Source organism: Arctopsyche grandis, chromosome 8 (genome assembly GCF_051622035.1).
Source record: "Arctopsyche grandis isolate Sample6627 chromosome 8, ASM5162203v2, whole genome shotgun sequence".
Lineage (NCBI taxonomy): Eukaryota > Metazoa > Arthropoda > Insecta > Trichoptera > Hydropsychidae > Arctopsyche > Arctopsyche grandis.
The window spans coordinates 9,118,108-9,190,196 of record NC_135362.1 but is presented as its reverse complement, the minus strand read 5'-3'; the positions used below and the strand labels follow the sequence as shown (position 1 = coordinate 9,190,196).

The 72,089-nt window shown below is 32.4% G+C and overlaps 5 protein-coding genes across 7 annotated transcripts; 2 read left to right on the top strand and 3 right to left on the bottom strand.

The window, feature by feature from the left end:
• Nucleotides 1-18,075: 18,075 nt before the first annotated feature.
• LOC143915744 (uncharacterized) lies at nt 18,076-28,701 on the bottom strand. The gene is made up of 7 exons (XM_077436507.1): nt 28,457-28,701; nt 27,042-27,181; nt 21,480-21,567; nt 21,283-21,368; nt 18,718-18,825; nt 18,582-18,641; nt 18,076-18,504 (listed from the first exon to the last, which is right to left on the bottom strand). Exons 2-7 carry the CDS (start codon nt 27,153-27,155, stop codon nt 18,418-18,420), a joined length of 543 nt encoding a protein of 180 aa, XP_077292633.1. The 5' UTR covers nt 27,156-27,181; nt 28,457-28,701; the 3' UTR covers nt 18,076-18,417.
• Nucleotides 28,702-38,484: 9,783 nt separating this feature from the next.
• Ufsp2 (UFM1 specific peptidase 2) lies at nt 38,485-43,807 on the bottom strand. 2 transcript variants are annotated; one of them, XM_077437030.1, is made up of 10 exons: nt 43,716-43,807; nt 43,208-43,429; nt 42,917-43,141; nt 42,670-42,843; nt 42,496-42,595; nt 42,276-42,422; nt 42,078-42,200; nt 41,728-42,004; nt 41,405-41,658; nt 38,485-39,389 (listed from the first exon to the last, which is right to left on the bottom strand). In XM_077437030.1, exons 1-10 carry the CDS (start codon nt 43,788-43,790, stop codon nt 39,178-39,180), a joined length of 1,809 nt encoding a protein of 602 aa, XP_077293156.1. In that variant the 5' UTR covers nt 43,791-43,807; the 3' UTR covers nt 38,485-39,177. The 2 variants fall into 2 exon arrangements, with proteins under 2 accessions (XP_077293156.1, XP_077293155.1); XM_077437029.1 differs by having other exon boundaries at nt 42,276-42,434; nt 43,716-43,799.
• A 2,649-nt stretch (nt 43,808-46,456) lies between these two features.
• Nucleotides 46,457-52,341, bottom strand: Ir76b (Ionotropic receptor 76b). Its single transcript, XM_077435549.1, has 9 exons — nt 52,308-52,341; nt 52,024-52,180; nt 50,917-51,005; nt 50,659-50,844; nt 50,237-50,573; nt 47,959-48,152; nt 47,141-47,433; nt 46,832-47,015; nt 46,457-46,747 (listed from the first exon to the last, which is right to left on the bottom strand). Exons 2-9 carry the CDS (start codon nt 52,103-52,105, stop codon nt 46,457-46,459), a joined length of 1,656 nt encoding a protein of 551 aa, XP_077291675.1. The 5' UTR covers nt 52,106-52,180; nt 52,308-52,341.
• Nucleotides 52,342-56,730: 4,389 nt separating this feature from the next.
• LOC143915115 (uncharacterized) lies at nt 56,731-60,652 on the top strand. 2 transcript variants are annotated; one of them, XM_077435547.1, is made up of 11 exons: nt 56,731-56,840; nt 57,018-57,190; nt 57,251-57,344; nt 57,423-57,611; nt 57,680-57,828; nt 59,098-59,267; nt 59,341-59,543; nt 59,610-59,730; nt 59,802-60,070; nt 60,145-60,398; nt 60,486-60,652. In XM_077435547.1, the coding sequence occupies exons 2-11, from the start codon at nt 57,027-57,029 to the stop codon at nt 60,520-60,522; spliced, it is 1,650 nt and encodes a 549-aa protein (XP_077291673.1). In that variant the 5' UTR covers nt 56,731-56,840; nt 57,018-57,026; the 3' UTR covers nt 60,523-60,652. The 2 variants fall into 2 exon arrangements, with proteins under 2 accessions (XP_077291673.1, XP_077291674.1); XM_077435548.1 differs by lacking the exon at nt 56,731-56,840 and having other exon boundaries at nt 57,024-57,190; nt 59,341-59,534.
• Nucleotides 60,653-62,528: 1,876 nt separating this feature from the next.
• LOC143915546 (epoxide hydrolase 4-like) lies at nt 62,529-69,099 on the top strand. The gene is made up of 6 exons (XM_077436243.1): nt 62,529-62,918; nt 63,009-63,133; nt 65,970-66,082; nt 66,175-66,343; nt 67,357-67,505; nt 67,588-69,099. Exons 1-6 carry the CDS (start codon nt 62,724-62,726, stop codon nt 67,839-67,841), a joined length of 1,005 nt encoding a protein of 334 aa, XP_077292369.1. The 5' UTR covers nt 62,529-62,723; the 3' UTR covers nt 67,842-69,099.
• The last annotated feature ends 2,990 nt before the right edge of the window (nt 69,100-72,089 follow it).

The following is a 72,089-nucleotide window of genomic DNA, read 5'->3' as shown; positions in this document are numbered from 1 at the left end:
AGAAGGCAAAAAAAAATTTTGATTTTTTTTTTTGATTTTTTAAAAAAATTTTTTTTAATTTTTTTTTAATTTTTTTTTTATTTTTTTTTTAATTTTTTTTTTTGATTTTTTTTTTATTTTTTTTTTATTTTTTTTTTTTAATTTTTAAATTTTTTTTTAATTTTTTTTTTTTTTTTAATTAAATTAGCTTAGTCATGTTTAAGCGGTTTATATTATAAACACTGAGCGAAGCCGGGTAATACAGCTAGTACAAAATAAATCCCTAAAAATAATCTACAACACACCCATGTATACTAAGCTGAAAAAAACTGCATACTATAAATACTATTCTGTTTCTCACAAACATTACTAACAAAATAACCAATAGATTATATGACAGAATCATTAATAGCCATACTCAAACACTTGTGAATAGTCTCGGTGATTACAACAAAATGCCTATACCCTTCTGGTATAAACACAGATTACCTAAACACAATCTGCTTTAGGTCATCGAATTTAGATTTAGAGTCTTTAATTAATATTATGTATTTAGATGTATTATGAGCATTTATAAGAATTTTAAATAGGTTTTTGAACTATTTTTCCTATTATACTATACATCCACATTAGAATAATATAATACTATGATTACTAACAAAATTAAATTAATATTTTAAAATAGAAAATGATCAGTAGATCAGTAGCTATTCAAATAGATACATATAAGATGTATTGTGAACATAATTTTGTAATAATAAAAGCATTTAAAAATCAAAAAAATAAACATCTGCCACTATAAGATCTATAGTGATTATTATAAAATTCATTAGATTGATATTTTTAAATAATTTCAGTTTTTCAAAAATAGCTTAGGTCTTTTTGTGAATGCTTTGTCGTTTAATTTAATTGAATTTCATAGATTCATGTAATGAGCATTAACTTTATTTTAATAACGTCTCAACCCCGAACGGGCTGATTTTTCGTTACTTTCTTTTTGTTTTTTGATCAAATTGACCATTTGTTTGAGATATATTTGATTTTTGATTTTTAAATGCTTTTTATTATTACTAAATTATGTTCACAATACATCTTATATCTATTTTAATAGCTACTGATCTACTGATCAATTTCTTTTGTTAGTAATCATAGTATTATATTATTCTAATGTTAATGTACAGCATAATAGAAAAAAGACCTCAAAAACCTATTTACAATTCTTATAAATGCTCATAATACATCTAATACATAATATTAATTAAATAATCTCTAAAGTCGATGACCTAAAGCAGATTGTGTTTAGGTAATCTGTCTGTTATACCTGAAGGGAATAGACATTTTTTGTAATCACCGAGACTCTTCACATGTGTGTTTGTATGGTTATTAGTGATTCTGTCATAGAATCTACTGGTTAGTTTGTTAGCAATGTCTGTAACAAACGGAATATTATTTATGGCATGCAGTTTTTTCAAGTCAGTATATATGGGTGTATTATAAATTATTGAGATATATAAATGATCGTAAAAGTATGGCATTAGTATTTACAAATGTAACTCCATTAAAACTTCTTGTTTGAAATTCTGCTGGGCGTGCTTGATTGAGAGGACCGCAAGGTCTTTCACTATAATCCGGGTACGTTATTTCAAAATATTTTAAGGATACCCTTCGGCTTGCCAAGACTTAAAATTCGACCCGAGGGTGGCTTGCTTAATTTTTGAATTTACTAGATCCTGGACCGACCGCAGCAGCCTGCGGCATCCTGATGCCGCGATAAATATTTGAGAGAACTTCGACATTCAGCCGCACACTGAAATTTTGCAAAAGAATCCACGCAAAATAAATAATAAATACCTTTTTGTTATGGTAATCCTGCACGTTCACGCCCACTGGCAGCCAGCCTCTCGACAAATCTTGTATTTAACATAATAATAAAAAGCGCGAAACTTTCCCGGCCGCATTCCACGCCCGGAAAACTCCGAATGCGAACCGAATAATTCAAAAGTTTTCCGATACTTTCGATATGGAACGGCGTATTATTCTGCGGACGTAGTCAGTATAGTGATGCGTTTAGTTTTTTGCGAATTAATTCCGAGAAATGGACGGACTTTCACAGGGAAAATTTTTGCTCTTCCACGCCCGAACAAATGCAATTTTCTGCGTGTCTGCACATTGATTACTTTTTAATGAATAAAGCAAATAGAATCCCCCTACATCGCATTTATATTACTATTACGTGCAATATGTGTATAAAAATGGTATATTTCGAACGAATGTAGAAATATTATATGTATTCGTTAGCTCTCGAGTTCCGGTGTCAAAGCAATGTTCATTTTTGTTCATTTCCACAATACCGTTGGCATCGAGTTAATGTCAGCATCCTTTTATTGTTAATTTGAGCAGGATTCAACGAGTAAACAGGGACGAGTATTGTTGTTGCCTTTTCCAATTTCAATTTTTTTCCCATACAAACATGAGACTCAGGATATGTACATAACATTGTTTTATATTTCACAATATATAAAAAAATATAAGAATTTTATTAAATATATTGTGTGATGCTTGAAAAGGGATGTAAAATTTTCTTTTGGCTATTTCCGAATGGTATCAAAAATTTATAATATAATTTAGGACACAATTCAGTATATTGTAATGTCACATTACTATTGTTTGAGATAGAGAATACAATTTAAATTATTTATTTACTCAAATGACTTTTAAAATATGTAAATTATTCACAAAATAAAAAATTTGGAATTGTACTATAATTACAAAATCATGTACATATGTATGTATGTATGTATAAATGTGTTGTTCGATTACTGGTACTTTGCTAGAATTTAAATGGTGTTTAAAAAACTATTAGACAATAGCGTATGTTTATTTATTTATTTTATTCTAAACAGACCATTGTGACATAACAGGAATTCCTAAAGCGCCACAATGGTCAAATATGTAATATGTAATCTTCTGTATAAAGAAGGTGTGTTTCAATGTAAATTATAAAATTTACAGTTTCAAATTTAGAGACAACTTATTCGTTATATTATCTAATAGTACTCTAGCTAAGTTGATGGATCATAAATTTTACTGGAAAAGTTTCATTTTTTACGATATTTTCAACCAATTGAGCAACAAGAAGCTATTCATTCGGTTATTGAATTAATATAATACATAATGGATATAATAAAGTGTTTTTATAATTGCTGCTATTCTATGAAGATTTATAGTTTTAAATTTAGAAGTGTTAAATTTAGTATACTCTCTTTAAAATTACTACAAAATTTTATGGAAAAATTTGATTTTTACCATTTTTCCAACCCATATAAACAACGCCGGGCAACTCGGCTACATACATATACTAGGTGTTATAAACCTAAATGCAAAGCCTTAAAGGGTTGATAGCTCATATCATTTAGAACATTTTGAGCTACAAATTCCTCAGTACAATGTCTTATAGTTTTTTTTTTAAGATTTTTAGTAAAAGCGCCATAATCTCACAGTTAATTGTGATTTAAAATGATTAATTAGTAAATAATTATTTTATTTTTTTTTATGTTTATTCAATCAAATAAAAACAAATACAACCATCTATTTCAACAAAAAATAAACAATACATTTTTACTAAAAATCTTTAAAAATGAAATAAAAAAAAGCATAAAACTTTGTACTGATTTATACGTGGTTCGTCATTTTCTAAATGATATGAGCTATCAACCTTTTAAGGCTTTGCACTGAGTTTCATAACACATTGTATAATTTTTTTATTGTATTTTTTTATTTATTCAATCATATATGTACACTCGTCTTTACAGATCGCTCCAAAGCAACGTGTGGACATACTAATACAGTTCAAGCAGAATTTTTTATTATACAAATAAGTGAAACTTAAGACTCTGAATTACCTTTTTTTTTAGATTTTCAAGACAAAGGAAAGGAGAAGCCAATTTTACAGGAACCGTTTCAATGAAAATCAGAAAATTGTCAAACTCTGATAGGAAACGATCGATCTGGAGTTAAAAACCAAGATCTGACCAGCAGCCACTAGTGGAACTCGAACCGTGAGATTGATTTTGTAATCGAGGTCACGCTAGCTTTCAACCCTCCCTCACCGAAGTGGGGTATGCAAGTGCCCCAATTTTTACATTTTTCGTAATAACTATGTGGTTTTCAAAGCTATACCCCCTATATTTCTTGAATTTTTAAAATGAACTACAAGAAATTTATTTTAATAGATTTTGTATGATTTAGAAAAGGTGAACATCGTAAAAAAATACATTTATACATTTCTACGTTCCAAAGTATGATTTAAAGGCGGTAGCGATAAGTCATATTTTTGACTGTTCGCTTGCATATTCTTGTTGATCGATGAACCAATGCGAGAGAAAGAGACGGCTATATTTTCGTAAGCTATTGTTTTCGTCGCTTTTGGCGCGTGGCTATTAAGCCATGCAGTCGCCTATTAGCCTTACCTATGTTGATGCTTGTTGTTATTTTTTAATACAGAAATAGTCAAAAACATGCTATAGGACTAAAACTTTTTTATGTTGATGTATAAAATGATTAATAAAATATATATTGAACCCATTTGTATTGAGAAAATTGTATTTTGATTAAAAAATATTGGGGTTTTACTCAACCCCGGTTCGGAACACTCGTTCGATCTCGACGTTCCGTCCTTCAAATGTTAAAGAAAAATATGCGAACCACTACATAGTTCACGTTGCTGGTTATATGTATTATGCATACATTAAAAGTCATTTTAATCCATTCGTCTTATACTAGTAGGTTGTATTTTAGCACCTTCAGCCATAAATTGTAAATATTACATTGTATTGGAAAAAATTCGACAGCTTATCATATTCACGTGTACTTTCGTGGCTTGGAGGGTTCGTTCGGGTAAAACCCGCTGGGGACGTGATTTTCCGGGAAATCAGCGGATCGAATAAATCTCATATGCGTTGAAAAGCTTACTCGGTGTGGTATTTGGTGTTTGCTCTTATTAGTTTTGGCTTGTGGCCGCATGAAAGTTTATTTTTCCAGGGATCGAGTCGTGGGAGGATCGGTGCGTGACTCGCTTCCAAAACCTCCCCTTTCTAAACTTACAGCTCTGGTCTACGTCTCGTAATGCTCCTAATCCTTCAGGCGTTGTATCCCACCTAAATTTCGTTCTTTCCTTTTTACTTCAATCCCACCTGCTTCATATTCCAAAACAACAACACGGTTCGAGCGAGCGAACGAACTAAGCTCACGTACCTAAAGACCGAGACGACCGATTCCTTTTATTTAAACACGCAATTCATATCATTTAATCTTTTTTGATTTATTTACTTTAATTTAAAAAGCCTTATAAACTAGTTAAGCTAATAAAAATATAACTTCAAATTTGTTTGTAAAACAATAAGTCAAAACAATCGCTCAGATGTTAAAGCGTTAGGTAAAAATCTAAGTACACATTGAAAAGATTCACATCTGAAGAACTTTCCACAGTGTCTCGTTAAGATAATGTTTGGTACTTTTAATTTTAGTTGTTCTTCTCTAATAATATGTACCTATAGCTACATTAAGAAATCTGGAAAAGTTCTTATGTTTATTTACAAAAAAAAACATAACATGAGTTCGTTTTCATATGTAGTTAATATATTTACGAAATTTTAAAACATAAGCCTATCAGTAGATTCTGTAACAGAATCACTAATAACCATACTAACACACTTGTAAAGAGTCTCGGTGATTACAACAAAATCTTTATACTTTCAGGTATAAACACAGATTACCTAAACACAAACTGCTTTATATCGTCGACTTTAGAGAGTCTTTAGTTAATATTACGTATGTATAAGATGTATTTATTATGAGCATTTATAAGAATTTCAAATAGGATTGTTAGCTCGTTTTCCTTTTATGCTGTACATTAACATTAGAATAATATAATACTTTAATTACTAAAAAAAATAAAATAAATTTGTAAAATAGAAAATGATCAGTAGATCGGTAGCTATTAAAATAGATATAAGATGCATTGTGAACATAATTTAGTAATAATAAAAAGCATTTAAAAATCAAAGACATAAGCCATACAAATTAAAGTGATAATTCAATGAAAAATCTACTGAATTAAAAATGATTTTGTAGTAATTAGAATCAGTTATGTATTAATTGACTGTTGTATGAATGCTTATAGTGCTGTAAAATTCAATCAAAATATCGATTTGAGTTTAATTATAATTATGAATATACAAATTGTCATCTGTTTAATAGAATTTAAAACATACCAAACCAATTAACGACGGTGATGAAATTAACAGTGGCAAAATTAATTACCGGTAGCCGGATAGTTGAATTCGAAGGCGTAGATCGATTATTCATAATATAACTCAATTTGTTCGATTGCGTTCATTACGCAAGTAAACTCATTAATTAACTTGTGATGTTACCTATATAATATTATACTAGAGGCGAAATAGAATTTCAAATCACATATATGTATGCATGCAAATGTGCAATATTAAAATTTGATATTAAAACTTTTATTAATAACTGCATACATTATATTGATATCATTTTCAGAACGAATAGTTTCATATGTATGTATCTGTTAAGGACACACATACATACTTATAAAATCTTATGATATTCAAACCGTATCGTTTCCTACTTTAAATAATTCTCTGTGCCTATTTTCTTGTCTGTGTGATATATTTTTTTTTTAAAGGACAGTTATCACTATACGTACAGTACATTTTTTCACTAGATGAGAATTGTCTCGTTAAGAAAGTTTTAATTGCTTTTCGATAGCACAATCAAGTTTTCCGAGAGATGGAGTGTTAAAAAAGAAAAACAATCTTTATGAGATATAAAATATTCCGAGTTAAAGCACGCAAATGGTACATTTCAATTTGAATGCTTTTGACCTTTCGGAATTTGTTTCGAAAATTACACTTGCTATTAAAATTTCACTAGACTAAAATTGTAAGCGTATTATATTATATCGAAAAATATTTATTTCTAAAGAAGATTTTCCTTTAACATTAAAATCAAAACTTGAAAATTTTATCCGTTATATTTTGAGTTTCAGAAAGACAATACACTAACGGTAATAGACATTTTTCCAATGTAGCGTTGCAGACGTCCAATCTCAAAGATTACAAAAGCTGTTATCTAGATTGAATGAAAACATTAATTAGAACAAAATTTTGCTTTGAAATTGAGTTTTTAATACTTTTACCTAAACAATATAAGTCAGTCTTTAAAATACACATTATTAAAAAATTTAAATAGACGACCGAGTGTAAATAAATTTTTCAAAAATATCAAAACTTCAAAACATGGCTGTACAAAGACAATATACAAGATTAGAACTTCGAATAACCACATACAGAATATTTAGTACATACTTAGCATCATGTGACATAATATAATATATCACTGTCATAACCTTTTACATATTATTTTATTTTATCAACCTTTTCCACACATTGTTTGCATTCATCAAACTTCGAGGCTAAATTATTATTTATTACTTACTCGATCAAGTAAACGATTATAATATGAAAAGACTCACACTGGTTTTGAAACCTTTTAATTTAATAGAATATTTTTAGGATCGTGGCAATTTGAAAAGGGAACTCACCGTTAAATTCACTGACTATGATAATTAAATTACTAAAGTTTGTTTTAATAAGGGACGTGCGTTTGACGCTAAAACACGGCATCAGTCACACATGTAACATTTGATTAATCACCGGCCTTCAAAGTGTTGTTTTTCCACACAAATATTATTCATAATACATATAAAATATAATATAAATATTATTTTAATTGAAATCTATAAAAGTATAAATAACATTTTCAATTGTCCTGTGATAAACCTCCTAACGTTTAGCAACAATACTTATCTGAGAGGTAATTTTTATTTTTTTATTATATACATATTAAGGCTTCCAATCCCGGGATCCCGGGATCCTGGTGTTTTCTGGCACCGTGAATCCCGGTGCTGAAACTAGTCTGAATACCGGGATTACGATGCTGGTAGAAATTCTTTAAAAATATTATTTTTACAAAAATAAAATGGAAAAACATAAAGCAATATTATATAATGAACAATGGTGGGATGAGCAATGACAGTCATAGTCCATTTGTTTGCCACCCGTTTCGACGCCGGCTTGCCGTTTCCACGAAATGGTATGAACGACCTGTATTTTGTCGCAGATATTGTGCTCAACTGCAAAGATATTTGAAGTATATTTTAACTGATTCGAACTCAGAATCGACCACTGATCACGTTTTCGTGATCTAGAAAAAATGTGTGTGTGTCTGTGTTTCTGTGTGAGTGTCTGTATGTTTATTGTGTGTCAGTTTATTTTGGGGATTTTTTGAACACTGTTCGTCCTATCGAACTGAAACTTAGTATTGGTTACTGAAATTTTTATCGATACACCGTATTTTTTTTTCAAATTGTTAAGTTGAGCGGAAATGTACCTCCCCTTATAGGTGTTCTCTTTCTTTTTAAGTTTTCGATTTAAATTATCTCCCAAACCACTCATCAAATCGGACTGAAGGAGAACTTTAGTCTGTGTAAGTTTTCCTACATTTGTGTTCAATTTGTATTGAAAATGCTCATAGCCGGTATGTGTGAACGTGTACATATGTACATACATATGTTCGATTATCGAGTTTTGTTTTTTATACTTATTATATTCCTCAAATACATAGATAAAGTCGTAGGTTGGTCACATTCGAATTTTTTACATAAAGTAAATGTAATTGGAGATTTTTTTTATATTGGGTGGATTATTTCAACTATTTATAAAAAACGAATCAATGAATCAAAGCGATGTTTTTTACTTTATTTTATTACATTTTCGAATGTGTTTTATTTAATCTTAGAAATTTATGGATGCAAACCGAAAATTTAAAGAATGTAGTCAAATTCTCAAAATTAGTATGCCAATATGCGGGTATTTTAGGCGTGAAATTGAGAGTTTGTAAAATGCAATTGAACGTTTTTGAAATATGAAAACATGCAATTGAACTTTTTTTTCTTATACATTTGAAATCCGGGGGCTAGCACCGGGATCCCGGGATCGGAAATTCCCAGCACCGCAATCCCGGTGCTGAAGTAACCTTCCGGGATTGGAAGCCCTAATACATATATACCAGGAAGGCCTACCAGGTAAACCCCAATGCGCCTTCCTGGCCAATTACAAACAATGCAGCATTTTTATTACATATATCGCTGAATTACGAGATACTGAAATTAACGAGACATCTATGAATTTTAACTTATTAAAGTTTTTATTTTACATTACTCATACTCAAATAGTGGTGACATAATAGGTAGGAAGGTTTTAGCCAATTTAATCGAGGAACCGTTTCAATAATGAAATCAGAAAAATTGGGAAACGATCGACCTGAAGTTCAATCAAGGTCAACTCATGGGATCGAGCCATGCTGCTGGCTGATAATACTCCCAGACTCAAAACAAATATTTATTACAAAACAATAAGAGAATCCTTCTTTTCAAAGAGAGTGGTAAAAGTTTGAAATAGTCTAAGCAATAAATTAGTAACTTAAACCTTTTTAAAAATAAATTTGATGATTTCCTTAAAAGAAATAGGTTTTTGTAGTTCTTATTTTTTTCAAAATTAAGTTAATTATTCGTATTTTCTTGTTTGTGTTCTTATTTTCTTCTATTTTGAGTGGTTGATATTTTCTTTATGGTTGATATATATATATATATATATATATATATATATATATATATATATATATATATATATATATATATATATATATATATATATATATATATATATATATATATATATATATATATATATATATATATATATATATATATTTTTTTTTTTTTTTTTTCATTATGTTATTTAAATTTTGTATTTCTGTACTACTGTATGATTATCAAACCCCTTGAGTCTATCGACTTTCCCAAGTATGTCTTCCTAAATAAATAAATAAATATGCAAATATACATATATACGATGTGAAACGTATTGGAATTTAATTTTTTTTATTCCCCTTAGCCGATGACAACAATTAAATTACCAAAACCCATCTCTTTAATGATTGATACGTAGTACTTGAAACTTTATCTTTGTTGATTGTAAATTGTAAAAACTAATGAACCACTTATAAAATTTCCTTTAATTAGTTTGGTTCATTAAAATAAGCCAATTTTTCCAGGAATTTTCAACATTTACGTAAATGTATAAACGTTGTATAAAAAAGTGTAAAATTTCATCTTGATAACCACAATTAAAGCCAATTTTTTGAATAGCTTAATTTTAAGTTTATTATTTATATATGTATGTACCTATATACATATGTATGTATGTACATACATATGTACATGCATAAATTTAAAATTTTCAGATTATCAAATTTAAGTAAAGTGAAATTACGGATAATGTATGTATACTGTTTATGTTTGTGTACATATATTGCGAAGTATTATATACTAGAAATTTTTATTAATGTGTTTGTCTCCTTTAATATATCAGAGTGAAAGTAGAAAGCATCAATACCCATGAATTTCCCATGAGATTCGAGTAATCCATCATACATATACACAACCCCATACACGTCTGTACAAGTAGCGTTTACATCAGCCTCGGTATCGCATTCAACGAGGAAACGACGTAAAGTCTCCGGAGAATTTATATTTAAAAAATCGTGTAAATTTATTGAAAAAGGCTGTTTTATTTCCGACGAAGTGGTGCGAGTTGGTATTCCAGTATCAAAAATTTCCCGTATAAAAACCAATAATTTTATATCCGTTTGACGTCGAATTTGAAAATGTCTATGCGAGATACGAATTTTTCGTAACGAAGTATGTGGGAAGCTGGAAAAGGTACTTTATATTATGGGGGCCGTGTCTCGAATCCTGTTTTTCTATCGTTCGACCTTTCCATGGGTTTTTTTGTCCTTTTGTACTTAATGCTTTTAGTCTGTGTGCGTCCTGCATAACAACCTTAATCCAACTTTTGACTTACAAAAGTTACCGCAAAGGACCTTTCGGCTCATCAAATTGAATTGGCAAAAAATATCGTCACAGTATATAAAACTATGTATATCCATGAAACATTTTCAACGTCGTGACATGTTCCAAGCTTCTGAGGAATAAAAACTGAAGTCCTTAATCTGTTGGAGATTTGTGTAAATTCAACGCGACAATCCATCAAGACGTTTTTTCTCGGGGAGAAAAAACTTTTCACAACTTGTTGCCGACAGTTGTTTCGGATTATTTTCACCGCTCGGCTCTGAAAAAGCGGTCGAAAAGCTCTTTCCGTTGAAAGTTTGAAGTTTTCCGAGGTTTGAAAAGATCATAAGCCGACTTATGATTTTATACAGGCAAATAAATTCACCCAATTCTAAACTGTATAAATTCAGTGTAGTCAAATATAATATTATTTTTTTACATAAATAAAATCCAACTTTACAATATCAGAAAACTACAATATAATATTATAAACTGATTTATTTTTAATTCAGTATAAATTATACATATATTTAATATAAAATTTAAAATTGTCATTATATGTGTTTGAATTATTATTATTTATATGTCAGTTAAGTCAGATTAATATTATTCTGACTAGGTATTCTAATACTGGTTATACCGGCTTTTGGTCAAAATTCAGTATCGAAATATAATAATTTCAATTTTTTGTTAGTTGAATTGTTTTGAATTTAGAAGAAAACGTTTTATCTTAAGTATGTGTCGAAGAATGAGTCTACACTCGACATCATTTTTGACCTGATATTCAAAGGAGCCACTAAGTGTATCATATTCACTTGACAATTATTTGAATACATATATAAAATATTAAAAAGCAAAAATGTTTACATTATTTTAACACTCGCTGATTGGTAATTCGCACGGTGTAGAAATTCAACACAGTGTTTTGTAATGATTAACCGACAATTAGCCTAAATTTAATGAATTAAATTTAATTGCACTAATTGCTTAAGGGAATCAATACCGGTAGATTCCGATACAACCGATATAGTGGCAAAGGTTTTCAGAATCCTTAATTACGACTTGTATTAATACTCACCATATAAAACTGAATATATAATACTTTCACCATATAATGCTACGCATTGTTTTTGTATTAAATAAATTTATAATGATTTTTTAAAAATAATTACCTAATTAATTATTAAAATACTTAAACAGGATAAGAAAACAAACACCTTTAAGTTATACCTACATTTCATATTCGGCGTTCGGCGTTCGCTCGAGTCGCACGTCGCACTGTGCTGTGTTTTGAACAAAATTACAACTACTTCTACCATGGAGGATATTATATCTTTGAGCCGGACGATACTTGCTGACCTTTCAAAGAAGGGTTCTGGTGCCAATGTCCTTACCAGGGACAGGGTGCAATTTATCAGCGCCTCCATTAACAGTATAGTATCTATCGCACGCGTCGCTTTTGACAGTCTGGCCTCGCTGAAACAGTCTGTGGAGTTCCTCCAGACTGTCCACTCAGATATCGGCGAAATTAGGAGGATGATGTGTTGTCCTTCTCCGGCGGCAATCCTGGCTCCAGCTGTTTCTGGCGTACCTACGACTCTGCAATCGGGTGAGGTAACATTACATGTACTCTCCACTTCGACAACACACACGGAATGCAACAATACCACTGTGTGTAAACAAACACCTGTCAGTGGCCAGTACGACGTTTCAGCGGTATCCTCTGCCGCTTCACCTCCGCATTCTTCAGCTTCAACTTCACTTGCATCTGCTTCAGCTTCAGCATCTACTCCTGGTTGTGCTACTGTTTCTGCTTCTCCTGTTTCTGTTTCTGCTTCTCCTCCTTCTCCTATAAAACCCACGAAATCTTACAGTCAAGTCGCAGCGCTATCTTCTTCTTCTTCACATCTGCCATCTTCAGCTTCAGCTACACTTACATCAGCTTCTGCTCCAGCATCTGCTTGTGTTCCTGTTTATTGTGCTCCTGCTTCTGCTTCTACACCTGATAATATTCTACAGAACACCGCACTATCTTCGTCTCCAGGAACATCATCTCTTCCTTTTCGACAATTCTTTACTGGTACCGGTTCTACTAGCAACCTATTATTGCCAGCACAACATAGGAAGTTTGTTCATGTTCTTTATCTTCACAAGGACACCACCATTGACTCATTAACTAATTATGTTAAGATGAAATTGCCATCCAGTGATGCTATAGCTGTAAAATTAAACTCGAAGGGTCCTAAAGCTTACTCTTCTTTCAAATTATCTGTCATCGAAGCTGTCTATACTAGTGTTTTGAATCCGGACTTTTGGCCCGCTGGTATAGCTTTCAACCCATGGAAATTTCGTCGGAGCCCGGCACCCTATAACAAATAGGGTGCGCAAGATTCGCAAGATGACGATGCTGTACCAGAATGTTAGGGGTCTTAACTCCAAAACTGTTGATTGCCTTTCTTCTGTTCTGGTACAGCATCATGACTTCATTGCACTTACGGAGACTTGGCTAAATGAATCTGTTTGCGACTTCGAGATATTCGATGATAGATACTTAGTTTTCAGAAGAGATAGGGCCAGCAGAGGAGGTGGTGTTTTACTGGCTGTTCGTGCCGATCGTGTGCGGTCTGCTCAACAAATTCACCGTCTTCAATCAGTTGGTGAACATCTTTGGGTTCGAGTTGATCTTCCGCGGTGTTCCATCTATATTTGTGTAGTATATTTTCCTCCAAATCAAAACGATAAGATCTCTGAAGTTTTTTTTAATAAATTACAAGAGGAATTTAACTTTCTAAAGAGTAAAAATATTTTGATTGTAGGGGACTTTAACACTGTTACTTTGAAGAATGTAAGCATGGAACTGTCGCATATGTGCAATCTTTTTAATTTATCAGATTTGAATAATGTATGCAATGTTTATGGCGGAAAACTTGACTTGGTGTTGTCCAATATTATTTGCAATTCCAGTAGAAGTCCCTGTTTTATTGTTCCTGAGGATAAGTTTCACCCTACGCTCAGTATTGATTTTGATGCTACATGTTCCCATTTAATGTTAAATGATTCTGGGCACAATAGTAATCGTAATTGTAATTCTGTTAATCATGATTTTTATGGTTGGAAATTTAATAATGTTGACTTTGCTGGCCTGAATTCTGTTTTGTTGGAATCGGAGTGGATTGATCTTTTCGAGTGCTTGGATGTGAATGCTGCTGTCGAGATATTTAATAGGATTGTGCATTCTTCTTTTAACAAATGCTTTAACAAAAAATTTCCTAAATCCAGAAAAATTTTTCCTAGTTGGTTCTCAGCTGAATTAATCGTAGTCATCAGTCGTAAATGTTACTTGCACAAACGCTGGAAGTTCACTAAGGACTCACATGATTACGTTGAATTCTGTCAGTTGCGTTCTCATTCCAAAAAATTGATCTCAATTTGTCACGCTGACTTCATTAAGAAATGTGAAGATTCCATTTCCATAAACCCAAAATTATTTTGGAACTTTATAAATTCTAAACATAATAACAATTCGAATTTGACAATGATGTTCAATGGTGATGAGTCGTTCTCAGGTTCGAAAGATATCGCTAAGGGTTTTGCTGAGCATTTTAAATCTGCATTTGTAGACTCATTCACTCAATCTTCAAATAATAAGTTTCAAATAAGTCATTCCTTCATTCTGTCAGTATTTGAATTTAATATCAGTGATATGGAGTATGGGTTCCAGAAGCTGAAACCTAATAGATCTTTTGGTCCTGACTTTATTCCCGATTTTGTTTTAAAGGGATGCAAGTCCAGTTTGTTATATCCCTTGCTTCATATCTATAATTTATCACTGAAATATTCTCTGTTCCCTGACTCTTGGAAATGCACCAAAGTCACTCCAATTCACAAAAATGACGATAAATCTTTTATTAATAATTACAGACCAATAGCCATTGTTTCGGCTCCAGCCAAATTATTCGAAATAATTTTGCAGAGATTACTTTATAACCATTGCAGTCGGTTTATCATAGACCAACAGCATGGTTTTCGTTCAGCACGCTCTACGACTACTAATCTTTTGTCTTTCACAAACTTCATTACTAAATCGCTAGATGCAGGGCATCAAGTTGATGTGATCTATACCGATTTTGCTAAAGCTTTTGATAAGGTTGATCATTCAATACTTATTAAGAAATTGGCCAATTTTGGTCTATCGGATAATCTTACTGATTTTTTTACTTCTTATTTAAGTAATCGTCGTCAGTTTGTTTGTTTTGATGGCCATTTCTCTGATGTATACCTCACATCTTCTGGCGTGCCCCAAGGCTCTAATTTGGGACCTTTACTGTTTCTAATATATGTGAATGATATTGGCTCGGTACTTTCAGATTCAAATTTTTTACTATATGCTGATGACCTCAAGTTATTCATGAAAATTGATAGTGTTTCTGACTGTGAGGTCCTTCAGAGTAATTTGAACTCTTTATGGTGCTGGGCGACTAATAATCATTTACCTCTTAGCGTTAGTAAATGCAATATTATGTCTTTTTCTCGGTCTTCTAACCCCACCTTATATCAGTATAATCTTGGTGGAACTCCACTGTGTAGAACATTATCCAAAAAAGACCTTGGCGTTACGTTTGAGAGCAGATGGAAGTTTGGTATCCATATTTCCAATATGTGCAATAAAGCTTCAAAGATGCTGGGTTTCGTTTTACGTAATGCTCACAATTTCAATAATTTAAGAGTTTTGCGTCTTCTTTATAACGCATTGGTCCGAAGCATTTTGGAATCTGATGCCATTATATGGAGTCCCAGTGAATTAACTCACTCTCTAAAAATTGAAAGAGTTCAAAGGAAGTTCCTCCGCTATCTATATATGAGGGAGTTTGGATACTACCCTCAACTGTTTCCTAGTGCTTTTGTGCAAGGTTCTGTTGGCTATACTTCCCTATCTCATCGGCGGGATATGCATCTTGTGTGTCATTTCTTCAAATTATTAAGAGGTGATATTTACAACCCAACTATATTGGAAGAAATGAAATTTTGGGTTCCATCTCGCCTCATTGATTATCGATTGCGTCCATTGTTCCAAACTATTAAAGCAAGAACTAATGTTCTTGCTTTTTCACCAATCGCTCGAGTCTTACGCTGCTTGAATTTGGTCAGCAATCACATTGATATTTTCAATATTTCACCGGATAATCTATCCGTATTTTTACTGTTTTTTACTTTTAATTCAATTTAAACTATTTATATATGTGTTTTTTTTTTTTGTGTATTATTTTCATTTTTGATTTTTCAATTTATTAATTCTCAATTTTTCAATTTTTAATTTTTATGTACAATTTTTTAAATGTTTTATTTTATTTGTTTTTCTATTATTGTTGTTTTATTTTTTCTTATGTATTTGATCTTTTATGTATTGTCTGGCCACAGTGTCATATTGGGGTGACCTGTAAAGACTCTGTGGTATACTTGTATATTAAAATAAATAAATAAATAAATAAATATTAAAGCAAACTCTAACTTCATTTTGACAAATTTGATATCGTCAAATGTGTCAAAATCTATGTATTAAACCAAGTCTAAAATAGCTAAGAATTTTCTGTTGATTTACTACTCGGATTAATCATCGCAAAAGTGAGGAAAATGTGTATGTTATGTACCTTGAGGTAAGGTTTACCTAAATCGTATATGTATGTATCTACATAATGTATGTATCTACATAATGTATGTAACTCGTACTACCTTATAGGTGTACGTATATCTTCCATAAAATATATTTTATCGTCGGTTATGTACTGTAAAATGCAGGAAGAGAACATCCATAACAATTCGAAGTCGATATCATATTTTTTAGAACGTACTCGTATTAAAGTATCATTTAACGACACGTAGGAAGCGCGCGATGCAAATTTTACAATGTCGGTGCGAAAGCTTCGCACTTCGTTCGCCTCTCGCAAAGGAAAAAAATGCCTAATGACTTTTCTCATGGGAATTTATAGGGTCATTTGCATTATGGTGTGCGCTTTGCCCATAAATTTCATCGCAAACTGTGCACAAAAGCTTTCCGTACAAATTCCACCATCTGCACAGAGCGATTACCAACTGCACCACCTTCCTCATTATTTATGACTATGAATATTATACGAAGGCGTGTGTAACACGCATACATATATTAGTATATGTATATCGGTTGTATATTCGAGACGCATATTTATGTACGTCTGGGCTGTGGGCGAAAAAAAGATAAGGGAAAAAATAAAAATCTGCCTCGAAGGGCAGAGAAGAAGACGCTGCTATTTTCTTCTACTCATTACGGTTAATATATCATGAGCTTCCGCCTATTTATCTCGAGACCTTTCCGGCTAACACCAATTACACTTCTCTTCTCGCATTTTTCTTCCGCAAAAATAAATAATACAACGTATAATATGATGTAATGTGTATGTAAAGTGAGCGACATCTCGCATTTCGTTTAGAGTTGCGTTGAACGGGCGCTTTTCCGTAATTGAACGGCAATGAAACGAGACGAGATGTTTTCCGTTGTTTGTTTATCAATTTATAATTTGTAATCTGTAATTATTCCTTAATCTAAATTACCTAATTATTTCCGTTTGCGACCTTCGCGCCGGGAGTTTCCCAACTGAGAAGACAATCTAATTAGTTTGTCAGCCAAAAAAGGGACGTCCTTCTTAATTAACGCAATCTCTTTTCATCGCCTCCCATCACACTTTCACTTCCTCTCAATATTATAAATAAAACACTAAACATTTATTCATAAACACAACTAAGAAATATACAAAATAATTATATCAAAAATACTTTTATTTCATCATTTGATAATATAACATATTATAAATACATTCATATAATATAATAGTAGGTTACATAAAAATATTACACAGTTTCATGAGAAAAGCGTATGTTTGTTGTAATGTATTGCAACAAAAGGTATCGAATACAGCATGGATATCCATTTAGTATGAATTGCTATCAAACAACTTATTAACTTTTCCTACAAAAAATCTTCTTTAAAAAATAAAGCGATCGGTAACTTACATCACAGATTTTCATGTAACATTATATTGTCAATTATCTAGGATTTTTTTTTTCAAAAAGTATATACAATATGTGCGTACGTATTGCAATACGACGAAAATGTACGTAGTTGCCTGACTTTGTGAGGAAAAGTTCGGAAAATCGAGAGATTTTCTAAAGGATACGTCAGTTTTTAATTGGTTTGTTATAAAAGTTTCGAAACAGTATCGATAACACGCAATGTATGACAAACACGTAATCACAGATGGGCGGATTTTCCACCCGTTCGCGAGCTTTCCTCGCGATCAATACGATTCGGGAAAACTCATCTCTGAAGAACTGTCGTATCCGACCAGGAGTGACTCATCGTCGGCTGGAGGGCTATCGGAAATGTCCTTTAACAAAACTGGCAGGTATCATAGCTCGATGGCTTCCGGGCCCTTCCAAGACATGCCAGATTTCAACAAGTGGTAAAATCTCATCACCCCCCATATCGCCACCATCTATTCAATACACATTCGCTAATGATAATCGAAACGAAGAATGTTAAAAAAATTATAAAAACAAAGCGAATACTCACATTGATCAGTGCCCTCATTACGAAAAACATCACTTCCGCTTTGCATAGTGAGTCGAATTGCTGAAAAATTCACATAATTTTTTTTTATATTAAACAAAATTCGATTTATTTTATAACTCTAAATTCTATGGCTTACTTTATTGACGTGATCTCTTAAAACGTTGGAATAAACCATGGCCATTGACTCCAACGCCATAAAAGTTATACAACCTATTATCCACGGCACTACCAGTGGTGAATTTTCCTATTACAATAAAAAAATATATATTAAAAACCGTAAAAAAAACGGATGAAATAAAAATATAAAATCTGAGGCATGCTTTATAAAAATTCAATCGAATAATTATTTGAAATTTTCATTGCATCATCAAATATTAATAGCAAGTTGCTCTATTTGAAATATTCATTTTTAATATACACTATATAAAATTTTAATTTGGAATGGGTGGCTTATTAAAAAAAATAATGAAATATATAAAACGCGACAAACGAACGATGAAAAACTAGGGTTTTAATTAAAATATTCATTTTGATCATCAGATTTTCTATAAGGATTAGAAAAATATTCAGACTTGAAAAATGTAATAATCTTATAACGTTCTTAAATTATAAATATCCACAGCGTACTGCACTGGTAGAGCTATGGCATACCAGTAGATAGGTCGTGGGTTCAAGTCCCGGCCAAATACGCTGCTAGTGAGATCTAGTGGTTATTAAAAAGCATAGATCGACCGTCTCCTGCTAGAATTTTCTGTTTTTCTAGCTTAATTGTTGTGGCGGATCCAATAAATCGGCATCTTCCGATCAGTTTCTCGCAAATTCGAATTATTGGCATCTCGAATTTGTTGAATCTTATAAAATGCTCCCAACATAATGTATTTCTCACAAATTTACTGTGTCAATTTTTTTTTTTTGACTGTCTATAGAAGTCTCTATTGTATTTATATATTGTTATGTTTGAAAACATTATTAGTATTTATGTAAAAAATAAATCTATGCATATCTGTCGCTTTGTGGTAATTCCTATCATGGCCCATGTGTTGTATGTATGTGGTATCCAGTCGAAACCGCTCGGTACATAAACGCCCCGACATAACCGCGCGGCGACAAAACCGCGAGACATAACCGCGCGGCAACAAACCACATCAACAAAAAGCGCTCGGTGATAAAACTGTGCCAGAATAAATGAAAAAAAAAAATTCTAAAAAAGTCCATGGAATATATATGTATATGTATAATACATATGTATGTACATTGGGGGCGACTATTTTTTAGTAACAATAAACGAAGTTACATTGATTCTATAGATTTTACGTGATTTTTTTTTCATTAAATTTAAATAGTGATCTCAATACAACTAAATATTTTAGTATTATATTTAGTATTATAAAATTTATAGTATTATTCATTTTATATTATTAAGTGTATGTACATAGATATTCCCTTCTTTGTTGTTTTTTATAATTTGTAATTATTATTATTATTAGTTTTTTGTGTATATATATGTTTTGTTTTTGTCTAATTTCTTTAGTTATTATTTTGTTTCTTTTCTTTTATGTTATACTTTTGACCATTGTGGCGCATTAAGAATTTCTGTAATGCTACAATGGTCTAAACTTTAAATTTAAAACAATTGTTATATTTCTACAATACCATTTTAATGCAAAAGTTTGAGAAATATAAACAAATATGGTTTTGGTAAATGTATGTCGAAATTGATATTTTAATTTTCTTATATATTCTGGCGCGGCTTTGTTGCCGAGCGCTTTTTGCTGGGGCGGTTTTATCGGTACGTGGTTTTGTCACCGCGCGGCTATGTCTGTCGTGGTTTCGTCGCCACGCGTTAATGTCGGGGTGCTATTGACTGTCACGCAAAAGTCGGGGTACCGTTTTATGTATTATATGTAAAAAAATAAATAAAAATTTTAGAGAATTATTAACTTCTCAGTCTAAAAATAATTTTTCTACCTTTCAAATTTATTTTACACAAAACACAATGAAAGAGTATTGAATAAATGAAAATGTAGCTGGCAAGATCATTGTATTTTATCGAGCTACGTGAAAACGCCTCCAAATAGGCACATCAGAATAGAAAGTTTGCAATAAACGAAACGTTTTCCCATCGAAAAAGTCTTGTCCACGTATTAAATTTATAAAAAGGATAAGAGAAGAATACCGTTTTTGTACGTTCCGGTCACGTACGATCCGAGATTTTGTTTAGAAACTACAGTATTACAGAAAAATACAAATACATCTAGAATATTACACGTAAAAAACCCATCGTCAATATTGCAGACAATTTTTATTTTTACCGACGTTCAAAATTTATATGAAGGTTTTCGGTGATCCAAAGCAGATATTTCCTATATTCAAATGTGCGTATTAATTATTCATGCAATTAGTGGAGTTGCTCGAGCATATCAGAGAGAGGGCTTGTCGAATCGAAAACAATAGACCCTTACAAACAGAGAACAGAGCCTCTGATACACTTGTGAGTGTGCCTCGAAGAGGACTTGATCAATTCAATAGCCTCATCCGATAACCGACCAGATTGAATTGAAATTTATATGAAGATTCGCATTCATATTCACGATTTAGATACGAAACTCTGTATCGGAGGTCACAGCGCTACACAAATAAAGCACAATGTCTGTACGAAAGAATAACAAAAGACGACGAAAGCACAAAAGATTCCTCTTACCTTGTAAATGGCGTAGAAAAGCAAAGCGCTCAAAGCGACCATAAAAACTTGAGTACTAATGATGGCCATGTTTGCGATTTGTACACCTGCAAAATGCAAACACACATGCATACAATAAGTCTTCTTTTAAAAGCTTGAATAAATACATGTTAATATTTGCGTAGGGAAATGCTCGAATTGAGTATTTTTGCTCTTACCATAGTAGACATCTTCGAGATCGCTATATTTCTTCGCGTTGACGTCCAATCTCCAGATGTAGAGCAGGACGACTAAGATGGATGTGTGCTATAAAAAGAAAACCTATTTAAACTAACCGCAATTTGAATATACATATATAGGTATATTAGGTTCACTATCAATTTTTCGGAATCGAATTAACTAGGAAGTGGGTTACGGTTCGTTTATACCAGTACAACTCATGCCGGCAGCTGCACATAAACAGCAATACAAAAAATTATATAAAATATGGTCTAGTAAGTATTGAATTATTTCGTGCTTGATGTCACGGGTTCGATTTCCACTAAGAGTCTCGTTGTTGGCCAGATCTTGGTTTGTCAATTGGCAAATTCATTGCCAGATTTCTCACCATATATGTCTCTGTGGTTGTTTTTCGAATGTAAAAATTCGTATTGTTACATGAAAAATGTTATTAATCGTATTTATACATACGATGTTTGTAATATCTGAACATAGATGTCAAGTATTGTTTCGATTTACATGTGTATGTATGTAATAATTATGTATTTAGATGTCTCGTCAATTATGAGTTCTCAATGTCTTGTAATAAATTAGCCATAGTGACGACCTGGAGTTTATATGTATGTAATGTCACTATGGCGAAATTGTAAAAATAAATAAATAAATATCGCCGAAACGTATCGGGTAGAACCGATTTTATTTGTCCATTGTGAGAATATTAATGCAGATCGTGACGTCTTAGCGGCAAGTGCACCCGAGTGAATATTTTCGGAAACATCATATTGTGACAATATTGGTTCGATGCAAGAAATATTGCGCTATATCGTCGCGCTCTGTAATTTAAATGTAACCCGATTTTGCCTTGCACTTGTTCAAAAGATGACGAGCTGAAAACGGATGGTGCTGTATAGTATGAATAGAAGTAGTATTTTCCGTGCAGTGTTATGCTGAGCTGTTGAAGTGCAGTACTTGATAATATACACGGACCTTTGACTGGTATATGTAGTCCTATTCGTTCAAAAGATCAAATGCAAACGATCTAAATAATCGCATTTTTTAACTCAATTAGAATTAGTGTGTTTAGATAATGAAAAAAAGTAAAAAAGATAAGGAATATAAGTCAATTTATGACTTTTAAAATTCACTAGATAATTAATTATAAGTATTTAAAATCACAATCAATAGAGAAAACACCTTGAAATTGAATTCAACACTCAATTTTATTTACAGCAATACTATATTTTGTGGTGAAGACTGCAAAAGCCAAAAATCTGTAAGAATTGTACATTTTATTAAACGCTCATATGTCATTAACTACAAGAAAGCAACAAAAACCATCGTCATGTTTGAATTTAATGGGTCAAATTCAGTTGAGATAATCAATAGTTTTCCAAGAAATAAATCATAATTAAAAATACACGCAACAATGCTTGCCTCAACCGCTTTGTATGTGTATAAATTATATTTAAAACGAGCAACCTTATAGAATTCAATGAAAAAAGGTTGTTAAAATAATAGAAAAGAATCAAAAAGGTCTTCTGAAACAGCAGTTGGATGAAAGGTCTGTGAAAATTTTCAGTATCGTTAAAATTTCAATCCAACTCAAAGCTTCGTTATTAATTTCCACAACAATATAGCGCCGTCATGGTAAGTTTAATATAATTAATAAGCTACATCCATATATTATCATATATACAAAACGATGCGATAGCGTTGATAAGAGGATCAAAAGTTCTATAATACCCTACCTATTACGGTATAAACTCTCCAACTGGGATTAATTTGCAGCGCTGTATTCAGGGCATCTATGCAGGTGCATCAGGTACCTAATTAAATGCAACTTCAGTTGAAACTTTCGCCGATCTTGGTTTAATAGTCGAATAAGTGGCTTAACTTCTCCGTCGAGCGAAGCCAGCTTAATTATACACGATTTTCAAAAAGGAAAATACTGACGTTGCCTACGACTAATGAGCGTCATGTCTAATCTTGCTAGTAAACGTCTATCAATTACAGAGTGAACAAAATTCAGGCTTTAATGGTTGCCAATATCTACTTCGAATGTGATACTCCGACTGGAGATAAACGTCTGGGAGCCTTAAGCTCTTTCCAATTATAACGACAAACGAAATTAATCGTAAAAGTAAACGACTGACGTTTAGATAGCATTTTACTGTCCACTACGTCTGTCTGCGTTTATATATATTTTAATACATTTCACGTTAAGTATCAATTAGTACAGGTTAATATGCTTCTTTCAGAATTGGCAAGGTCATAGTTTCATAGAGTATAATATAGGTTTAGTAAATTAATCTCATATATTATATCTCTATTCGTTTTCTACATAGATTTATATTTATTCTATATGGATACATGTACAATGTATTATATATATATATATATATATATATATATATATATATATATATATATATATATATATATATATATATATATATATGTATATATATATATATATATATATATATATATATATATATATATATATATATATATATATATATATAATATTTTAGTGGCGGGCGGTAAATTTTCAACCAGAGGATGCTATCCAAAACACGATCAGTTTATTTTTTTAAATTTTATTTTATTCTTCCAAACATTGTCATATATATATTTAATAAAATGTATGTGATATGTTTTCGTTTTTGAATTTGATTTTTAAATGCTTTTTATTATTACAAAATTATGTTCACAATACATCTTATATCTATTTTAATAGCTACTGATCTACTGATCATTTTCTATTTTACAATTTAATTTAATTTGGTTAGTAATCATAGTATTATATTATTCTAATGTTAATCTACAGCATAATAGGAAAAAGAGCTCAAAAACCTATTTTCGTTTCGTTATTGGTGTGGGTTTTGGTCTCTTAACAATAATCTCTTTTTCACTATATGGTGGAGAAGCAAATGTCCTTATTAGTACACTTTTAATTAAACAATTGCAATTATTAATAATAACGGTGATAAAACCACATTGTTACTTTGGCCATTTATATTTAGGGCCATAATAAATAATAATTTAGGACGTAATAAATTACAATAAAATAATAAAATTAAATTACTTAGGACGTAACGTACGAAATATCAATCAACGAATCAAGCGAAAGTCCATACATAAAAAACGAATCAAGTCAATACATACGCAAAAGGAGATTTTGCTTCCAGAGCAAGTTTCGCGCGAGCGAGTCGACTGTAGATTCGTCTCACTCATGTGCATACGCAAGAGTGATAGCTCACTTGTGCGCATGCGCAAAAGATTTGCAGAGAGTTTCAGCATCCACGGTAATACAAGCTTGATGGGAAACGAGCATCGGTCGCGCAGACGGCTACGGCCTTTCAACGGAGATGCTTGCTTATGTCAATTTCGTATCAGACAAAAGATCGTATATATCATAATCATGTTATCAAAAATAAATGAAAGAGAAATAAAACTGAGAAATTCAGAAAACAAACGGTATGAAAATATTTTCGACGTAATCTTTAAGGGATGCGCAACATCCACAGCATCCATGGACGGCACGCCACTGATGTATATATATGTACCGTAATGTACATATACGTACATATGTGACGTTTTCGTAACAGCAGTAGCCGACACAATCTATTCATACTGTACAATAATACCTACATGTCACCGAAACGTATCAAGCGGTTTTATTCGACCTTCTATTGTTATAGCAGCAGAAAATATATTTTGTAGTGGCTAGCATATAATGCTTTGAACAAAGTGGTCACGGGTTCAAATCTCACAGTTTTCTGCTGTCCAGACCTTGGATTTGTGATTCCAGGTTTGACATCGTTTCCTATCAGATTTTGCCAATTTATCTGATTTTTATTGAAACGGTTCCAACAAATTGGCGAACTTATTCATTTTCTTGCAAATCTCGAGTTTTCAGGAATCTCGAATTTCGTTGAATTGTATAAAATGCTACAAATTTAAAAATTTGACCACAAATTTCTTTGTGGACATCAATTGTTATGTTATGACTGAATTTCGCTGAATTGTTTAATAATGCTGCAAATTTACAGATTTGAACATAGATGTCTCTGTGCATGTTAATTGATATGTATTTACTTTGTATAATAGTAGTAATACTTGTATCAAATCAAAAGAAAAGCATATTGGAGCTACCTGTTGGGCCTTCCTGGTATAAATTTAAAAAAAAAAGTGGCGAGTGCACCCGCACTAAAAGTTACCGTGTACAACTGAATATTTTCAAATACTTTGACTATATTATCTCGACGATAAGACACGAGCAATATTGCGCCGTATCGTCGCGTTGTATAATGTATACGTAAGCCTATTATGCCTTACGCTCGTCGAAAACAAGCATGAACGTGCTGAAAACGGGTGGTGCTGTATAGTATGAATAGAAGTAGTCTTTTCCGTGTTGCGTTGTTCCGAGTTACTGACGTGCAGTCCCAGACAATGTAAACCGCCCTATAGTAGAATACTTCTAGCAATAAAAGTTTTTGTATGTTTAGAAAATAATTTTGATCTGTTTTACTTAAGTTTAAGTTTAATAACCAACATTAAAATGATAAAAGCATTCTAAATACTAACAATAACTAAAATGTACATAAAAATAGAAAATGGTCACTGGATTAGAAACTAAGACGCATTGTGAGCATACCTTGAGAAAAATAAAAAGCTTTTAAATTTCAAAATCAAAACACATACAACCAGCAGCATAGATCAGTGGTTAGCGTGTGATGCTAATTCAACCAAATGGTTGCGGGTTCAATCCCTGGCCCAGTACTGTTGGCCAGACCTTGGATATATGGCTACAGGTCAATGTTTTCATATGAGAGTTTACCAATTTTTCTTATTTCATTGAAATAGTTCCAACAAATTGGCAACCTTTTCCTGTTTTTCACAAAATTCGAGTTTTCAGCATCCTGAATTTGCTGATTTATTTATTTATTTTATGCAAAAGTGTTTTTAAAATTTATCTATTGTTGTATTATTCAAATAAATGATTTTGAAGACATTTTATGTATGTATATATGTAAACATACATATCTAATGTAATATATAATTTGGAAAGAGACTTTGTATGTATGTATATAACCTTCGTTCGTTGGTTCGTAGACCACAAATTCGATTCATTTTTTTTTTTCGATTCATAGGCGCCGATTCGATTTTTTTCGATTCAAAGGATTCGAAGTCCCCGGGGGCGAAGGCGCCGAAGGCACAGCACTAGGGGGCGCAGGCGCTGAATTCTGGTATATGTACATATAATTTCGAAAGATACAGTATATACATTTGTTTGTTCGTGACAGTCAATTTAATAAAAAAAAACAAATGAGTATACAAATAAATTTATATAAAATAAAACTATTCAAATAAATTCAATAAAATGTTTACTATTAGATTACTCATGTTTAAGCGGTTTATATTACAAATACCGAGCGAAGCCGGGTAAAACTACTAATGTAATATAAATTGAAGTCGGCATAAAATCAATCTACATATGATGACGTCACAGCAATCCTGAAAATCTGTTGAAAAAAAATAAATTAAATTATACTTACTATTGCATAAACAGCACACAGATAAGCCACATGCTTAGCATGCAGGCGACTGCAGGGGCGGCACCAGGGCCGTGCCGGGGGCGCGCTGTAAGGGTACAGCACGGCCGACTTCATCGCTCAACTTCATCCTTACATCATAGCTAGAATTAAATTAAAAAAATATAAATAAACCACCATGAAATGTACGTTTTCACAAATGCCATCGATCGAAATGAGTTACATCAACTCTCTGTATCATATGATACGCAAAGTGGGGTACAATGTAGTCACGTGCATATTTTATAGGGTCGTTTTGTCGAGTCGAAATTGCGTCACGCGTATCATGCGATTTGTCATTTTGAAATATTCAATAATGAAGTCTATATTTGGGAGACATTTCAAACACTTTTGTGTTTGAAATGTCTCCCAAACGATTTATGTACAAATTAAGACATTTCAAACGATTTATGTACAAAACGTAAAAATTTATGTAAAAGTCTAAATCCATAGATGTCTCTATGGATTAATTAATTGTTAATTTCGTCTTCTTCAGCCTCTCGAAATACAGTTATTTATATAATAAAAAATGGTGCAATGTTTGTAATTAATTATCCAAGAAGGCGCATATCTCTACCTGTTAGGCCTTCCTAGCATATATTTATGTAAAATAAAATATATACATATACATAATTTACTCGCACCGATTCTGAATTGTTTCTTATTTATGTTTTGTAAAATCTATTTAAATAAAAAGATCCAGGTTATGATTTTCTCTAACTACATACGAATTATCGTTTCGAAAGTTTCAACAAAAATAATACAAATCCCATTAGACAACAGCATTCCTAAATTTGAATTACAAAAAATTGGACAGAGCCGGGCATTTCAAATAATAAATTAAATAATAATACATCCACATTTTTTTATTATGCCTACAAATAAAATTTTAAAAACTGAGCATTTTTATTTTATTTAGAAAATTTTAGGCAAATATTATCTCCACTGTAATCAAACTAATGTACAAATTTAATGTATTATATATATATGTATAAAATAATTTCTAATAATACTGTTACGTCATATAAAATTTATATAAATAAAATGATGAAATCGATATTGAAAAATATACAAATTTGTCTTGTATTATTTTATAAACTTATTATGGCAATTAAAAATAATAAAAAAAAACTATATAGAAAATGTATATACATACGTTCAAACCTACCGAATCCTTTAATTTATTCTCAACTTGACATACATAAATGTGTATGTTATATTACGTATCATAACTTTCATATAAAGTCAACGCCTCAAAATCAAACATACAAAACTCAATCAAAACAATTTAATAAAAATCAAAATAATAAAGAAAAAACTTTCAAATAGAACACATGTATATTTCAAAGCAATTGACAAAATAAATAATACCACATTACCTTAAAAAGTGAATTCCGTTGCAGTGTACGTGGTAAACAACGAAACGAAACATTCGCCAAAGTCGATCGCTCTAACTTCCATTGGCAGCTGACGAGCGATCCTTGCTAATAAGAGGACCAATCTTCCTGGAAAGTGCGGTCCAGAATCCAATGCGAAAAATATTCAAGTAAAAGTTCGCGTACTTGAGAGGAAATGTGTGTGAGAGGACAACACGTCGACGCGATCTGAGCCGCCGGTCATCACTGGGCCCGCTTGTGCGAATTGGGGAAATGATTTGAAGCCTTCAAACAGACATGCGCTTTTGCGCTTTCCCATTTTCCGACGCGACTTTCGTTCCTAACTTTGTTTGATCAGCGAATGATTGATTCGACGCTATCACCATTCTCGTGATTGCATCCGCGGCTAAATAAATACGAAGTTGAAATAAACCGCGAACCGTTCGGCAGAAAGCCGGGAAATGATTTCATTTCAGTAGTCAATGCAGACGGTAAACTATAAATCTCAATTTTTATTGTTCTAAGATCTTTACTAAGAACCTTAAAAATATGTTACTAGTGTTGTGCCCGTTAATTTTAACGGGTGGCTTTGGAAATGAATTGATACACGAATTAAAATAAAATTATACATATGTTATATCTATGTACATATATCAGTGCTACTCAAACTTTTTCAGTTGGCGGACCAGCATATATTTTGCAGTAATTCTCACAGATCAGCATCATATTTTTAAATAAAAAGCTTATACATACATTATGCTCCATTATATGGTCTCCCTATCAACTTCGTTACTCTCTAATGTTGGAACGAGTCCAAAGGAAATTCCTTAGATTTTTATATCTGAAGACATTTGGATTTTATCCATATCTGTTCCCTAGTGCCTTTGTCTTGGGATCTTTGGGTTTCAACTCCCTGGCAAAGAGAAGAGATTTTTTCTTGGGAAACATTTCGTAAAATTACTTAGAGGAGAGATTCTCAATCCCGCTATCCTGGAGAAACTAAAATTCTGGGCCCCGGAAAATCATAGAGTTTTAAGAAAACATGATATATTTTTGCCAATTAGGGCTAAATCAAACGTGCTCATGAACTCCCCCCTCTCGAGAGCTGTTCGACTCGTTAACTTACTGGCACATTACTTGGACCTCTTCGATGCCAGTTATGTTGAGTTGGTGGAACACATCCTAAATAGCACGATATAAATTTTTCAATCTTATTTCTTTGTTTTTTTTTTGTGTACATATTTTTTACTTGATTTTTATTTTTATTATTTTTTTATGAAGTTTTTTTTATAATTTTTATGATTTTTATTATTTATATTATAATCACATTGACGCTTTGGGGCAACCTGTCAAGTATCTGTGGTATTGATTTTTTTAAATAAAATAAAATATGAATATAAGTGAAAATTTGTTCATATAGCAAATAAAAATAGTATTAAATATACATAAGTAGTAAAATTTATTTTTTTGAATTCAAAGAAGTACAATATCTATATATCATATATGTACTTAAACAAAGATAAAAAATGAAAATGAAAAAAAAAACTAATGAAACATGAGCTTGTTTGCTATTTGATAACTTATCCAGTCGTGGTTTTATCGAAAACAATTAATTCCATAATATTTTGTCTTTATTAAACTAATGGTTGAGAAACCAGTCTCGTAAAGGTAAAAGAGTTTCAGTGCATATTTTTAAATATCCGGGAAGAATTCTGCTTTCAATTTGATCTAAAAGGACGCAAGTGAAGTTGTGGTTTCAAAACACTTTTAATTCTTCATTTGTAGTCAGATCAATTAGATTATCTTCTAAATTAATTAATATATACGTTATAATAAGCTATTGTTTTAATTTTGTATTTACTTCTTTGTGCACGGACCGGCTACCGCAGGTACACGGACCAGTACTAGGCCGCGGACCATAGTTTGAGTAGCACTGATGTATATACATACATATATAAAATTGAATGTCTGTTTGACTGTCTCGTATAGGCTCTCAAGCCACTCAACCGATTACGGTGGAACTTTCAGGATTTGTTGTATGCATGTGCGGGAAGCTTACTATGAAAAAAACGGGAAAAACCTCTTATTAATAATAATATTACGATTTTACCGAGGCGAAAGTATGAAGCGCCATTGTGTAGTCAAGGAAATGTGTTTGTTGGTAAACACGTTACCAGGTAGTCTATAACGACACGGCTTTGAAGAGACACGAGTTGAGCTCCAACCATCACTTGAAACGGGAACGCAACGGGAACGGAAACGGGAACGGGATGTTTTATTCTGGCATTGCAACGCATGCCGGGTTCAGCTATCCTAATATATAATTTCGAAAGAGACTTTGTAACTATGTGAGGTTTGTTGGGAACATCGAAAACAAATCAAAGTTTCTATGATGACGATATCGATATCGTTGAATATTATTTGTTTCCATGTTCAAGCTGTTATTATGATATGATATTACAAACACCGAGCGAAGCCGGACAAAACCACTAGCTTGTATATACAGGAAGTCCGACAGTAGTGGATCCTTTTGATGAATGCTGGAGTGTCCGTTTGTAGACGTGTTGTTCCAGGTGGACTTCAGTTTGGCTGCTGAAGTGAAACTCAGTCGAGTTCGAAAGAGGATCGTCCATCCTTGCTCAGTTGATACGAAGAGGTTGGAGCTTCGGAGAAATGGTCTGGTTCAGCTCCAGAAGTTCACTCTTCGGAGAAGTATGCTGGTCAGACTCCAGGGGAATACTGTCTGCGGAGAAGTATGCTGGTCGGTCTCCAGGAGAATACTGTCTAATGTTGTGTCGGGGGTATTGGTTTATATACTTTTCTAGGACACGTGTCACTCTTTGTTCTTGAAATGTGCGTTGACCTGGTGTTGACCACGTGTACTCGTGACATGTGTCATTCTTTTGTTCTTTGGACGTACGTTGACCTGATATAGGACATGTGTACTCGTGACATGTGTCCTTCTTTGTTCTTTGGACACACGTGTTTGACCTATATTTGAGGCGCGTGCTTGGTTCAACGTGCCGTGGTTTCTGTTCGGGTTTTTATGGGTTCAGTGCCAGGACGCAATTAGTTTGAGAATAGGGTCATGCGCTGACCTAATTTCAGGACACGAATTTTATTACATTGGGTTCAAAGCCGCACTTGCTTTAGGAGCACGTGGTTTTTATGGGGTCAGTGGTTTTTTGGTTGACCTAATTTCGAGCGCGTGCATCCTACACGAGGGGTTTATCGATCGTTAAACGATCGATCGTTGAACCCGTCCTTCTGGAATAGGCGAAGGGGTCGTTGCCTTTGACTTCTGCATGTGTTGATCGTCATTTGTGGACGTGTTAGCGGATTCTTGATGATGCTGACTGTTAATGATAAGGAAGGTACATAACAACGCGTAAACAGTCGGACTACTTCCCATCTCGCTTGCACCAACGTTTTTATGAAAACCTAATCTCTCCATATTATCTGGTACCAACTTATAGTTGAACTGTATTTTCATTTGTAATATATTTTGACTGCTTGGAATGTAATTCGCCATATGGATCAACTTACTTGGGTTAGACGTAATATATTCCAACTACATACGTCAAAATATATTAAAACTGAAAATACACTTCAACTATAACGGCAGTTGGTACCAGGTTAGATGGAATATATTCCAATAAATCAAAATATATTACAAATGTAAGATACACTTCAACTGTAACATATACATATTATATATCATATCGTATATAATATATGTATAAAATAAAAACATGTATATAATAGATTGCTTTTTTCTGCGCTGGATAAAAAAAATCATATTCAAAGCGTAAAACAATCCTTGAGATGTTATATATGTATTCACCCTTCTTAATGCCGCACTCTTGAAAGTACGAGCTTTCAAACTATGTATGTATGTATGTATAAGTAGACATAAAATTCCAGTCAAAGTAAAGAAGCTCAAATGCCGATTTATGTGCTATTTCGAGTAAAGGGAATAAGACAGGTCTTTCTTGCCATTAATAATTAAATTTCAATAAATATTAAAACACTCGAATCAAGTTTTGCTACTTTTGAATTTAACATCGTAAAAACAACTGAACGATCATTATTATTTTATTATTTCAAACTAGTGTTGGACCCGTTGATTTCAACGGGTGGTTTCGAAGAGGAATTGAAACTCGAATAAAAATAAAGTTAAAGATATTGAATCGACTGGTTTCGGAAAGAAATTGATGCACGAATTACGAAGTGATTACGAATTACGAACTACGTTTTGTGCATCGCCGACCTCCTGACGCCTTTGCCCCCGATGCCTCCGTCGCTCCGGGGCCTTCGGCCCCAGCGCCGCCGACGCCTCCGGCGCCCCCGACGCCTTCGGCACCCCGGGGGCTTCGCCCCCAGCGCCGCCGACGCCTCCGGCGCCCCCAGCACCCCCGATGCCTTCGGCACCCCGGGGGCTTCGCCCCCAGCGCCGCCGACGCCTCCGGCGCCCCCAGCCCCCCCGATGCCTTCGGCACCCCGGGGGCTTCGCCCCCAGCGTCCCCGATGCCTTCGGCATCCCGTCGCCCCCAGCCCCCCCGATGCCTTCGGCACCCCGGGGGCTTCGCCCCCAGCGTCCCCGATGCCTTCGGCATCCCGTGGGCTTCGCCCCCAGCGCCGCCGACGCCTCCGGCGCCCCCAGCGCCCCGATGCCTTTGGCACCCCGGGGGCTTCGCCCCCAGCGCCGCCAGCGCCCCCGGCAATGAAAAAACTGAAAAAATGAAAAAAATGAAAAAAATGAAAAACTGAAAAAATGAAAAAAATGAAAAAACTGAAAAAATGAAAAAAATGAAAAAAATGAAAAAACTGAAAAAATGAAAAAAATGAAGAAACTGAAAAAATGAAAAAAATGAAAAAACTGAAAAAATGAAAAAAATGAAAAAAATGAAAAAACTGAAAAAATGAAAAAAATGAAAAAACTGAAAAAATGAAAAAAATGAAAAAAATGAAAAAACTGAAAAAATGAAAAAAATGAAAAAACTGAAAAAATGAAAAAAATGAAAAAAATGAAAAAACTGAAAAAATGAAAAAAATGAAAAAACTGAAAAAATGAAAAAAATGAAAAAACTGAAAAAATGAAAAAAATTAAAAAACTGAAAAATATGAAAAAAAAAAAAAATTTGTTCCCCATACTGGTTGATGGTTGATCGTCCGTCACATACAAATATACAAATATACAAATATACAAATATACAAATATACAAATATACAAATATACAAATATACAAATATACAAATATACAAATATACAAATATACAAATATACAAATATATTTAGCGACAGTCCGTTTTTATATATAGTATATAATACATACGTACATAGTTTATCGTACAATTTTTGAACTTTGTTGTATATTTTCGTGCCAAAGATTATATTATACTGACAAAATTTCAAAACTCGCCCCCGGTGAATTTATAAACATGCGACACCAACATGATCTGAAATTACATCTGCTTAACAGAATTAGGGGCCGCTAGGAAATTATTCAGCCCACGCGAATTCGCGTGACGTCAAAGTCCATTGCCTTTTCCCAAAACCCCAGACCGCAAAATCGACAGCTTTTATTTAACTTTCGTAAGTTACACCGACCCCTTTTATATTATATATACCTATAATATACGAAATTTTCAGTCGAGGTTTATTTTAAAATTTCCACACGTCAGTGTATTTACATACATATATAAAAGATGTATGAGCGTTTCGGAAGCTAAATGGATTAGCTATGTAACTTTTTGCTTTATCTACAGATCAATAGATTAAGTATTGAAAATATTTCAGCCTCGGAATTTTGGCTGATATATAATCAGTGTCGAACCCTGGACCGTTTTTTACGTTCTTTATATATTTATATTTTATTTTAAATTTCTCAATTTTTAAAACTTGCATGATTTTCGCTAATTGAATGTGTGAAATTTTAGAACAAATATTAATATTGAGTAGTATTGATTTAATAATGAGTAGCAAGCACACTTTAATCCATTTTGGTTTGCAATTTGATTCAATAAATAAAAATTTATTTTTTAAAAGGAACAAAAGAAACCCTCAAATTTGAACAGGATGACCACGAAGAGCATCTCCATTAAAAAAAAAAACAAAACAGAATTAATTAAAAAACTCTGGGGGCGAAAGGAATGAACAACCATTTAATGTAACGTTCAGGAAGGAAGTAAAGTGGTAGCCACCAATATTACCAACTTACAGGATGGCAGCCCAAACTCGACCATGTCGTATAGCCCCTATATAACTAATTTTACATGTTTGAGGAAATATATCAATTTCGTAACGTAGCAAAAATCACGTCAGAAAGGTAACGTTCATCTTCCCCGATGCAGTTTTCAATCCTGGCCGTCTTTTGTTCGTGGAGCGCCTGGTGAAACTTTTTAAATTAGGTTACTCGTGCTTCGCAATTTCTCAACCTACATATTTCATAAGGAACTACTGTTCAATTGTTACTGAACACAAAATTTTAAAAAAACCATTAGGCAAATGGCCGTACCCCCACCAATTAGGAGTACCAACTAGGAATTAAAATACCGGTTGTATATCGATTGATAAGTAAATCGCCAAAATTACGCCAGCAATAATAACTGGAAATTATTTTATCGTGAATTAAGTACATATACATACATACGTACAGGCATAGCATTTCATTAAAAATCGATGCAAATGTCGTATTGTGGATTAGGTAATCTTGAATTTGTTTATTTTCAGTATTAAATATCCAAAATGATTAACATTTTCAGCGGGATGAAGTTTTTAGTCTAAGTGTGGTGGTTCTACGCACGGTCGAGTTTCGGTCACCATCCTGCGAGTTGGGACCAACTCGGCCATGTTGGTTCGTTGCTACTTTACTTTCTTCCCACCCGTCACATTAAATAGTTAAGTCTTAACAATTCCATCGTTTCACTCATATAAGCTTCATTTTTAACGACTGGCAGCATCGCTTTTCCGATTCCCACCGCTCGAATACAAATATATGTATTTGAGTATTGCAACATTGGCGCGTGTACGCAATTACAATTCCCGAATGTTTATTGTACATATGCAGTTTAGTTGTTACGAATATTATAAGTTGTAGTGAGTAGCGAGTCTTCTTTCAGTTTGACAGTTCTCTTGTAGCACCACTGGTTCATTCGTAGTAGCTACACTGATGCATGGCAACACATGCCAATTAAGTCGTAATAATTGCGATCCGATGGTTGTTTCAATTGTGATTATTAATTATTACGAATGGACTTGATGAATTTATGGCATTTTTCACCTGAAATTTATGTTAAATTATTTACGGACCAATCTATGTTCACTTTTTAGGTAAAATAACCACTTGCCTAGTTATTTTATTTATTTATTTGGAAAATTTACAGTTTATTAAGTTACATAGATTGATAGTAAAAAAAATATAATTATGTTAAGTAAACAATTAATAATTTTCACATATAGGTAAAAAAAAAGAAAAGCTCAAACATTTAAAATAAGAAACAAAAATGATAATAGAGTAAGATAGTTAAAGAAAACAAAAAAAGAAAAAAAATAGAAATAACAGTATAATAAAAATATCAAAATAATAAGAATAATAATATGATAAAAATTATGAAATAATAAAAAAATATATAATATATAACAAAAAACAAAAAGACAAAATAAATACATCAAAATAAAAATTCATAATTTTTATTATTATTGTTGCGTAGGGGTGGGTGGAGGAAACAAGTAAAAGGCCAAAGTCATTTCACAGCATTTATTGGTGATTCAGGAGATACACGCACTGGCAGTGCTCCGTCCAGAATGTCTTGATATGGTCTAAGTACCTCCTTATAAAGGAACAGGTCGCTCAGGGCATCTTCGACGTCCGGTTATTTCCCTATTGTTTAGGCATGAACCCGGATATGTATTCCCACGACACTCAGTCCCACGCTATCGGTCACTTCTGAGAACTCCACGGGAATGTGACCGAGTGCCGCTACTACGCCAATTCGGTGGCCATTGTTTAGCCTACTTGCACTTAGTCTGCAGATAATCCTCGAAACCAATTATAACGTTCGCACAGTTTCAGGGATGCGCCTCGGCCTAATCCGATTGCACTTAACCGATTGCACTTACCCACATTTTTTTCATTAATGGTTAATTAAAATATTTTTTTTACGGCTAATTGCAATCCCGAGTACCCAGTCCATCAAAAATGACAATGCTCTCCGTGGTCACCCTGTACAAATCGAACTCACAATGAAGCAAAACGGTTAGTGGAAATTGTCGGTTTTCCACGTGTACCATTAAGATTAAGGTTGTATATTGAAATGTACATTTGCGATATAAACGAGAAAATAACGATGTTATCCCGACCCAATCGTTGCCTTCGAATAAACCGTCCCATTGCTAAACTGAGAAGCACCCTCTATCTCTATGTAAGTCTGTGGTAATGGGAAATTCATTGCCAATTGTACTTACGAATCGTTGTGAATGAGCCGTTATATTTTTACAAGGTTTATTTTAGTTTCACTTTTTATATATTAACTACATATGTAGAGATATCGCGAGGTAAAAGGGAAAAGGATAGGGTAATAATTAACATAGGATAATTTCAATTCATAGCCAATCATTTCAATTATCCAGCAGCATGACTCGGTGGTTGGGCATTTGCCTAGCACCGAGAGGCGCCGGGTTCAACTCTGTGAGTTGACCTCGATTGAAAAGAATTTATTCTGAGTATGTATGTAATGCTGCTGGTCAGACTTGGATATTTAAGCAGTATAACTCAGTGGTAACGTTTATGTTTGGCACCAAGAGATTATTGGGTTCGATCCCGGGCTAATCTTTAATATACTGCTAGTTAGATTTGGATGTTTGTGAGTCCAAGTCGATCGATTCTTACCAGAGTTTGCCAATTTTATCTGATGAGATATGACTTTCCTTATAAATCTATGCCCAGTGAACACGAATCTGGTAATAAAAAATGTTGATTAGCTCGATATTCGGAGATATGTTTTTTAAATCGCGCGATTTTTCTACATTTTGGTGTTGTTCGGTCGATGTCTCAAAATCTGTCAATTTTCTGTTCAAAATGAATATTAGAATCTATAATAGGGTATTTTATCTTTCATTTGTAGTACTTTTCAACTTTCAAATCTATTTAAGTAGTCGTCCAGTTCAAATCAAAAGTCAAAAGTACGTATTTTCATTTGGGATATTTTCCCACTGTTAATACTATTTTATATCGAGTATTTTCTATTGAAACATGTTTATTGGGATAGTGTTCTGGCCGCACTATTTTTTGTTTTTGTTTAAAAGGGTTAATTGGAAGTGTGCTGAATTTTCAATCGGTAAAATTGCGAGCTAAAAGCTCGTACTAGTATATGCTCGTATTTACACGAATCTGAATTGAATTAATAGGGACAATATATTAAATTGTCTTTATATGAGAATTAAATAAAATTCCACTTAGAAAAATCATATTTCGACTATTCTTGTGGATTAATAACAAAAATTCCATTGATAACTGGCTTACCTCGATAAAATAAACGAATTTTTGTTATTTAGTTTAATATCATAATGTATTTATATAAATAAAAAAATGAAACCAGTTTCCACAGAGTCAATTATAAATTTCGTGATTCCAAATTGGGGTCCAGGCCCCGAGCGATGCGCAAAAATATTTTCGTCGAGCGAAAATCTAAATTACGATCGCGTAAAACGGTCGTAAATTTTCCGCGGTCTCGGCAAATTAAGATTTTAATGCGAAATATGATATTTTGTATAAATATCCACATGTATAATATACGTATGTATATGGGACGATAATTTCAGGCTCACACGTATGTATGAATGCGCAAACTTGGCATTGAAAAGCGAAAACTTTTCCGGGGTGTAATTTGCGTTCGGCGAACGTGAGAGTTTTCGAAAGTGAAAATCCAACGTCAATATGATGAATAGATTCGACGAGAGATTTCTTTCCATTGAAATTCAGTTTTAACAGCTCCAAAAATAACAGTAGAAGACAAATAAAAGACCTCGATAAAACGTTTAGTTTTTGTAAAATTTGTATTCTTTTCTTCATACATTATATATATATATAGCAAATTCATTTCAAATGTGTCGATATTATAGTACGCAATCTGTTGAAATATTCAAGTGTTTGAATTCATCAATTCGTTCGTATAATTGTCGGTAAATGCTTCTACGAAAAATACTACATGTTTTTGATAAAAAATAATAACAATTATACAACACTTAAACGTCTCCCTAGAATGCATACTATATTATCGCATCACTGTCTAAAAACAATCGTCCTGTGTTGTATGTTAAAAGAATATTCATATACATATGTACGTAGCATCAAAAATACATTTCTAAATTAAATTAAATTTAACCTAACCCGACCAAAAGCAAATGTGCTAATTAAATAAATAATGAAAATTGGGACAATATCCACAATTACATACATATACACGTACAAATATTGGAAAAAAATCACGTGGAAAAAAAGAAAAAAAATATTAAAAGTACGCTAACATTATATAAGTCATAGTCCTCCATGCGTAAATGTTATTGGCAGTTTACTAAGCACCGTATTACATATTAATTCATCGAAAGGCAGTAGAATGTCCAATGAGGTCTATGAAATATGTATCTGTTTTTTATATGCAATAATTATTATAATATAAATGCAAATTAATATTATACAGAAAGCCGCCTTCGTGAACTATCATCAAACGCACGGTTTGGTGAGCGGCAGACACAGATTGTAGTGAGCGGTTTTGTTCCAAAAGTCGTTCGTCTTCCAACTGCACCATCCCTTGCTTACGACAGTGCCCAAATCCTCGTGTCCAGTGTAATGAGGATCGAGGATTAAATAGCGCGTTTCACCAGATTCGGTACAATATTCTACACCGAGTATAGTGTGAGCTAACACTCCACCACCTAAAATTTAAATCATTTAGTTGATTAATACACATCTAAGTTACAGTGCAAGTGTCCCCACTATTTATAAGAATTGTAAATAGGTTTTTGAGCTCTTTTTATTCCTATTATGCTATACATTAACATTAGAATAATATAATACTATGATTACTAACCAAATTAAATTAAAATGTAAAAAAGAAAATGAACAGTAGATCAGTAGCTATTAAAATAGATATAAAATGTATTGTGAACATAATTTCGTAATAATAAAAAGCATTTAAAAATCAAATTTCCACTCTGGTTCGTTCATGAGCATAGTAGTTTGTTTATACACGAACTATTGGTTTCAGTTCAAGTGCAAGCAGTCAAAAGCTATCTTCAAATATACTTACCAGGTGTCGCATGAAACTTTTAGTAGTCAAAACGCCGGTTATTCAATAGGGAAATCCTATGGAAACCACAGTACAACTTTGATGTAATTTCTGTTTCTGCTAACATTAAAAACATTGCAACCCAATTGATCAATGGTTAGCATGTAATGCTTTGTCACAGGTTATATCCCGTATACTGCTCGCCAGACCTTGGATATGTTTTATATGTTCCGTAATATATATGTAACAGCAGTAACCGACACAATCAATTCATACTACATACATATACAACAGTACATATCACCGAAACGTATCAAGCAGAACCGGTTTTATTCGATCTTCGTCATAGCAGCAGAATATACTACTGGTTAGCATATAATGCTTTGAACAAAGTGGTCACGGGTTCAAATCCCACTGGTTTCTGCTGGCCAGTCCTTGGATTTGTGACTCCTAAGGTCGATCGTTTCCTATCATAATTCGCCAATTTATCTGATTTCATTGAAACGGTTCCAACAAATTTGCAACCCTGTCCTATTCCTTTGGCAAAATTCGAATTATTCAGCATTTCGATTTACGCTTATTGTAAAAATGCTCCAAATATGTGTATGTGGTTGCTAATCGTTTGATGATAGATGTCGTGTTTAATAAATGGGTGTATACGTGCTTAAATAATAAATAAAAATAACAATTCTTAATCTGTATAGCACGCTCATCGCGTTGGAGCAATCTATTAGACGAGTGTGCATGATTGATTGAATAAAGAATGGGAGAAACGATTGAGAATACTCAAACTTATGCCTTATCAGCAAAATAAACTAGTGGTTAGCATATAATGCTTTGAACAGAGTGGTCACGGGTTCAAATCCCACTGGTTTCTGCTGGCCAGACCTTGGACATGTGACTCCAGGTCGATCGTTTGCCGATTTATCTGATTTTCAATAAAACAGTTCCAACAAATTGACAACCTTCCCTATTTTCTGGCAAATCTCGAGTTTTCAGCAATCTTGACTTTCGCGGAATTGTATGAAATGCTGCAAATTTACAAATCTGACCATTAATGTATCTGTGAATGTTAATTGATATGTATTTACTTTGTATAATACTTGTACCAAATGTACAATGTTTCTGGCTAGGAAGGCGCATTAGGGTTAACTGTTAGGCCTTCCTGTATACATTAAAAAAATAAAAAATAATAGTTTGTGCATGAACAGACTACATTGTAGTTTGTTTGTCAATTTGTTCTTTTGTGTATACTAAAGGCGCAACAACAGCAAATCGTATGCCCTGCACATGTACGTGGTTTCCAGCTGGAAAGGGCATTTATTAATTAGTACAATCTTAGTATTTCGACAAGTTTCTTCTACATTTCTTCAAATAGAGGAATCACTGTTAAACCTAGACATACAAGGATAAAAAAACACGTGCTGTGAATTTTTCTGGCCAGATTGGTTCGTGTATGAATAAACTAGTATGTTCAAATCGAAATGTACACTTGAAATGTGTAGTATATGTGTAGATACACATGCATATTAAAAATCGATATGTTTCATATCAATAAGTCGTAGTTGTCAAAATGCATACATATTACTCGTGTGAATTGTATTCTTTTTGCAGAACCATGTCTATAAAACACACACATAAAATCAAATCAAATAAACAAACCTATCATAATGGGAGAACCATGTTTTTGAAAGTGGAATAACAATTCTTGCGCATAGCTTTGAAGTTCACTTCCAGAATTGGCAAAAATTATCTTCGATTGAACTGAAAACAACGATTCTAAACAGAAGGACACTTCGGTCGATCCGATCCATTGCTTTGAGCCGACAAATGATGACATTTTATCGCCGATTTTCACCAAACATTGCTGGATTTGTTTATGGGTCGGAATTGGTTTATCGGTATATCCTTGAAATCTAAAAAAGACACACAAAATGTAAGCATGTTTTTGTAATTACATGATATTTTATACAATTTATAATTACCTAAACCACGAGCATAGGGTTTGAAGGGATCTATAAGCACAGCCCCAGCCATCGTCGTCAAACTGATCTTGCATATAATGATGATACGTATAGAATCCTCTAACTATGGCGATTCTGGAGTCCGGTTTCGCGCCAACTTTCGCAAAGATCGCCTCGTGAGGGTTTATAAGCAATCCATCGGGTGAAATTTTATCGAAAGGATATGCGTTTCCTCTTTTAAAGCAAGGCCATAAGCTCGGAAGAGCCAGCAATTTGTGTAAAGATTTCCGATGAGACTCTACAGACCAAGTAGCGTCGTTAATTATTTCATAAAAATCAAAGACATTTACATGACATTTAATAATGCAAACCTGTAGCATCATCGGTCACCTCTCTCGGAATAATTTGAGAAAAGAAGTATCCGCAGTTTTCTGGTAAAAAGTGAAATGTGTCTGGAATTTTCAAACCAGCACCGTCGCCAATGCCTTCTTGTCCTTTAAAATGACAGTTCATATTAAGTATTGAAACAAAAATATTCTTTTAAATACAAATATGAATGTTATACTTGCCTAATTGTTCCAATAAATTTTGTTCTAATAACCTAAGAGATTTGCAAGCACTCTCCAAAAGCACATTGTAAAGAGGCACTAATTTTGTACTTAGGTGGGCCAACGTCAGTACATCAATATTTATGGGCAATTTGATACAATAAGCGGCTGTAAATATACCTATTTTTAGTTTAAAATTTAACATTAATAGTATTCAAAATCAATAATAGCTTCAACGCACGATTTCCTTGAGTCGACATCATTTTTACAGCAGTTTTAATCAATTTTTCAGATATGGAATCCCTTGAAGTCTTGAATATTAAATTGACAGGAATAACATTCTGAAATATGGAATGACTTATGTTAAAAATTGATACATAAAACGATTATTTGAAGAAGATATTATTATACATACAATATCAGGACAATTCCTTCTCTTCTTTTTAGATAATTGTTCTGATAATGTTTCAGTTAGTAAATCTTCTACGGATGCATTTCCATCTAATCCGTTTATATCTGCTTCGATTTCGCCTCCAACTAAATAAATTTTTGTTCCTGGAAAATGGAACGAAACTTGTCCTGCCGCTATCTAAAAATACATAACAAATCGTCAATATAAATATAGAAAATTTTATAAGATTAAAAATGGGAAATAGCTGCACCTTTTTTCTTTTAGACTGTATAGCTTCTTTGACGCCATTGCTTGTAACCTCACAAAATAGCGGCAGTGTAGTTTTAAGCCGTATGTGAATGAACTGTTTCCAAAGATCCTCTTCTGAAACCACTTCATATTGAGTCTCTTCAAGGCGATCGTGAATTAGAAAATGTGCCTTGAAGCAGCCTTGATTCGACGTCAAAATTAAAGGATTGTCCGTTGCGTCGACATTCTAAAAGCAAATTGTACTGAGAAAAACACGTGGCTACTATTAATTATAGAATAAAAAAATAAATACCTGCAAAATGCTTCTTATACTGCTCTCGGACGCATCTTCGCCAAATTTCACAACACCGTAAAGTTCGGTATCGCTCGGGAAATTAAGTTGTAGATCTTTGTACGTGATTGTATTGGATTCTTCTTCGAATTCTAAAGAATATCCGACGATCAGTAATGTACTATCGTACATCAAACCGAAGAGACAACCATGGCTTGCTTCTGTCTCAAGTTTAGACAGTCTCTACAATTGGAAAGTGATTTTGGGTCAACGGATGAACTCATAGGTCATATGGTGAGTATAGGTTTATAAAAACGAAGACAAAAATACAATTAATTAGCATGTAAACATATTAAGTGTTGAAAAATGTCAATAAAATTAGGGCACGGCATATGTGGCGTGAGGTTACTTTATATCAAACGATGACGTAAAAGTATCATTATTTCGATTAATTATATAAAAAATATCAGGAAAATTTATTCTTTTTGATTAAAACACGCGTTAATTGACAAAAACGTGTAATATTTACCTTAACAACACAGGACGAAAGTTTAAGACGTGGTGACATTTTGGAAAGTGTTGCCAACGCATATACACCTGTCATCCGCGTTTCTCTTGTGTGGCAACAAGTAAAATTATTCATCATGCAGTATTTAGTATATGTCGTCATTTTATTAATGATTATTTATATTATAAAGTCGAAATATGTAGATCATGCTGAAATATGCCAAGTAGTTAAAATAAAAATGCTTCATTTGAATAATAATAAAAATGAGTCTACCCACAGCCGTCGCGATTCCAAATGAACCTATTGACAGCCAAAGAACCTATTGACAGCCAAAGAACCTATTGACGGCCAAAGAATGTGTGTTTAATATAGAATTATTTACAGTCCACCTTTCGGTAATATTAATATTACAAAATATTTAATATCTATACTAGTTGGATTTCCAATGTTAAATATCGTATGAATATGAAGTAATAAACAAACCAGTACAGGTCTGTTCATACCTAATGTGACCATTTATTTTTGTCCTCAAAATGGGACATCTAACCATTTTTTACGTAATAGTATGTGTATTCAAGAAAACGTGTATTTTTTCATAGTTTTTATTTATTAATGAAAAGAACAAGAATGTTGATGAAGTAAAGAAAAGAACAGGAATGAATAATATAAATATAAAAAAATTATGTTGTTTTATATTTTTCTGATGAACAAATTTTCTTAAGTATTAAGGTCTATTCATACCTATCCAGCACGACCCGTATCCTGCAGGTGTCCTGCAAGTACGGACAGTATTCTTTAGTACATTCTATATGGACGCGCATGAATGCGTAAATACGCATGCGCGAATGGAGTATGAATACGTCCATATAATGTACCAAAGAATACTATCCGCACTTGCAGGATTGCGGGTCGTGTTGGATAGGTATGAACAGACCTTACATCGAATTGATAAATTATTAAAAACAGAAACCCAAATAGAAAATTTAATAGCCTAGATTTCATTGGAGCTCTTTTTTCAAATGTAAATACTTATATGCAGTGCTTTTTATTTTCTCATGTAACACGGTGGTACAGCGTTTCGACACCTTTTTATGGTTCGATGATTACTGGGTTTGCTTTTAAATAAGAATGAAATTCTTGGCAGGATTTCTTAAAATTGATTTTAATTAACAACATCGCTTTAAGAACTGCAATTGTGTTTTTTCGGTCGTCCACAACTTGTTCATCTGTGAAAAGACTCTTTCTACGGGTGAATTAGTTCCGGGCAGGCATAAAATGTATTCAATAATTATTCGATATATATATATAATAATTCAATAACTATACTCTCTTTTTGAAAACGGGATATTTCGATGTCCCGAAGCTGTGCTTGGGGACAACGGGACAGGCTACCTAAAAACGGAACGGTTCCGTTCAAAACGGGACGTATGGTCACTTTATTCATACCTATCCAGCACGACCCGTATCCTGCAGATGTCATGCAAGTGCGGATAGTATTCTTTGGTACATTATATGGACGTATTCATACTCCATTCGCGCATGCGCATTAACGCATTCATGCGCGTCCATATATAATGTACTAAAGAATACTGTCCATACTTGCAGGATTCGGGTCGTGCTGGATAGGTATGAACAGACCTTACATCGAATTGATAAATTATTAAAAACAGAAACCCAAATAGAAAATTTAATAGCCTAGATTTCATTGGAGCTCTTTTTTCAAATGTAAATACTTATATGCAGTGCTTTTTATTTTCTCATGTAACACGGTGGTACAGCGTTTCGACACCTTTTTATGGTTCGATGATTACTAGTCAAATGTGAACCGGTTACAGGATAACTGGTCGCTCTAGATCGGTCACACGTGATCACCCGTCACAATAAAACTGGTCACGAGAAAACTGGTCACACCCTAAAATCGGTCAACCAGTTTTCTCGTGACCGATTTCAGGGTGTGACCAGTTTTAGGGTGTGACCAGTTATAGTGTGACGGGTGATCACGTGTGACCGGGTGTCCTGTGACTGGTTCACATATGACTAGTAATCCGTTTACCCCTTTTTATATCAACATTTTTTTATGTTTCAAACGAATATTCTATATAATACATATAATTTGAATATAATCTTTTGCAATAAAAACTTAACAAGAAGTTAGTTCCGGCACCTTTTTCCAAGAAAAGCCCTGTGTATATTTAACTATTGCTTTACCCATTTTATTAAAATTAATTTGAATCCTTATTTCTTATTTACTATACAATAAAATAAATACAATATTTTAGGATGTGCATATATTTTGTATTCAATGAAGAAAATGACAACATTTTATCAATTAGAATTGTGAGGTTTTTTTTGTAACTACATACATATCTAAATATAGTTTTAAAGTGCAACCACGAACATTTCAAATAATTCAGTGATTAAAACTACATATTTTCATATTTAAACTATGTCTTCTACAATTCTATTCTACACATAAATAATTTATTATATAAGAACATTAAAACGACCCTGTCTATTAATAACAAATATTATATTTATGTATTTATTAAAAATACTAAATAAATAAAGCTATAACTCCATTATTTTGCATTTAAAAATTTTCTACAAAAGCTTATCACATACATATGTATTCACTCAAAATACACTTACTAATACTTTTATATCGTACTTTAAATGCTGTGTAACAATAAGAAATAAATTAAACATTTAAGAATAATATTTTGAACGAGAAATGAATCATTCTATTGGACATTAATATTGCTTCATGTCGTGTATTGAAATAAGAACGCTGACGGAGTTCGGACGGGTATTAGTCTCGTATCACCATTCGGTAGTTTCAAAACCCAGTATTCTCTTCCGTTGATATTTTGTCGCTTTCCACCACTGTTGTAAACGGATTCGTATGTTTCACCGAAAATAGATTGATACGGCGGAGGACCAGGAGAAAGTTTATCAATTTTTGAAGTCGGAGACTTTTCCTCATTTGCTTCAAAACGCTCGAATTTTTTAACGAAGGAATGGGTACATATGCGCTTCCAATTCTTAAGAAAAACCTAAAATAGAAAACGATAATTTAATTTAAACAGATCTTACTGTAGTACATATGTTTATTTAATATTATATTGCATTCAAAATACTTCAAATATGAAAACAAGCATTGACATCACTATGCCGAATCCAGCTAACAGGTATGTCATTGCTAAATCACTGTTTCTTAGACGTCTTTCATTTGACTTTAGATTCAATGGACAGATTTGGTTAGCGGGCAAGTCATATCTCATTTTAAAACTTATTATGCCCGATTGAACCAGTGAGAGAAGTCTGCATACAAAAAAAAAAAGAATTATTATCTATTTCTCACAGTTTTCATTTACAAAAGCGTTTATGATTTAAACGAGGCTCTTTAATTTAATTATATACAAATGTAAGTATTAAAATTAACATACACAGGATCAAAAAGGTAATGCAGATTGCTGTTTGTTGGATAAGCAAAAGCTCTAGCCCTTTTCATGAATACTTTTGTTGTTGTTACGTAGGTGCATCTATTTTTCTCTTCAATGTTGTGTTTTGTTTTATTTTTGTAATCATTATACATGAGGTGCTCAACGGCAGGCTTGTCTCGTACATAAACATAATCAGCTTGAATGAATGGCAAGTAACCGATGTCTTTGGAATCCGATTGAAATACTCCAAGCTTTTTCTGAACCATATCATTCAACTTGTAAAGAGGTTCATTTGACTGTTAACAAATGATATTTCAAAACATTATTAGCTAAAATGCAAAATATACACACATATATTGCTACACACTTTGTCATATGTATATTTTTAAAATGAAATATACTATTTTAGTCTTTTTTCTTTTATGAAATACAAACATTTTCCTCGTTTGTCAGGCGAAAAGGGTCATTTTTCAAAAAGCAATCAAATAAAAAATTCATGAATGATTTCAACAAAACGACTCGCGACATACTAAAGAGGGTCCTTCGTGAGGACGCCGCCGTGCAAACACATTTTTTTGTATTTACACACCTATTGATAGTAGGAAAAATGTTATTTTACACACATCGAACGGTATTCCACCATTAGAGCGTGTCGATCGGACATGCAAAGTGGACAAACGGCGAAATTGAGGATAAACATCAACTCAAACTACATATGTACATTGTACACACATTATATGTACGTAAAATGATTCAACGCAAATTTAAAACTGGCCGATGATAATTCATTTTTGAATATGTAAACAAGTAAATATACTCACATTAGTGACTACGTATTCTACTGCGCTGCCTTTCTTTGCCATCCATTTGTTATTTTTACTGACCAGATCATCAGGCTCGTTAATGGATAGCGTGAACTTGGACAGGGTGAGAAAAGCAGTCAAATTGGCAGTGTAAAAAGCTGACAGTAAAGTTATAAAGATCCACCATGTTGCAAATAATATTCGTGTTGTATCTGAATAGTAAAATTAGGGTAAATATTTATGTTTATATTATACGTAGATTGATTTAATCTTCTTTGAAAGCATTACAAATTATGTTGATAGGTCAGCATTATTTAATAATATATCAATTGAACTACGTAAGCATGCTTATACCGTAGATTATAGTATCATTATAGAGATTGTCATCTAATCAGTATTAGAAAACAATATAGGTAGATAGATTTTTGATAAAGAAATTATCCAGAACTATTGATATTACCAATAAATACGTATGTACATATATATTATGTATGTACATACATACAGCGGCGGTTTATCATACCCCGAAATAGACCTTTTTTACCAAAATATACAATATTACTTATTTTAATTATTTTATTTATTTAATTTGAGTTTTTTTTTTGTAATTTACCCTATCTGTATTTATGTCAATTTGTCAATTTCGTTAATTCCATCATAATTTCATGTAATAATTTGTTTAACTTGGTTATTTGTTAAGCTTATTATTAAGCATAACATTGAAGATTCATAAACATAAGATTGAACATACTATTGTGTTCAATCTGTTATTTTATTTTAACTTTTACAATTTGATTCTTACTCAATTTGAAAATTTGTATAATAAAATTGTTATTAATAATTTCCTTGGTTGACTTTTATATTTTTATTAAATTATAATTTAATATTATGCAAGTATGATTCCACCTCTTTTTGTATATATGTAAGTACCCATAAAGTACTCCAAAAACTCTTAGTGTTTAAGTACATATAATAAATAAATAAATAAATATGGTTGTGTAAAATTCTGATGAAAAATGATATACTGAAAATCATAGTAAAAAACGATGATAGAATTTTTTTTTACTGAAGTGGGGGCCTCAAATTTAAAATGCGCCTGGGGCCCCCCATTTAATTGATATGCCACTGTTGACATTCATACATATATGTACAATTATATTTTATTATAAGCTCCCTCAGTGTGTCAGTTTAATGTCAGCAGTACATATGTACATCTATATGTACATATGTATTATACATTCAAAAGTAAGATTGAATAAGTACATAAAAAATATATTATGGATATCAAAATTGATATTTATTGTAATTAATACTTCATTGTAATTTTTTACATAAATACAAATTAAGAGGGCTGGACACCAGCGCCTTGTCCATACAAACGTATTACACTTCTCCCTTCCTCAATTATGGCACTAGAGAAATTATTTTTTAATATGCTATGGATATCCATGATTGGGATGCATCTATCGTTTTATTTTTTTGATTAGTTATTTTTTATAGGAGCTAGGAGCAGCCAAACATCTATAAAATCGCCTCTTTTTTACACCCACAAAAAGAGTCCAGGTGCTTATTTAACGGTCGATTTAAAAAAAAATACCTTTCTCATACCGATGATGAAATTTTTTTAAAAATTGGTCCAGTTTTGGAGGAGAAAATAGGAGAATACGAAACCTCGATTTTGTCGATTTAAAATACGTATTATCTGGTCGAAGCGAAACTCTCACATTCACTCAATATATATATTGAAGAAAGGAACGGCAACAAAATTAAGGTTTCGAGTGTACAGCCCTCTTAATAAGCAACTTAATTGTAAATTTTTACATAAATACAAATTAAGTCACTGAACTAATAAATTTGAATGGTAAAACTATATGTTCAGCTTAAAATGCTTACGCATTTTGTATACTTTAAGAAAAAAAGACCAATGAAACTACATACATGTAAAAATCAATATAAGAATATGTCGTAAAGTTTGTGCATGCATCATATGCTTTGAATGATGAGATCGAAAGATATCAAGTGGACGAAACAAAAAGTAGGATGGATAGTCGGGAGACTAAATAAATAAGTGAAAATACTCGAAAATATGCAAATACATATATGTATGTACATAAGTATATAAAAGTAAGCAAGGAAGTCCGAATTTATGCTGGGCAGATAAATTAAGGAGTGCAATGGAGTGAAAGTGGTCTAAAATGCTTAAGGTTGGAGAAATTTGTGAATGGTTGAACGCTGATGCAATCGTTTATAATGATAATGATAATAATATATGTATGTATATGCAGAAAAAACTTACTGGCATCGGGCGATAGTGTTGTCCCTTGTTTGATAAGAGCTCCATAGACGAACCAAAGACACGGTGACATTCCGTAAGGCTTGTTGTTCTGATCTTTCGTCAAAATATATCTCACCCAAACGGCGATGTAAATGAAAGGGCCAAAGATGATGACGGAAACCAATATCAGATACCAAACGTTCTGGTCGAAAGGTGCCAACAAACCAGAACCACTGGCTGACTCTCGAGGACGTTTCATCATGATGACCCACTCTCCCTCGTCAAGGCTTTGGGAATACTTCACGAATTTGTGACTGTCTATCAGTTTGGGCAGAAAACCTACAGCCAAGTCGATCTCCTTTTAAAATTAAAAAAAATATACAGTTAAAAATTTGCAAAATAACCGTTTAATATAATATTACGATTGAATAAAAAACAAATGCCTTTTTATTAAGCATTCCGAGCAGGGAATTTTCCGGTTGAGATATGCTTCCTTCGAGGTTTTCCTTAGGCAAAAATACATCGTACGTGAAATTGAATGTTTTCTGAAGTATGTCAAAGATTTCGAATGCCACCCCTTTTCCTCTCAATGTATCGTTTATCCTAATTGTATAGCTCAATGGATAATTCTGCAAATATGTCATGCATATATTCATATGAAATTTTATATAACAATCATATTTTTCGTATTATAAACGTACTTCAATGGTGCCGACTTTTAAATGTCTTCCGTTTAATTCTTCTCTGAAAGCTTTAACCATGTTCACTTTTGATTCTGTCGAAATTAATCCTACAAATCGAATAATTATTCAGTTGATATTGATATCTCATTCGAGAGACAAACATTTTAATTTAGGACAACGTAATACGATATTTCAAAATTCGTATAAAAATGGTTTTCGAACATTCTAGTTCGTCCAGCTTCGTTGCACAATACATTGACATGGTGATGAAATTATAAAATAGATATAATTATAAAACACTATTGGTTTTACCCGGCTTCGCTTGGTATTTGTAATATAAACCGTATAAACATGGCCAATATACATAATAGTAAACATTTATTTGTTTTTTTATTAAATTTATTTAAATCGAAAATAAATATATTTAACCAAATCCAATCATAGCCACTCATAACCAACTAACACACAACCGGAACTGAAAAAATAATCCTAATATGGAACTGAAAAAGGAATCCGAAACCGGAAATTAAAAAGAAATCGGGTTCCGGAACTGGAAAAAAATACCGCATCCGGAACTGAACATTGAATTGGGATCCGGAACTGAAAAATGAATGAACGGAACTGAAACCGAAATTAAAAAGAAATCGGTATCCGGAACTGAAACAGGAATCGGGATCTGGAACTGAAACAGCGACCCGGAACCGGAACTGAAAAAGCAATCTGGATCCGGAACTGAAAACGGAATCGAAATCGAAATGAAAGTGATATCGATATCGTCGTCATAGAAAATAAAATTTTTTCGATAAAGTCACGGATTCTACGAACGAAAACTCACATACAAACATACATACATACAAAGTCTCTTTTTAAATTATATATTAGACTAGTGGTTTTACCCGGCTTCACTCGGTATTTGTAATATAAACCGCTTAAACATGGCTAATCTAATAGTAAACATTTGATTAAATTTATTTGAATATATTTATTTTATTTGAATTTATTTGAATATTCATTCGTTTTTTTATTAAATTGAACGTCACAGATTCTACGAACCGAACATACATTATATACAAAGTCTCTTTCGAAATTATATATTAGATATAAGATATATAAAATTGACCTCACCTTCGTTGAAGGGAACATCGCCTATTCCCGGAGACAACGTCGAATTTAAAATCGTCGACAGAATTATACCAAATCCTGCCATATTATTGTCTATTTGAATATTTTATTTTCCATCTAATGTAAGACATCGTCGAACTTCGATTTAAAACAAGATCAACTGTCGAAAAAAAATTTTTTTTTGTTTAATTATTTCAAAACATTCACAATGTGTATTAATCTTACAAAAAAAATTTAATTAAAAGACTGTTTAAGTTGAACATGAAAGTGAAATATCCGTAAAGTACCGAAAGCTGTGAAGCCTTCGACGGTCTGAGCTTTTCTGACGAGCAATGGGTTAAAAAAGCTCGCACAAACTACATACATATACATACATATAAATACACACCCCTCCTCCAATAAAAGCACTATTTGCTCACTATAAAATTTTTATGCAGCACATTACAGGTAACTGCTTCGATCTATTATGTATGCACTAGACAAAAGTACTCATTTTTTCGCGACACTTTTCCGTATCCAACAATAGAAAGTAGTGTGTTTTTTTTATTTTTAAATGCTTTTTATTATTACTAAATTATGTTCACAATACATATCTTATATCTATTTGAATAGCTACTGATCTACTGATCATTTTATATTTTATAATTTTAATTTAATTTTGTTAGTAATCATAGTATTATATTATTCTAATGTTAATATGTACAGCGTAATAGGAAAAAGAGCTCAAAAACCTAGTTACAATTCTTATAAATGCTCATAATACATCTAATACATAATATTAATTAAAGAATATCTAAAGTCGATGACCTAAAGCAGCTTGTGTTTAGGTAATCTGTGTATATACCTTAAAGTTATAGACATTTTTTTGAAATCACCGAGACTCTTCACAAATGTGTTAGTATGGTTATTAGTGATTCTGTCATAGAATCTACTGGTTAGTTTGTTAGTAATGCCTGTAACAAACGGAATATTATATATGGCATGCAGTTTTTTCAAGTTAGTATATATGGGTGTATTATAAATTATTTTTAGGGATTTATTTTGAGTTAGGAAAGGTTAGTATTTGAGGCGTTATTCCATAGAGGTGAAGCATAGGTTAATAATTGTAATATGAGCGCGGGATATAATTTTATTTTATTTTGAGTTGATAAAGAACTATGGCGATTAAATATTGGGTATATTGAGGATAAACCCCGCATCGCCTTGCATTTCGCTGCCTCAATGTGAGGTGCCCATCTCATTCTTTTATCGAAAGTTACTCCTAAATATTTTATTACTGACTGCCATTTCAGACATTCTCCAGAGGGGATTTTCAGATCTGAACTTGGCTTATGCTTTCTAACACTAAAGAATATAGCGTCTGTTTTGGTTTGACTAATTTGAATTTTCCACTTAGTGAAGTGTTCCGTCATTGTTTTAATTGCGAATTCAAAATTTTTACGAATAGTGTCTGGTAGCAGTGTGTTTGCGAAACATATCTAATATACAAATATACATATATACACTGAAAATACGAATTATGTATATTTATATTTAGTGTTGATCAGCAAACACCGTTGGAATTTGTTTAAAGTTCAATTCATTTTGATTCCACTGAGGAGGAAAAATTTAGCTTCAATACATAAGTGTAATTTTTTCCATATAGTATTTACTAGTTTTACTAAATGCTGCAATCATCATCGACGATGGGAAACGTAATGTTTTGAATAATAAATACACAAACTGTAGTCGAACGTTTACATTTTATTCCAGTAGATATGTATAATCGTTGAACTATACGTTCTAGTTTAAGCACATAAAGCTACATAAAATATGATAAAATAGCTTTCATCGGTTAGGTTGCGTGCTGAAAAATTGTATCTTCGTGTATTTTTGCAGCAATCAACGGCGCATCAATACAATATACGTTGGTTTATTATGCACATTATGCTGTGTGCTTTTTATTTTCACTAGTATAAAATTTTTAAACCTGCCATTAAATATATAATACCTTCACGAGGAATAAAGTTTATCGTTTCCACTTTCTCTACAATTATCTCATACAAGTATATTATTTTAAACCTTTTCAAAGTAAATTGACACACTTCACTTCTCTCCTTGTTTAATTTTGGTACCGGAAATATTTATAAAATTGTGTAAAATATTTAAAAAGGCTAAAGCTCGCATTAAGACCCCGACAACAGCGCGCAGAATTAATTAAAAATAATGAAAAAATAAGCTTTTTCTTTTTTTATTTAATTTCACAGGACTGCTCATCGACACAAAATTTATCAAGGATATGGTTTTCCGCTAAATTTTCATAATTCTTAAACGGGTTTTTAAATTTGGTAAGCGGGATTTGAACCCTATAATTAATATTTATTTATTTGACATACTTGGGAGAGGCGGCAAAGCCGATATACCCAAAGGGTTTGATTAATATTATTTATATATATTTGTAAATTAATTGAGAAAAAAATAAAATACATTCAAAATGACAATCTATATACATATATACAAATTAATGCCTGTGTGTGTGTCTCGAGTAGGCTCCTAAACCACCAAACCGATTACAATGGAACTTTCAGAATTTGTTCTATGCATGTCCGGGAAGATTACTATGAAAAAAAATCGCCCAAAAACGGGAACGAAAACGGGAAAAACGGGATTGAGTCTCATTGCAACGCTATAATTTCAAATATTTTCGCATCACGACCAACGTGCTCGCTGCCTGCGTTTTACCGACAAATGGGACCGGGAACGAGAACGGAAACGAGAACGGGAACGGGAACAGGAATTGTATGTGTTATTGTGGCATTGCAACGCATGCCGAGCTCAGCTTGTATTAAAATAAAAAAAATAAAAAATAAATAAGAGAGAAAAAAAAGTAAACAAGAAACAGAAATAAGATATTGGGAAAGAAGAATTACAGAAATCTTTTAAGTTTAAGAAATACATCAAGGTTATTCTTAAAAATATTAAGGTTGTCAGAAATTACAATATTATTGGGAAGATTATTCCAAACTGAAACCACTCCGTTTGAAAAGAAGGAATCTCTGATCAATTTATTATATTTTTCTTTTTGGAGTCTAAGCGAGTGACCTCTGAGGTGAGTGTTTTCGTTGAATTTAATAAGATTGGACATTTAACGTTTATATGCTTACATTTTTAAATTATTATTATATATTAAAAACGTTAATATTAGGTCTTTCGGTTAATATTAACTCACTATTTTTGAGAATACATGTTGAAATTGGTTTTTTCAATTTCATTACAAAAATAATCATACTTTTTAAAATAAAATACATAGTAATAAGGGCAAAAACACACCGAGGGGTTTGCGGCACGTGTTTTTTTAGATAGTTTTGCACATGTAAAAAATGCCAGTACGCAAAATAAAATACGTTATGTTAATAACGTCAGAAGTTTTTTTTAAATTTATTTTGAGAATTTGCATTAAATATTAACCACATAAGTTCAAAACTGCATAAAAAGAGACTTGAGTGTGTATATATTTTTTAAAAGAAATATCAACATTTTGATATATGTATGTATAATAGATACTCAAGTTTTAAAATATCAAAAAAAAAATTACAAAACAAATCTTTGGAATGCTAAGATAAACGTTATTTGTATGTATGTACATATGTATGTATATTTAGAGGTCACATAGGAGAAATCTTTATATTAGTTTAATTGTATAATATATTATTTTAATCATTTTCTATTATTTTCTTCGATTTATTGTAAATGTTACAGTCGAAGTGTCTTTTTCAGTTGTAATTTATTCCAACTGGCGTTTCAGTTCATTCATATTCGAATACAATTCAACTAGTATATTATATCTCTACAAGCGAAAATACACTTTCAACAATGTGCGGCTTTTGTTATATTAGGTATATAACAGTTGAGTTTTGACAGCTGTGATATTTTTACGAGTGGCTTAGAATTCAATAATGCGTAAATATTTGCTAGGTATTACGTATAAAGGTAATAAGTACCGTATTACGATAAATATAAATATGTGTTCTAAGAAAAATATGCCTTTCCAACTGAATTTACTAGTCGAGTGATGTTTTCACGAAAACCTAATCTCTCCTCTTAACTGGTACCAACTTATAGTTGACCTGTATTTTCAGTTATTATGTATTTTGACCAGTTGGAATATAATTCGCCATATGGATCTAGTTACATGGGTTAGACGGAATATATTCCAACTAGACAAAATATATTACAACTGAAAATACACTTCAACTATGACGGCAGTTGGTATCAAGTTAGATGGAATATATTCCAACTAGTCAAAATATATTATAACTGGAAGATAAACTTCAACTGTAACATACATATATATGCATGTATAGTATTTCACTGTTTTTAAAAAATATATATACATATTTCTTTAAAGCTGTAAAACTAATTGAAAAATTACAAAATAAATTATTCTGCAATAATATAGCCCTTATAAATTGAACATTCCACGTACAGCAGGACAATAATATTTATGTTTATTTCTGTTTCATACGTCTCTATGGTAAAAAATAAATCGCCATAGCGACGTTCATGTTTATTCAGGGCGATCGAATCGAAAGTGACAATTTAACAATGGATTGACAATTTAGGTATATTTAGGTTGATTTTAAGTTTGTAAATACTATCATCTATATGAAAATGTCATTTACGAGCGTTGTTCTTAATTCAGTGATTTTTTGCCGAATTTTCCACGACACCGTGTAAGTACATTTCAAATTTGATCGACACGCTTACAAAATGTCGATAATTACGATCAATTTATAAAGTGTACACCGCCTGTCATTTAATAATGACAATGAAAACAAAGGGTAGCCCATGGTTTGATTCTGTATTTATATGTTCATACACACACATATAGTATGTATGTACAATAGTATTGATCGCTTGTACGTACGTATATAGACGTCAATAAAACGTCAAGGATTGAGTTTGCAATCTTACATATTGCGTTCATATTTTTAATTTATCATCATACAAATGTCTAGATTTCGCCGATGCCATTATTGGATAAAATCCAGGAGGAAGCTCCAGAAAAATTTGTCAAAAATGACAACGCATCATCAAACGCTTCTACATCAACAACACCTATAACGAATTCAACGGTGAGCTCTCCAAATTCGTTCGAATCAGCATCTCCGGAAACATCCACACTTTTCAGGTAAATAATTTTGAATTAATTAAGATTCGAATACTTCATTTATATTTTATGCGGTTTTAGAATAATCTCTGCATCGCACGAAAATGGATTCGAAAATTCGCTTGCTGTCGAACGATTGAGTTTTCCACGAGAGCAAACTTTGCTTGATCTTTTGGTATGTATTCACTTATTTTACTGTTGTTATTTTTTGATTTAAATTGTTCTTATATACTTAATTTGCTGTATTGGATAGATTCAATCCAGTGGCGTTGAAGATGTTCATCAATTGAGGCAATTGAGAGAGGTTCGCTTGAGAGTCGTGGCCGCTGCAGTTTCATTGAGCAGACTCGAAGTGTACACGCCGTATGTTAGAGTTTTACGATTGGATGGAAGTGGATTGACGTCACTTAGAGAGATAGGAACTACGCTAAATCATCTCAAAGTAATGCATAGTGTATTTGTTGTTTTGTAAAATAAAAGAAGGAAAATATTTAACAAGTGTTTTTTTAGGTTTTGCACGTTTCAAGATGCGGTTTAACAAATTTGGATGGAACGTTTGGTCTGTCTAATTTGACGGAATTGTATGCGGCCGATAATCACATCGAAAACGTTGGACCTTGTGCCGTATTAGAAAATATCAAAGTCATCAATTTGGACAGGTTATTTCATTATCGTAGTGTGTGTAAAATATGTATTCTAGGAATAATCACTGATTGATTAAATACATACAATATTTATGCAGTAGGTAAAAATTGTATACATATGAAAGATATATACATAGAACTAAAAATTTTAATCTCTTGTTAAAATCGTGATAAAATACATTTTGAAAACATATGTGCTATTTTCAGTTTAGCGTTTGTAACCTCATTTTTAGAAAAACATTTTCGGAAAAAGTTTTCTACATACGTATATTGTATGTATGTACATATGTATGTATATTGATTTTATTGTTTGGTACATATTCAAGTAAGGTATTACTATTTGGCGGGTTTGACTGATTGATTCCAATGTTAAAAATAGTCTTAAAAAGTCAGGAAATAATAGGAAATTACTAATATAAGTAGGGTGACCATACGTCTCGTTTTAGCCGGGACAACCTCGTTTTTTTGCCCATTTTTTGCGTTCCTCTAAATTGTTTGGTTTGTCTAGAAGAATTTTGTAAATAATTTTTTAATTGATATATTATTTAATTCCAAAATTTTTCTTGTTTTTCAAAAACATATATTACATGTAGTATATATGTAAATATATATTTATATAGAATGTATTCATTTTAAAGTTACATTTAAATATTGTGTGACATGATTCATTTAAATGTTTCTGAAAAAAAATCGTTTTGTGCAATTATTTTCATCATAATTATTTTTAAATAACTTCAAAATAGAATATGTATAATATTATATTTAATTTTATTTTCTTCTTTTTAAGAAATGTACGTTCTGGTAAGAATTATATTGCTTAACAAAAGAAATAATCATAATTTTTACAATCAACAGAAACAGAGAAAAAAATCAAGTTTTATTTTATATTTTTTATCTTGTTTTATATTTATTAAGTTTTATATTAATATTTTTTATCTTGTTTCTATTTTCGTTGTGCACAAGAATTGTACATTCTGAAAAAAAAATTTTGCTTGACAATATATTTTAAAAAGGGGGGTTGCAAAATTTTTATATCGGAGGGGGGGGGGGGTAATTATTTTGCCTGGTAAATATAGTCGCCCTAAAAAAGGGATAAGTGATATTCCAGAATTTGCATTCAAATGAATTTGTAGACGCTTTTTTTTATTTTAACGCTCTTTCTGTGACTAAATTTGAAAAAAATGATAATATCTTAGATATTATATTCACAACGCCTTGCTTGTTATAGAACTAATCTTCTTCTTGAAAAAAATGTATTGAAATATGAATTTGAATATTTTTCAGAAATCCATTGAACTCTATCGCAAATGTAAGTTTACTGTCGTTGTGCCCTCATTTGGAAAAGTTAAGTATCAAAGGTACTCCTGTATCTAGGATGCACGATTACAAAAAGATCATGAAGGATTACATGCCCAATTTGAAGAAGCTAGACGGCGATTTTACAAGTGAAGAAGGTTAAAAAGTCATAGATTAAAAAAATAAAATCGTATCGATTATATCTGTGACGATTTATACTATCAATTACAGACTCATTCGAGGAATCGATGGGAACCGATATCAACGACGAGTCGTACAAATCGATAGAGGGCAATCTAAAAACTGACGAAACCGCCTCGTGTTCCATTGAAGTCAGCAGCCTAACCGAACCGTCATCAGAAGATAACGAAAATCACTCGTCGAATTCAGATTGCGCAGACGATAACCAATTCGTATCTAATCGAGTACGCAATGTATGTAGTTACGATAATTATTAGTGATTTAATGATGACATGCATATTTAATATGTCACATTTCAGACTCAGAGATTAGCTTCGAATGGAAGACCCGCAACTGCTTTGGGTATTTCGAATTCAGATTACAACGCAAGATGCCATACTGCTATGCGTAGACCTTGCACAGCTCTGCCCAATAACACTCGTAAATGTTCCCGTACAAATATTAATGTAATAAAATGAGTATATGATGGTACATTGTCGGATGATTTGTAGGTGATGTCGATTCGATGAATTTGCCAACTTTTCCTGAAGCAATGGCTGACACTTCTCCCAGCTCTTTAACGTCTGGTGGGATCGTTTGCGGAAATATAGCTAGAGCACTCTCTAGGGCACGTCCTCCCCAAAAACCTCTGAGACCATCATCATCGAAGCCTTTAGATCCGTGGATTATAGGTCCGCCTCAGAAAGATGACGAAGAAGTACCTGAAAAATCAACTAATCCTTCTCAAACTAAATCTGCGTATACACTTCGAAGCGTTCAAGTAAGTTTTGTTTTATAAAGGAACCATATTTGAGTTGTGTGATTTTTAATATTGATTGTTTCGTTTCATGTTAGGTGGATGATGATTCAAAAAACGCTCACTTGCAACTGTTAGAAGAGGCTAAAAAGTTTATCGATGAACCGCTTCCTTCTAAGCCAATAGAATCAGCACCAGTAATAGATTTAGAGCTCGGTATTGTCGGAATGGTAAATTCAGACCCTCCAGTGACCCAAGATGCTGATAATAAATGGATAGAATGCTCTGAAAGAGCCTTGGTCGTATCTAGACAATGGAGAAGAGCGTTCAAAGTGTATCGGAAGCAAATTCGGTTTGTGTTACATTTAATACGCCTTAGAAAATATGTGCATACATAATGTGTGTATTTTGATGTTAATTTCATTTTAAAATTTTATAGAATTTCAGGTATCAAAAGAACGGACGGTGACAATTGATTTTGCAATTTTAGATGAATAAGATTAAAAGTGATCATAGTACAATTTTTAAAGGTGTAAAAGATAATTTATGATTGTTAATAACGTGTAATGTTTACAGAATATAAAAATAAACGGTATATAAATTACTATCTGTGCAATTTTAATACAATCAGTAGCGCACAGTGTCCGACCTCGAATTCTGATTCAAAAGCATTTTTATCGTCACTAACAATATAATAATTCAAGTTTAATATCTAATTTCATAATAAGCACATCATCACGGATCGTGATAAAGAAAATCAGCTGGCAAACTAGTCAGGGTCAACTAAAAAGGTACCAAAGATTTCATTATCTCATTAAATATACACGAATTCTTGAAAGTTTGGCAATCACGTAGTTGTATATAGATTGTGAAATCGTACCTAAATCGTTCTGAATATGTATACTTAATAAATTGGTTACGCCTGATAAAGTATTTGAAAATATTTCATTTGAGAGATGATCGTCTGGACAAGATAAACTTTCTTTGTAAATAAACAAAAAAGTATGACGTAAATCGCGTCACCTTATGCGAGTGCTTCTTTAGCACATGATATGAATCTTTTTTGTATAAAGTAAACTTTTTATTATTATTTATTTAATATATAAATACCTGGAATCATATACGTATATCCAAGGTTTGGCTAACAGCATCAGGTCAAGGCTTAAATCCGTGACCCCTCCGTTGTAAGTATTATACGTTAATCACTGAAGTATGCTGCTGTTTATTATATTGTAACGTGGAAACATGGGAGAGAGTATCCACTGTCTAAGAGCATTCGTGGGTGAAAAATACAGATCCCCGGATTAGGTTAACGGAACTCAGTAAGTGTTCGAACAAAGGATACGCTGGGGTTCTCACAGAACGGGGCGAGTGCAGGTAGACCTACGTGCCTAGACAATAGACACGCCAACGGAACGGGGATGCTATGTTGGGCAACTTGTCCGTAAATACCATAAATCAAGTATTCTGGAGTGAGCGGTAGTTATATGTGGACCTCCTGAATGGTTAAATAAATGCTGTGGAGCGACTTTGGCCTTTCATTTGGATCCTGAACCTAATACCCTAATACCTAAACCCCTACCCAACAATATTCTATACTATTAAGCAACCAATTTTTGTATATTTGTCAATTTAGAATTTTTCAGAAACCATCAATTCAGTTGAAACATATCTCAGTAAACTTTAAAAAATCAAAAGTCGTTTAAGATCTTCAATGTACTTTTCATTTACTAGTGGTTTTACCCGGCTTCGCTCAGTATTTGTAATATAAACCGCTTAAACATGACAAATCTAATAGTAAACATTTTATTATGTAAATTTATTTGAATAGTTTTATTTTATTTAAATTTAATTGAATATGTATTTGTTTTTTTATTAAATTTAACGTGACGGATTCTACCACCAAAACCTTACATACATACAAAATCTCTTTCGAAATTATATATTAGATTATTTGTCCCGGTCGGCATCTCGACAATGGTTCGGTGATTATTCCGCACAAAACGATCTCGCAAAAGTCATAGTACACGCAAACTATCATATTAACGAGAACTCGCGTGTCAAATATTCCTTCAAATATGCGACGATTGTGGTGTGCGCGATCGCAATGTGCGAAATAATCCGATTACTCTCGACAATTATGGCAGTCCTAATCGTGGTTAAAGTTTTTAGGAAAAGTGATCAAATACAGTACATACCATCCACGTAATTACTTTATCTACATATGTACTTAGTAACAATAGATGAAGTTTTGTGATCATGCGAAAATTCGTACTCGAGATATTGACTGATTTGAACTCTGTTTTTTTTTCATTTACCAGTAAAAAGCGGTAAACCGGTAATGGGAGAAATTATTTACCACTTACTGGTAAATTAATTTTGTTGATAAATTGTAATTCCTTATTCAAAAAAGGGGTCTGCATCAAAAAAGCGTTCTGCAAATGAAAAAGTTTGAGAATGGCTGCTTTAAATTCAAATACATATGGTAGTGTTGTTACAAATGCATCTATCGGATTTGTATCGTAGGCATACGATACAAATACCCAGGTAGAAATTCTTTCGCATACTCACTTAAATTTCACCTGTGCACTTCTGCTTTATCTGTTGTCGTACGGTTGTTTTGCGTTGGATCGAAACCAGTCTTGTCTGTACCGCTTTACCAGCAGCCGGCTCCACAATGGACGGCAAAATTTCTTTATTCACACGTATCTTGGCTAACATCATATCAGTTTTGGTATTTTCAACTGTTGGTTCAGTAAATTTCCTATTTTACGTACTCCAACCGAAATACAAACGCATCAAAGATAGACCGATTCCTCCAAAATGTCTCACGGATCCCAAAAAAGGCGACCACAAATACATCAATGCCAATGTAAGTACTTACATATCTACGTATTTTATTTATAAAATTAAATTAAATTTATATACATACTTAATGTTTGTGTTTTATTGTCATTATCAGGGTTTGAAGTTTCACTACGTCGAAAGAGGAGATCATAGCAAGCCTTTGTTGTTGTTCGTTCATGGCTTTCCCGAGTTTTGGTATTCGTGGAGACATCAATTAGAAGAATTCTCGAAAGACTACTGGTAGGTTCATACTATGCGAAATTATTGCGAATAAAAACCTGATTATTTGAATTTATAATAAATAAAATAACCATAAATTTATATGTTTCGCGGCTAAGTATTTGCTGGTAGTTATAGGTACATACATTAGCATGCAATTTTACTACTTGTATCTGATGGCAGTTTGATCTAACGTTAATGGATGCACTTAATTACTATCTAAAAAGAGATTTGTTTTATAATTTAATCTATGATACATAACAATCCGGTTAAATATTGTATAAAATACTTTAATATATACATAATATGAAATCAGATAACTTACAGCTGGCATAGATACAGTTTGAATCATATTATGCACATTTATAGTGTGGTTTTTTTATTAATTGCTTCAATTGTAGCCAAATCAGAGATCGTGCTACTTTTTATCCGAACTAATGGAAATAATTTGGTATTCCGATTCAACTTTCGCAAAAGTTGGTCATATTATGCTATTAGACTAATTGCTCATTGTCGATATTTCACGCTCTGCTTGTCAACATGTGCATTAATTAAAACGTAGAATTATTGTATTATTAAAGTGATTTACTTGAAACGTTCATAATTTGATTTATGTATGTACATACATAACATATGTTATTTAATATGTGGGTATTATTCAGAAATTGAATTAAGATCAAAGGTTCAATTTTTATTTGATTTGTGGTATTTATCAAGTGTTAGCTACAGGAAAATTTATTGCAAAAATCCGATTTTTAATCGATGATATTTTATACACATATGTGAGTATAAAGGTCGAGTTCTTTACCAAGTCCAAATGTAAGTCACTATAAATTAAGGTCATCCACACAGTTATTTTGTATAAATGAAAGCATAATGTATTCGCTAGAGATTCTTGATTCTAGAGGTACTACCGAAATTGCTTTAACCACTACTGATGTTGGTTTATTTAGGCAATTGGTGCAATACAATTTAATTCTCGATCTGTATTACGCAAATTTAATCTTATTTTTGTTTTTTTCTTCTCGTTATTGAGATATGAGCGTTTTAAAAAAATGCGTAATTATCAAAAATTTTTGGCTTTTGCAGTTTTTAACTAAAAATCTATGTATTTTGAGTTAAAAATTGCTGTGCTAAAAGTATAATGAATATTGCAATGAATAGTCCGGTGGTTTTTCTATTGGTTATGATTTTTTATTACTTTAAAATACTTATTTAAATAATTAATAAATATAATTAAGTATCTATCGAATTAAAAAAAAATCGGACAACGACGAGGCTTTTCATTGTTAGCAGTCAGTTATAAATCAATATTCATAAATAGTTTCAATTATAAGTATGATATTTTCATAAGTACATTTTATATTTGATTTTAAATGTATGATACACTTAACGGCTCCTTTGCAGGCCGGAAAAAATGTTGAGTGTTGACTCATTTTTCGATTAATCCACACAAACTAGCCAACGCGGTGTTTTCTTCTTAAATTCAAAACAATTCAACTAACATAAAAATTTAATTCTTATATTCGGTACTACCGGTAGTCTATTTTGTATTACAGTAGGGCTGCCATAGGTTCCGATGTCCTGGGACATGTCCCGGTTTATAAATCTGTATCCCCGTATCCCGGTCCACGAGTCAGTTATCCCAGAATTATATAATATTTATGTAGATAGTTAGTGAGACAAAAACTACTAAATAAAAACAAGTCAATGTGAGAATGAAAGGTGAAAGGGCCGCAAGAGTTCAAGAACAAGTGTGAATTTCAAGTCGAATGCGAATGAGATCTTTTCACTGTTCGAAATTAATTAACGGAACAATTTAAACGTACATTTTATAAAATAAATGTGCATTTAAAAAAGCAATTTAAAAAAATTTGTACATTTAAAATTTCTGTATATTATTCATTAGTTTCATTAGAAACTTTGAATAATATACAAAATTTTTTTATTAAATATATTTTATTAAATATAAAAATATTTAATACTTACATAAATGTGTATTACAATGACCAAAATACGAACCGACAACGATCAACGCTTCTCTCTACTGGATTCCTTATTTTTTACTCTTCGGCTTGCGACTTTCGACACCTACAACCTTGACTTCGACTCTACGACCTGACATCATCATGCATATTCATACGTAATACGTAAAAAAAAGTAAACACTTTTGACAGTCGACAGTTGTCAATAGCGGAAGACTGCAAAGTTGCCACTTTTTGTATGTATTTTAATGCTAAAATCTGTTTTTTCGAATGGTCGTTTCATATTTTTTAATGGTCACTTTATAATGCCAAAATATTTTATTCGATGCGCAATACGAGATTGCAAATGCAAAATTTTAATGCACAAACATTTTTTTTAAGATACAAAGTATTTTTCTCAATGTACAGTTAAATCGTACCCATTAATTAATTGTATACACAGAGCCGTGCGACGGTAACAGGCTTCAAAGTCAATTTCAATTTTGCGACATATTCCCGAATTTTAAAGTGTAATAATAAATCAAAAGACATCGTTCCAGCTTTCGGTGAAAAATTTAAAAAAAATTACCGTTTACAAGTTCTTTTATTAATTAATATATTTAATTTGGAAGCAAATTATAACAAAATATTCAAACTTTTAAAAATCAACATTTGTTTATGATCTTCAATGTCTCAGGATTTCAATTTTACCATTTAGGTATCATTAAATTTCAATACTACAGGTAGTACCAAAGGTCAAATTTTGACCAATAACTGAAAGCACCGTCACTGGAATCACTAGTAGTCTCTACTATTCCTGCAAAAATGTATTTGAAAGACACGATTTTTTAAATATTTTTATTTTTAATATTACTCATTTTTATTACTTTCAGGTGTGTTGCAGTAGATATGCGAGGCTTTGGTGATACTGAAAAACCAAAGGGACGAAAGCATTATAGAACCATTATCATGGTGAACGATATCAAAGAATTAGTAACAGCTTTGGGTAAAGTGATTCTTATATACATACATACATATTATATTATGTGTATGTCAAAATAATAAATTTTTGATATAATTTTGATTTTTTAAATTTAGGCCGAGAGCGTTTCACATTGGTTAGCCATGATTGGGGAGCAGTCATAACATGGGAGTTCGTCCAAGTCTATGGAGATATGTTGGATTGTTTTGTGGCGATGAGTGGCCCTAGTTCTGAAGTGTGGTCCACTGTTGCTTTTAGTGAACTTTGGCAATTTCTTCATATTTGGTGTGTATTAAACTTTGAATTATTTAATTCAGTTGCCGTTATGTTGGTGGAGTATGCTCGTAATTTGTACCTATATAATAATGGCTTAATATAAGTAGATGTAGTCATCCTAAGATTGAAATCAATTTTATTTACAAAAGATGTTATTGTTAAATGAACAATAACACCTTTAGATATGCAAGCGGCGGTTTATCATACATCGAAAATAAGCGCACGCTTGGGGCCCCCGAATCTTGAGGGGCCCCTAAATAGGACTTTGCCTTATCATTGTCCACAACACGTTCTTAAGAGGCCTGGACACCAGCACCTTGTCCATACAAACGTATTACACTTCTCCCTTCCTCAATTATGGCACTAGAGAAATTATTTTTTAATATGCTATGGATTTCCACCATTGGCATGCATCTGGGTTTTTATTTTTTTGATTAGTTATTTTTTATACGAGCTAGAAGCCGCCAAACATCTATAAAATCGCCTCTTTTTTACACCCACGAAAAGTGTCCAGCGTGCTTATTTAACGGTCGAATTAAAAAAAAATACGCACACAGTTGCATAGAAAATATCTTTCTCATACCGATGATGAAATTTTTTTAAAAATTGGTCCAGTTTCGGAGGAAAAAATAGGAGAATACGAAACCTCGATTTTGTCGATTTAAAATACGTATTATCTGTTCGAAGCGCAACTGTCGCATTCACTCAATATATGTATATGTATATTGATATATATTGTCGCATACACTCAATATATACATTCACTCAATATATATGTATATCGAAGAAAGGAACGGCAACAAAAGGTTTCGAGTATACAGCCCTCTTAAGCCAAGAATAAATGAAACTATTTTACATAGTATGTTAAAATAGTACAATTTTACTCCAAAAACTGTTTCAAGTACGTATAGTAAATAAATAAAAAAAATGCTTATAGATATATTTTTACTATAAAATTTTCTCTGAAGATGGTGCTAAATTTATTTTGTTTTCGGAAAATATTTTGAATTATTTTTTTTTAGGTATGTGTTTTTCTTCCAAGGGCCTTGCTTACCCGAAATGGCAATGAGATCCGATGATCTAAAAGTATTTAATAGATCTTTACTAGGTAAAAATTCTAAAGTTACCGAAGATGACATTGAAGCCTACAAATATACTTTTTCGATGAAAGGTAAAGTATGCATGAATGTATAATGTTTATATAGATGGCAATTTGTTGGCTGTATTATATAGGTGTATGATTTTTTTTTCAGGTGCATTTACACCGCCAATAAACTATTACAGAGAAAATTTCTTGAAGTCATTTATACCCCGGGGTAAAAAAATTCCTCGAGGTTTATATGTAATCGGTGAAAAAGATCCTTATATTTCGGTAACGACGGCAAAATTGATGGGGCAGTACTATGATGGATTAGAAACTAAAATTTTGAAGGAAGGACGACATTTTATCCAACAAGAACAACCTGAAGAAGTGAATGAAATTATAAGAAACTTCATCACAAAGTGATACAGTGGATATGTAAATATGTACATTGTAAACAATTGTTAGGAAAATGGTGTAAATAGAGTTTTAGTCTGAAAGCACTGAATATCATATATATGTAGTTTTCATTATATTTTAAGTCATTGATAATATGCATCGTGGGATTAAGTTATAATGAATGTGAGTAGTTAAATTATATTTAGTTCCTGATGTTGTTGTCGAATTTTTATTAAATGCTATACAATTCTTTTTTTTATTATTTCATCCATATGCAATACACACAGGGCTGCCAGATTTATTGATATCCAAACCGGGATATTTTAATTGTATCCCCCCCCCCTCCCTTCGAGGTACAGATATTACAAGAACGATAAAAACTTTGTAATAAAAAGCGTAAACTTAACAAATTACATTTAAGATCCTTCCTTTTATAAACTAGTATTTCCTTTCTTTTTTTCCCAGTTTATTTAGTTATTTTAATATTAAATGAAATTAATTACATATTGCCAAAGAAGATTGAAAAAAAAAATGATTTTCTCAATCTCGCTTTTCTTGTTTTTTTAACCATGGATGTGGATCTACGGTAAGATTGAGATTCGTAAATTTTTTGCTGTTTTATAACTGCGGGGGGTCGGTATTTCTGAATAATGAAAGGTCAATATGCAGCTATCGAAAATCGGGACATTTGGCTGTCCCGAAAGGTCTCTTCGGGACCCCGGGACGAGAGGCTTGAAACCGGGACAAACCCGGAATACCAGGACGTCTGGCAGCCTACATAGGATTAAGATATATGTATGTATGTATGTAGTAAATGTCACGAAAAGCAATTATATAATATTTAGTATATCTACAGACATGTGAACTACATATTTTCTGTATATTTTTAAAATAGCCTATAAATTTCCTCATGTTGTCTCTGAGCGACATCTATGGTATTAAACTGGGCATCTAATATATAATTTCTAAAGAGACTTTGTATGTATGTAAGTTTTGGCTCGTAGAATCCGTGACGTTTTCGAAAAAAATCTAATTTTCTATGATATTGATATCGCTTTCGATTCCATTTTCGATTTCCATTTAGATTCCCTTTTCAGTTCCAGATCCAGATTCATTTTTCAGTTCCGGTTCCCGATTCATGTTTCAGTTCCAATTCCGATTCCAATTTCAGTTTCCATTCCCTTATATTATATATACATATATGTACATATAAAATAACCATTCGTTTCTGATTGGCTGTCGTTAATTTTTTTTTTTTCGATTAAAATAAATTTAATAAACATACAAATGAATGTTTACTATTAAATTTTAGCCATGTTTAAGCGATTTATATTATAAATACCGAGCGAAGCCGGGTAAAACCACTAGTATGTAAATAAATTTATAGGTTATAAATTTTGAAATCATATTCAAATATTGGTGACATAATGAGTAGGATTGCAAATATTGGTGACATAATGAGTAGGAGTTCCTCCTTCAAATTGGTAACAATTTGAAGGAGGAACTGTTCTAATCAGATAATGTTTTCTCTATTTCCAACAATGAAATCAGATAAATTGGAGACTCTGATATGAAACGATCGATTTGGAGTCACAAAATATTCAAGTTTGACTAGCAGCACCAGTGGCGTCGCTAGGGTTGTTGTCACTTGGTGCGGTAAAATAATTGTGTCTCGCCCCCCCCCCCCCCCTATCAACTTCCCCATTCTCTTCAAAAATTAATATTTCGAGAGCCACTGACATTAAACACTCCCGGAAATCAAATTAATTATTATCATTTGTTAATTTTTATGACTTACGAGAGAGAAGCGCCAAAAGAGAGGCTAAGTTTACACCTTGTTTCTGGATTGCGTCTCCTTCTGACTGAATCAGTTTACCTTCTTACCTTTAAGTACATATAATACACTGATTTCTTAGAAATTCGAACAAAAGCCAATTAAGGCTCATATTTGATGCTATATAGAGCTGCATAGACGGATTTCACAGTAGCTGTATAAATACAGAAAGCTGTATATATACAGAAATTGAAATGAGGCGTGTAGCCGCTCGAGGACCGTCATACAACGAATATGTCGAATTAGCGTTTTTCAATTTGAACAATTTGGTGTAACCCCAAAAATGGTGTCACCCGGTGCAGACCGCACTCCCCGCATGGGCCAAACCACGCTACTGAGCAGCGCTACATATTATACTCTGAATAAATTGTTTGCAGTCGAGCTCAAGCCGTGGGATTGAACCCGGCAACCTTTCGTTGGGTAGCATTAACGCAACCACCGGGTTATGCAGCTGGTTTCCTTGAGATTTGTCATTTACAAATTTAGAGGTAATTTTATAAAGTTTATAAATACATCTTGGTTTAAGGAAAGTGTTAGTTTTGAAATCAGCAATTATTATAAAGAAAAACAAAAAATTTTGAAGGTTGAAATCAAAGATTAAAAGGTTGAAATCAAAAGATTAAAAGAAGTAATGTACTTAATCTAATCTTTATATAATCTTTTGATATCAACCTTCTCAAAATATTTTGTTTTTCATTGTAATAATTGCTAATTTCAAAATAAAACACTTCCTTCAAACCAAGACGTATGTACATATGTAGTAACAGCATGCATCAGTGAAAGAAAAAATATACATGTTTATGTAACATATAACCATCATCTTGAAAACAATAATAAAAAAATAATTTAATTTAAAGCTTTTATATTATTTTGAGCTGATTGATTAAAATATAAGAAATATTTGAATATGCATATGCAACTTTATCAATTGTTTTGATTAAAAAAAAGACTTTAAATTTGAAACATCATTCAACATAAGTTAGAACTTTCATACATAATTAAATTTAATTGTAATAATCATTGTAATAATTGCAATATCTAACGATTTGCATGAAAACGTCGATTTGCATTAAATAGTGTCAAAATTCGGCGATAGATGGTAATATTTAGAAAATTTTCAATTTTCCATTGAAACTCATTCAAATAAATTTTCATACTGGCGTACATATTACAGTATATTTCAACTAAATAAATAAAACGGCTAAAATTTATATCAAAACTATTCAATTGTTCACGTTCATATGAGAGTGACATTTTATTATTTTATTTTATTTTACATACATATATACCAGGAAGGCTTTCAGATAGACCCCAATTCACCTTCCTAGACAATTAATTACAAACACTGCAGCATTTTTATTACATAAATCACTGTATTTCGATAGGCTGAAGAGCACGAAATTAAAAATTAATTAATTAATTACTCCATTGAGACATCTATGGATTTAGACTTGTACATAATTTTTCACAAATTGTACATTAAATACAGAAGATTTGTGATAGCATGTAAGATGATTTTTTTTTTGCCAATTTTGAAAAACCGTTTCAACAATGATGAGATAAAATTGGAAAACTCTGATAAGAAACAATCGACTTGGAGTCACAAATATCCAAGTCTAACCAGCAGTATATTAAATATTTATGCCCGGGATCGAACCCAATAATCTCTTGTTGCTAAACATAAACGCAACCACTGAGCCATACTGCTGACATATGTATTGTACATAAGTATATTAAATAAAACAATAAATCCACCCTAACATCAAGAATAAAAAACGGTAAATACTATAAAATCTAATATATCATTTCGAAAGACACTGCATATAAGTATGTATGTATGTATGCATATATGTAACCTTCGTTCGCTGGTTCGTAGACAACACATATGATTTTTTTTTTTTCGATTCACCGATTACGCGCCGATTTGATTTTTTTCGATTCAAAGAATTCAAAGTTCCCGGGGGCGAAGGCTTCAGGGGGCGCTGGGGGCGACGGCGCCGAGGGCGAAGGCACCGGGGGGGACGCCGGATTCTGGTATACATATAATTTCGAAAGAGACTTAGTATATATGTTTGTTTGTTCGTGATAGTCAGTTTAATAAAAAAAAAACAAATGAGTATTCGAATAAATTTATATAAAATAAAACTATTCAAATAAATTTAATAAAATGTTTACTATTAGATTAGTCATGTTTACGCGGTTTATATTACAAATATTGAGCGAAGCCGGGTAAAACCACTAGTTTGCTATATTTATAAATCTACTAGCTGAACCCGGCATGCATTGCAATGCCACAATAACGCATGCAATTCCCGTTCCCGTTCCCATTCCTATTCTCGTTCCCGTTCCCGTTCCCGTTCCCATACCCGTTCCCATACCCATTCCCGTTCACGTTCTCGTTCCCGTTCCCATTTGTCGGAAAAAACGCAGGCAGCGACCAC

Bases quoted from the DNA above. Each gene is read 5' to 3' on its own strand.
- Ufsp2 (XM_077437029.1), bottom strand. From the start codon at position 43,790: ATGACAGGTGTATATGCGTTGGCAACACTTTCCAAAATGTCACCACGT. The intron at 42,005-42,077 runs GTTTGCATTATT...CTTGGTCTGTAG, and splicing joins GGTGACCGATGATGCTACAG to AGTCTCATCGGAAATCTTTA. The intron at 39,390-41,404 runs GTTTGTTTATTT...TTTAAATTTTAG, and splicing joins TGGTTCTCCCATTATGATAG to GTGGTGGAGTGTTAGCTCAC.
- LOC143915744 (XM_077436507.1), bottom strand. From the start codon at position 27,155: ATGAAGTCGGCCGTGCTGTACCCTTACAGCGCGCCCCCGGCACGGCCC. The intron at 21,568-27,041 runs GTAAGTATAATT...TTCTTTTTATAG, and splicing joins TGTGTGCTGTTTATGCAATA to CACACATCCATCTTAGTCGT. The intron at 18,642-18,717 runs GTAAGCCATAGA...TGAATTTTTCAG, and splicing joins TAAGAGATCACGTCAATAAA to CAATTCGACTCACTATGCAA.
- LOC143915546 (XM_077436243.1), top strand. From the start codon at position 62,724: ATGGACGGCAAAATTTCTTTATTCACACGTATCTTGGCTAACATCATA. The intron at 62,919-63,008 runs GTAAGTACTTAC...TGTCATTATCAG, and splicing joins ACAAATACATCAATGCCAAT to GGTTTGAAGTTTCACTACGT. The intron at 66,344-67,356 runs GTGTGTATTAAA...ATTTTTTTTTAG, and splicing joins TGGCAATTTCTTCATATTTG to GTATGTGTTTTTCTTCCAAG.
- Ir76b (XM_077435549.1), bottom strand. From the start codon at position 52,105: ATGGCAGGATTTGGTATAATTCTGTCGACGATTTTAAATTCGACGTTG. The intron at 47,434-47,958 runs GTGAGTATATTT...ATTTGTTAACAG, and splicing joins TAGAATACGTAGTCACTAAT to TCAAATGAACCTCTTTACAA. The intron at 47,016-47,140 runs GTATGTTAATTT...TTTTGTATGCAG, and splicing joins CATTACCTTTTTGATCCTGT to ACTTCTCTCACTGGTTCAAT.
- LOC143915115 (XM_077435547.1), top strand. From the start codon at position 57,027: ATGCCATTATTGGATAAAATCCAGGAGGAAGCTCCAGAAAAATTTGTC. The intron at 57,345-57,422 runs GTATGTATTCAC...TGTATTGGATAG, and splicing joins AAACTTTGCTTGATCTTTTG to ATTCAATCCAGTGGCGTTGA. The intron at 59,544-59,609 runs GTATGTAGTTAC...GTCACATTTCAG, and splicing joins TATCTAATCGAGTACGCAAT to ACTCAGAGATTAGCTTCGAA.